This window comes from Acomys russatus, chromosome 1, assembly GCF_903995435.1.
Source record: "Acomys russatus chromosome 1, mAcoRus1.1, whole genome shotgun sequence".
Classification (NCBI taxonomy): domain Eukaryota; kingdom Metazoa; phylum Chordata; class Mammalia; order Rodentia; family Muridae; genus Acomys; species Acomys russatus.
The window spans coordinates 110,313,543-110,385,060 of NC_067137.1; the positions used below are offsets into that span (position 1 = coordinate 110,313,543).

General features: G+C 42.7%; 2 protein-coding genes across 3 annotated transcripts; one reads left to right on the top strand and one right to left on the bottom strand.

Annotated features, from left to right (window-relative positions):
* Positions 1 to 11,644: 11,644 nt before the first annotated feature.
* Positions 11,645 to 20,615, bottom strand: Ndufb1 (NADH:ubiquinone oxidoreductase subunit B1). Its single transcript, XM_051150737.1, has 2 exons — positions 20,449 to 20,615; positions 11,645 to 11,817 (listed from the first exon to the last, which is right to left on the bottom strand). Exon 2 carries the CDS (start codon positions 11,810 to 11,812, stop codon positions 11,645 to 11,647), a length of 168 nt encoding a protein of 55 aa, XP_051006694.1. The 5' UTR covers positions 11,813 to 11,817; positions 20,449 to 20,615.
* A 173-nt stretch (positions 20,616 to 20,788) lies between these two features.
* On the top strand, positions 20,789 to 47,764 carry Cpsf2 (cleavage and polyadenylation specific factor 2). 2 transcript variants are annotated; one of them, XM_051150646.1, is made up of 15 exons: positions 20,789 to 20,937; positions 24,814 to 24,994; positions 26,130 to 26,289; positions 26,371 to 26,476; positions 28,133 to 28,262; positions 29,899 to 30,014; positions 32,805 to 32,992; positions 33,381 to 33,671; positions 40,315 to 40,415; positions 40,944 to 41,144; positions 42,979 to 43,131; positions 43,835 to 44,060; positions 45,157 to 45,456; positions 47,008 to 47,142; positions 47,508 to 47,764. In XM_051150646.1, the coding sequence occupies exons 2-15, from the start codon at positions 24,846 to 24,848 to the stop codon at positions 47,598 to 47,600; spliced, it is 2,349 nt and encodes a 782-aa protein (XP_051006603.1). In that variant the 5' UTR covers positions 20,789 to 20,937; positions 24,814 to 24,845; the 3' UTR covers positions 47,601 to 47,764. The 2 variants fall into 2 exon arrangements, with proteins under 2 accessions (XP_051006603.1, XP_051006611.1); XM_051150654.1 differs by having other exon boundaries at positions 20,794 to 20,937; positions 24,824 to 24,994.
* The last annotated feature ends 23,754 nt before the right edge of the window (positions 47,765 to 71,518 follow it).

Here is a 71,518-nt window from a genome sequence, read left to right on the forward strand (position 1 = left end):
CAGGTATCAAGTACATAACCAAGTCCTTTTATACTTGTTAACCCGAGAGAAAGTATTCCACTATCCTACCAAAGAGAGTCTTTTTCTTTCATGAGAAATTGCAATTATCAATCTATAAATGTGTTTTTAATTTTTAAACTAAAGCTTCTAGTAGCACTGTGGCTATCTAGTCTTCAATCCCATCAGAGACCCAATAAGGAAAATCTATCTAATAAAGGACATGCTGGCGGGAAACTTCAAAGTTGCATAGGACAGAGAGAGCGGACTGCCTGGATAGTCACCGGATTCTCTCCTTTATTGGGGCAATCAGTCTTCAGCCTTATCGGCCCAAAACATCCAACAAACTGCTTTTTGAAGCAGGAAATCCAACGGTCTGGTCCATCTAGTCTCTTCAAAGCTGGACAGTCAACTTTCCAGCATCACTGTTGATCATTGCAGACAGTCAGCCTGTCATCAGCAGTAGAGATAAGAGCAGTTTTTCCATCCAGTGACCATTCTGTCACCCGTGTCTCTTGAAGCCCCCATCTTTAATGATGCAAATGGAGAAGCGGCCAGGAGCGGATGTCTCTCTCTGTCAGGAAAGCCCTCATCCTTAAATACCATATTCTGTGGATCTCTGAAGAGTTTGAAGACCAACTCTATCTATTCTTACAGTTATCAATCTATTCTATGTATTTCTACGTAACTAAATACAACTTTTATCCCCGATCTTTCTGAACAGTTTTTCCTAAGACATTAGTGGTACATGAATAATATATTAAATAAACATTGAATAAAATGAACTTAAGTTTCTAACATACAATATATAATATTGTGTCAACATATAACATACAATACATAAGGCAAAAATGAATGACAATATACAATTTAAATTCTAATCAATGAAGCAAAAGTTGAAGTCTTAAATTTCTATCAATCAAAAGTCTTAAATTTTCATCAATCTACAATACCAATGTAGGATTTTTGAAGTTAGTAGATTCAATAATCTACCTTTTATTTTACAGTAATTGATTTTTACAGATCTGTACCTTTGGAAGTCGAATTTTTTGCTTAGTTATTTTATAGCCTAAATAGGTAATTGAATCTTTTTTGTTGTTGTTGTTTTGTTTTGTTTTGTTTTTTTTAGAGCAATTTGTAATCCCCAAAATGGTAGAATTTTTTGTGTTTTCTGAAACATTTTTTTTTACAACACTAGGATCAGAATCAACTAGTAGAATATCATCTATGTAATGGTATATGATAGATTGAGGAAACTGTTTACAAATTATTTTTAAAGGTTGTTGTACAAAATACTGGCATAAAGTTGGGTTATTAAACATTTTTTGTGGAAGTACCTTTTAATGATATCTCTTTATTGGAGAATTACTGTTTAGAGCAAACCTTTTTTTGTCTTTTTTATGTAGAGGTATGGTGAAAAAACAATCTTTTAAATCAATTGTAATTATATGTCAAGACCTAGGTAGCAAGGAAGGCAAAGGAATTTTAGGTTGAAGTGAATCTACGGGTTGAATCACCTTGTTTATGGCCCTCAAATCTGTTATTATTTTTCATCTACCTGATTTTTTTTTTTTTTTTTTTTTTTTTTTACCACAAACACAGGGGAATTTCAGGGACTGGAAGATTCTTTGATGTGTTGAGCCTCCAGCTGTTCTTTTACTAAACCGTGAAGCGCCTGTAACTTTTTTTTTGTTAAGGGCCACTGCTCCTGTCATGCAGGTCTGTTTGAAATCCATTTTAGGGGCAAGGCGGTTGGTATTTCAGCAATGCCCCTCTTATACATTTTGACACTCTAAACTTGAAGAGTTCTGAGGTTGGACAATGGGCATAGGTTGTGGTCGCTCTTGATTACTTATATTAATCTTTTTTCCAGAAGCGCGTGTCAATTTACCCATAGTTTTAACCTTGTTTATCTTGGTATTTGTAGGAATAGTAATCTGACTACCCCATTGTTGTAAGAGGTCTCTTTCCCATAGATTTATGGGAATGTCAGTGACATAGGGTTTAGCCTCCCTATCTGCCCGCCTGGTCCCACACACTCAAGCCACTGTACACTTTGTTTTATTTGAGATAGCTTACCAATTTTTACAATTTCGGTATAAACCTTTTTAAGTGGCCAATTTTGGTTTTAAGAATTTTGGCAAATGAGGGAGACATCGGCTCCGCTGTCTACCAAGCCTTTTATTTTAACACCATTTAATTGTATAGTTAACTTAGGTCTCTGATCATTAATTACTGTTTGTCAGAACACACGGGTCTCTGCGCTTCCGAATGCACCAGTCCTTTTTACTGGAGCGGCTTTGTCCTTAATGTAAGGAAACAGTAGGAGTTGAGCAACTTTATCTCCGGCATTGATTTTCATCTCTTTTTTTATATATGCCATTATTTTTATTTTCTTTTTAGAATCTTCGTCTATAATACCGGGATGTACAATAAAACCATGAGAAGTTAGCCCACTTTTTCCCAGAACCATTTTTATTGTGTCTGAAGGCAAAGGTCCAAAAACACCAGTATTTAATTTGTAACATTTAACCTGGGGAGATAAGGTAAGAGACATATTTGAAGCCAGATCTAAGGCTGTACTGTCTTTAGTAGTATGCATTAGATCACTAACACTCGGTTTTCGCTTTTCTGTGGGTTTGTCACTTCTTGACTGGCCAAAGGAATTTGGCTGGCATTGTTTATGGGGGCCCGAGCCAATGGCCTCCTCATGTCGTTTTTTGTTGGCAAGATATTGCCTTGTACATCTCTCTTAGACTGACAATCTCGAGACCAATGTTTTCCTTGTCCACAGTGACTACAGTACCCTGGGAGTCTTGCTACCTCATTACTGTCATAACCAGAACCTTCTTGTTCTCTCCTACGAGCTACGTTTTCTCCTGGGTTATTGTGCCTTTTATCTCTACAGTTTTTTTTGTACATGACCAATTTTACCACAATTGAAGCACCGAGTAATATGATATCTGGGCTCTCTGGCTAAAGCTTGTCTCACAATATTATTTTGATACTCCTGAGAGTTGATATTAACTGTCTCCTTTACCCAGTCATCTAGTGGAGCGCCTCTTTTCTTTAATGGTCTAAGCACCCTCTTACATTCAGCATTTGTATTTTCATAAGCCATGATAAGTTTTAATGCCTGTTTGTTGTCAGAATCTGGCATCACCTTATTCATAGCAGATCCTAATCTCTGTAAAAATTTTGTAAAGGGCTCCAGAGGTCCTTGGAACACTTTAGTAAATGGAATAGTTGTTCTCCCAGGTTTTTCTACCAGTTTTCAAGCTCTCAAGGCTGTCTTATGACATTGTTAAATCACTCTACTTTAGCTTGAATTTGTTCTCTAATGTTAGTATATTGTCTTTTACCAAGCAATTGATCTCTATTAATATTTATTTCCTGTGTCGTATTTTTTTGTTCTATTTTTATAGCCTCTGTTCGCCACCATGATAACCACTGTAACTGTTGTGTTGCTTTTAATACTGCTGAAACTAAATTTTTCCAATCTTGGGGAACAAGTTCTATTCTGAGTGGCCTAGCTGTTTAACATTTGTTTAACGAAGATAGAGTGTATACCATATTTGACGACGGATTCTTTAAAATGTTTTAAATCCATCATGTCTACAGGACGCCAGGCCATTTTGCCATTTTGTCATAACCCTCAGCACCATTTTGTTCAGGCACATGTCTTACAGTGACTGGGAAAGCTGAAGGTGTTTGGGCGACTGTGGAGGTGTCCTCCACTGGGACATTTACTTTTAAAGACCTTTTGGTTGGTCTGGCTTCCTTTGCCTCTGGTTTCTGACCTGCTCCACCCTTTTTAACCAAAGGTGCTTTCTGCTTTTCCAGCCCTTCCAGGTTTTTTTTTTTTTTTTTTTTTTTTTTTTTTTTTTTTTTTTTTTGCCCATTTGTTCAGTCAAGTCAGTAATTTTTTCTAAAAGGATAGAGCTTATTGACTCTTCTGGGTTTTTTTTTTTTTTTTTTGTTTTGTTTTGTTTTTTGGCTTTTCGTTCTCTCTATTTTTTGTTTGTCATCACTACCAATTACCAAAATTTTTTTCTGTTTTTTCATCTCTTCATTTTTTTTTTTTCTCAGCCTTTCCATCTGTCCAGTCAAATCTGCAATCTTTTCCAAAAGAATAGAACTTACTGACCCTTCCGGCTTTTTTATGTCATTAGCCTTTCTTTTAATTCTTTTAAGCATGAAATATTGTAATAAAAGGACAATGAAAAAAACAGAGTATTCCCTCTAAGTATAATGTAGAAAAAAGTTTTGCAACAGCAGTTGCAACTTTGTTGATACCCTGAAACAGCATTTCTATACCTTCTAATACAGAATCTTTTTTCATACCATTAGGGAAAGCAGAACCCATCGGGCCCCATGTTGGGCGCCAGATGTTGGCTCTGTTTCTTAATAATTAAACTTTATTATACAACCCAACTAGCTTACACAAGAAGGGAAAAAGGTTAAAGGGACAAAAGAGTGAACCTTCCGGTGTCCGTTCCATGGGATGGGTCCTTAGGTGTCTCTCTGGCCCATGTGTTGGTCCAGCCGGTCCGCTGCTCCCCCACGTGCTCAAGCCCGGGCTGAACTTGTTGTTCTCTTCTCCCCACCTGCCTGAGTCACATGGGAAGGGCGGTCTCCTTCTCCCGTTGAGGATCAATTAGAAAAACAATAGCCCAGTTGGGGTTCCCAGGTCCTCTTCCTGAATTCGAGGCCCAGGATGACTCCACTCAGTCTGTCACAAGGTATTCATGGGGTGCCCCAAGGGTAAAGCCCGCCAAGACTGCTTCCACCTGTGACAAAGCTTAATCTTTCCCACATATGTTTGTTTTGGTTTTTCAAGACAGAGCCTCTCTGTGTAGCCTTAGCTGTCCTGGACTCACTTTGTAGACCAGATTGGCCTCAAACTCACAGCAATCTACCTGCCTCTGCCTCCTGAGTGCTGGGACTAACGGCATGTGCCACCACACCCGGCTAAAGGAGTATTATTATTTATTAATTTTTTATTAGATGGAGAGGTATTATTGTATGAACATGGGGAGAGAAGGAAAGAGGGGAGGAGGTACCCCCCAGAGAGACAGAGAGATAGGGAGAGGAAGAGAGTAAGGAGGTTTTTTTGTTTTGTTTTGTTTTGTTTTTCGAGACAAGGTTTCTCTGTGTAGCCTTGGCCATCCTGGACTCGCTTTGTAGACCAGGCTGGCCTCGAACTCACAGCGATCCACCGTCCTCTGCCTCCCGAGTGCTGGGTTTTAAAGGCGTGCACCACCATGCCCGGCTGAGTTTTTTTTTTTTTTTTTTAAGATTTATTATTCATTTATTATCATGTTTACATCGCTCTGCCTGCATGTACACCTGCAGGCCAGAAGAGTGCATCAGATCACATTATATAGATGGTTGTGAGCCACCATGTGGTTGCTGGGAATTGAACTCAGGACCTCTGGAAGAGAAGTCAGTGCCCTTAACCTCTGAGCCATCTCTCCTGCCCGTAAAGGAATATTTTTAAGTCTTACTTCTCTAGTGTTCTTTTATAATCCTCCCAGTAGACAATACCATGAGAGTTTTGTTTTTTGTTTTTACAGTTTTATTGAGGGATAACTGTTACGTTGTACTTAATATTTTTATAACTTTTTTTTTTTTTTTGGTTTGGCTGTCCTGGACTTGCTGTGTTGAACTCACAGCAATCTGCCTGCCTCTGCCTCCCGCTGGGATTAAACTATGCCTGGCTATTTTTATAACATTTTTTGTATTTAGATTTGTTTGTTTTTCCAGATAGGGTTTCTCTGTGTCACCCTGGCTGTCCTAGACTCACTTTGTAGACCAGGTGGCCTTGATCTCAGTGATCCACCTGCCTCTGACTCCTAAGTGCTGAGATTAAAGGCATGCACCACCATGTCCAGCTCTGAGTTTTGAATTTTTTAATTTACTGCCATGATATCATTTCACTCATTTTAGGTCATTAGGATCCTTCAGATATGCCATCTGTGTTCTTGTTGTACTTGCCAATATTCTGTCCCATCTCTGACCAGATTTTTCAATTACCCATTATATATATATATATATATATATATATATATATATATATATATATATATATATATATATATATACACATACATGTATATATGTATGTGTTTATGAATAATTAGTAGAAACAACTCAGCACCCAACACCTGGTAAATGGATATGGATAAACAATGTGGTCCATCCATATGTTAGTATTTTCTCAAAAGAAGTGGAACATTTCTTCCTGGGAAAAAAGGGAAGTTTGTAAGCTCCAGTGCTAAGGAAGCTCATGAAACTCCAGAGGCACCAAAGCTTTCAAGACCCACAAGCCTTTCCTCAAGGTTTTGTGCAATAAACAGTTGCCATGGGGAGAGGACTCTTCAGCAGGGCTGCCTGTGGGTTGAACAGGGAGCTGTGAAGATGCGGGTCTTGTGATTGCTGCCTGTGCTGGGGGTGGGGGGCTTTTCAGTGCCGTAGCTGCTTCTGAGTCACCCATGCTCCTGTAAGTAACGCCCCAGTAAGTGTACTCGTTCACCAAGCTAGACTTGAATGGAAATTTTTCTTTGGCCTGTTGTTAGTGCCCATCTGGGGTGAGTAAGTGCCCCATCTACCTGAAGTCACACAACACCAGACAAGGAGGATGTGGTCATTTGGCAAATGTGGTAGTGATCTATAACACAAAACAGCATGCTTTAGGAATCCACACACAAAAGGCCATGTGAGATGAATAACTATGCTGTAACCTGCTTAAACTCTATAGCCCCTCCATTGAGACCTACTTTAGTTCTTGGTATACCTGTAGCTCCTCATGTAAAAGGAGTCATTTTGTTTTTAAGTGTCCATTTTTTTGTTTGTTTTTTGAGACAGGGTTTCTCTGTGTAGCCTTGGCTGTCCTGGACTCACTTTGTAGACCAGGCTGGCCTCGAACTCACAGCAACATGCCTGCCTCTGCCTCCCCAGTGCTGGGGAGTTGCTTTAAGTGCCCATTTTAAGTTCAGGTTCTCAGGCTCTACCTGCCTGGGAGCTTGAACAGCCTTTTACTTACAACTCAGTACTTGCTTAAGTTCTGCTTGAGTTAATGATACATTTTCCACTTAAACAAAACCACAATACCTTGTTATGTTCCCTTCTCCCAGAACAGTGGGAAACTAGAAAGTCCCCAAATGTATATCCTAGACAATCAGCTTAAAATGCTTTGTCTAGCCACATGGTTATAATGCACTTGGGAAAAAAACGGATTCTTCTTGTGTTACCTAATCAAAATGACATAATGCTGCCCTCCCTTCCCCTTGCTTCCCACTTGATTACCTGATTGTTACCTGGCTAAGGTTTTTCTTATAAAAGGCCTGCCTTAGAAACAGGCCCGTGGCATGCATGCCTTTAATCCCAGCACTTCAGAGGCAGAGGCAGTTGGAGCTCTGTGAGTTCAAGGACAGCATGGTTTACAAAGTGAATCCAGGACAGCCAGGGCTCAGTTATACAGAGAAATCCTGTCTTGAAAACAACAACAAAAACAAAACACAAACAAAAAACAGGCCCATGTCACAGTTAGGCTCCCAAGTCCTTTCTGTGGCCCTGATTGCCATCAGCCTTATTTTAAGGCACACATTCACTCAATAAATCATTAATATTTCACTGATACTGGTGCTCCAATGGTTTGTGTGGCAATTCCTGAACTATCCAGAATAGGCTCTACTAGTGTCTGGGCTGTACTTCCACCCCTAAAAAGAACAAAAGTTTTAAATTTTGATTAAATACAATTCACTGATCTTTCAAAAAAATAATAATGCTGAGTGCTATATTTAGAAAATCATTGCCTGCCAGGCATTGTGGCACATGCCTTTAATCCCAGCAGAGGCAGAGGCAGAGGCAGAGGCAGGCAGATCTCTGTGAGTTCAAAGGCAGCCTGGTTTACAAAGTAAGTCCAGCATAGCCAGGACTGTTACACAGAGAACCCTGTTTTGAAAAATAAAAATAAAGGGGTTGGGGATTTAGCTCAGTGGTAGAGCGCTTGCCTAGCAAGCGAAAGGCCCTGGGTTTGGTCCTCAGCTCTGGAAAAATAAAAAAATAAAAATAAAAAAGAAGGAAAGAAAAAGAAAGAAAAGAAAATCATTATCTAATCTAAGGCTCCCTAATTGTTAGTGATGATTTTACCAAACAAAATTCTAGTGTTGTCCTTTAGGGTTCCTTGGAAGCACACATTCTTAAATTTCCATAGATTATAACAAGGTAATCCCAGCACTCAGGGAGGAAGAGGCAGGCAGATTGCTGTGAGTTCAAGGCTAGCCTAGGCCTCAGGACAAGCCAAGGCTACCCAGAGAAACCCTGTCTCAACAAACAACAACAAAATCAAAGGTATTTGAGGTCAGACAATATAGAGGAATTTTAATCCAGAACAAGGCTGCTCTGGCAAGAAAGCACATCCAAAGACCTAGGTCTGTGTGATCTGAATGGAATACAGACACATCTTTAATCCCAGGAGACAGAAGTCAAGCACATCTCTGAGTTCAAGGCCAGCCTGGTATAGAGCAAGGTTCAGGTAAGGAAGCTTAGATCCAGGCATGGTGGTACATGCCTGTAATCCCAGCACTCAGGAGACAGCTCTCTAAGTTCTAGTCACTTCTGCTCAGGCAGTTTGATTGTGTCAGGGAGTTGAAAGGTAGTGCAGTGGAATTGAGTCTGTGGCAGCTCAGTTCTTGAAATTCAGAGACTTTTTACCTGCAAAGTTTTACAGAGAGAGGTTGAAGAGAGAACAAGCTACACACAGGTGAAGACAGAACGAGCCAGAGAACGAGAAGGAGCCAGAAGATCAGAACAGATTGCTAGAGTTAAAGGCCAAGCCAAACAATTCAGTCAGAAGCTAAGAGAGGCCAGTTTTAAATAAGTCAGCTTGGAGAGGTGTTTGAGCCAGAACAACTGAGTTGAACCAGCCAGCCAGAGTTCAGAAAGAAACAGAAACCTTCTGTCTCGAAAAACCAAAAAAAAAAAAAAGCCAGGCATGGTGGCGCACGCCTTTAATCCCAGCACTCAGGAGGCAGAGGCAGGCGGATCACTGTGAGTTCTAGGCCAGCCTGGTCTACAAAGTGAGTCCAGGATGGCCAAGGCTATACAGAGAAACCCTGTCTCGAAAAACCAAAAGGAAAAAAAAAAAAAAAAAAAAAAAAGAGTTCAGAAAGAACTAAAAAGGGGACCTTATTCAGCAGTAAGTCTCAGAGGTTGAAAACATTCTAGGCCTAGGTTAGATTGTACAGAGGCTAGAAGCTTCCAAGATTAGGCCTAGGTAAGCAAGGCAGTAAAGTGAGTAAAAGTTACTGTAAATCAAGCTGATGTTCCATTTGCAGCAATCGCTTTGCTTCTGCCTCTTAAGTGCTACGATTACAGGATTATACCACTACACCTGGCCTCAGTAGTGACCTCCCCCCCCGCAAACACACTTTTTCCCCCCAAACAGAGTTTCTCTGTCTAGCCTTAGCTGTCCTGGACTCCCTTTGTAGACCAGGGTGACCTTGAACTTAGAGAGAGCCCCACCTGCCCCTGCCTCCCTGAGTGCTAGGATTACAGGTGTGCACCACCATGGCTTCAGTAGCCATTTTAAAGTCAACTGTGCCCCATACTTGAAGGTAACCTCAATAAAATATAAAAAGGATATAAATTGTTACCTCAATAAAAATTTTAAAAGAATCACACTTTACATTCTTCTAATTAAATAATAAACATTTTTATTTCTTTGATAACTTTTAAAATGAGAACATTCTGATTTAACCAGTCTTTACTTCCAAGTAACTTCTTCATTGGGCCTCAGTTCCCTGTGTGAAAAAAAAGAAGGAAAACAAAAACAGTAAATAAACCATTAAAAATATTTAAATTTTACTTTACGTGTATGTGCATGCCTTACAGTATTTCATGTAGAGACCAAACCAATGCCATTTTGTATTCATGGCCTGAGCACCTGACACTCTCCCCCACTGGAATTTCCAGGGAGAGCCACAAACATACAGCTAGCAAGTGTTCCTAGGAGCCTGAACCTGGGACCAACCAATCAGAGCTACAGGTCACAGTGACCAAAACAAACAAAAAATTGCCCCCTCTGGTCCGGCCCTGGTCCCCCAGCCAATCAGCTTAATGAACAACATTCCTGTATTCCTCTGACCCATCTTGTACCAGCAAGGCTTGGAAACCAACCCCACCTCCCTACTGTTTTTTCCTTTAAAAACCCTGTTCCCCTAACACTAGAGGCTGCCATCTTCCCTCCTCATGTGGGGGCTGTTGGTCCAGGCTCTGAGCTTGACTAATAAACGTGACTCTGTGTGATTTGCACCCAGCTGATTCCTGGTGGTCTTTGGGGGTTTCACAACTTGGGCAATACATTCACAAACCATGTGTGTGCAGATGCCCTACCAGGCCAGAAGAGGGCACTGGAGTTACAGGCAGTTGTAAACCACCACGTTGGTGCTGGGAACCAAACCTGGGTCCTCTTTACGCATAGCAAATGCAGGCTGGAGAGATGGCTCAGTGGTTAAGAGCACACATCCTGAGTTCAATTCCCAGCAACCACATGGTGGGTCACAACATAAAGCTCTCGGCCATGATGCAGCCTAAGAACTGCAGTACTGTCTATGTCAGCTGTATCAAGACGTATACGATAATGTATGAAGATGCATGACAGGACTGGGTGCCTGGCTTAAGTTTTATTTCTACACTAAGTACACTTTTGTTGTTATTTTCAAGAGCCTTGGCTGTCCTGGACTCACTTTGTAAACCAGGCTGGCCTCAAAATCACAGAGATCTGCCTGCCTGTGCCTCGCCTAGTGCTGGGATTGCAAGTGTGCGCCACCACTGCCCCACTAACATACAGTATTAAGTCTTTCTAGAAGGGAGAACTAGAGGGGAGGCCTCACGGGAAAGAGCAACAATACAGGGTAATAATGGAACTGCATGTTTTCTGTCATTTGCAAAATCTAGACTCAAATACATAGGACATGAAAACAGAAGGGAGTCTACTTGGAGAGGAAGGGACCCAGTGACAGGGATGAGAAGAACAAACATGTGCATGAATGAAGAAGTCATAAGAGGGCGAGGGAACATGGCGTAGAGGCGATGAGTGCCTTCATACAAGGCAGCCACACTGAGCAGCTCACAACTACCTCTAACTCTGGCTCCAGGGGATCTGATCCCCTTCTGGCCTTTAAGAACACCCAGACAAAACATATAATGCACACATAAATAAAAATCAAAATTTAAAAGGTCACTATTTTATATATATTAGCTGAAACATTAAAAGGAAAAATCGAAACTTTCAAAGATCTGAAATGGCTAGGTCATCAACTAAAGACTGTTTACATTCTAGAGGTTAATCATACAGTTTCATACAACAATTAAAGAACAAATCTGAAGTATCACTTGACTATTAACTGTCAGAGTCAAAAACAAAAAAAAAAAAAACAAAAAAAAAAAACACTTCTGGCCAGGTGTGGTGGCCTTTAATCCCAGCACTTGGAGGCAGAGGCAGGTGGATCTCTGTGAGTTTGAGGTCAGCCTGGTCTACAAAGTGAGTCAAGGACAGCCAAGGCCACACAGAGAAACCAACCCTGTCTCAGGAAAAGAAAAAAGAAAAAAAGAAAAAAAACACTTCTTTGGAACAAAAGAGTCACAACTCTGCAGAGCTGCCATGAACTGACCTTTGAAATAGCATGCTCTTATTCCGGAAGGCAGTTAGTTTTTCATCATTCCTCCTGTCTAGGTAATATCCGAAGGCAAAGCCCATAGGGACAAGTACATGAACCCAGTGGTCACGGAGAAGTTGAAGTAAGCTCATCTTGACTGTAAGACAGAAAAGAAATTGCAATGCAGAATGCAGCAGTCCTTGAAATACTGAAATGACAGGCCCTGCGGCAGGGCGGGGCTGGCATGGTCTGCCCTCTCCCTAGGGACAGGGCTTCCCCTCTCCCAGAGACTCACCCTATAAACCAGAAATTTTGGTTCCACGGCCCCTTTTGCCCTTTCCCCACTTCCTTCCCCTCTCTCCTTCCCCTCTTCCCTCACCCCCAATGTGTGCTCCCCCTCCTCCTCTCACTCCTGTGCCACTTCCAATAAACCTGCATTTATAATAGCATAGCTTTGCCACCAGTTCCTTCATACTGATTATTTAATCAATCAGGGATGACTATGTGCTGGGAACAGTACACCATAGAGGGGCTGAGGGTGGATGTAATCAATGTATGTTATTTGAACGAGGATGCCATTAATATGTACAATTAACATGTTAACAAATAATTACCCTTTGATTTGGTTTGGAGAACTTTTTTAAACAGGCTCAATCTTGCTATAGTTATATTCTGGAACCTACTGTGTAGATGATGACCTTGAACCTCCAAAAGATGCTCCAGACTGCCTCCTAGTGCTGAGATCACAGGTGTAAACTACCACACCTGGCTTAAAATAAGTCATCTTTTAAATTGCATCAGATATAGGAAGATAGCTATGGACATGAGACATGTTAAAAGCATAAGCCTCTTTAGGTATGTTGGTATCAGAATGTATTTAAATTTTAATTGAAAGCGTGGTGGGGGGCAGGGCACACCTTCAATCCCAGCACAAGAGGCAGAGGCAGGAGGATCTCTGTGAGTTTGAGGCTGGTCTGATCAACAGAAACAATGTCTCAAACAAAGCAAAACTACCCCCCCCAAAAAACCCTACAAAACCAAACAACTTAATTCAAGATCAGATGATAAAGGTTAGTGTAAGGATTCCCTGTACTTGGGCCAGTGTGATGGCTCGTTGGATGAAAGCACTTACTGCCAAGCCTGAGTTTGATTCCCAGAACCCACAGGTTATACTCTCTGACCTCTCTGTATACATGCACACACATACACAAATAAAGATAATAAAGTCAGACTGCATTACACTATTTATGAAAACTTATTTCTTACTTAACCGGTAATTTGATATGCTGTAGAGCCAAGAAATGGAGAATTTAACATTTTTTACCTACAAAAACTGAGCATTTGTACTCTTTGTGTTGCTTCAGAACTTTCACATGTGTAAAATATTTGTAGAGGCCCTCATAATGGAATTTTAATATTTTACTAGTAGTGGAATTTGTGTGTGGGGCGGGGGGAGGGTTGAGACAGGGTTTCTCTGTGTAGCCCTGGCTGTCCTGGACTTGCTTTGTAGACCAGGGTAGCCTCAAACTCACAGTGATCTGCCTGCCTCTTGCCTCCCTGAGTGCTGGGGTTAAAGGCATGCACAACCAAACTCAGCTTAGTAGTGGAATTTCTGAGTAAAGAAATTTATTGAAAATTATCTTTTGAAGGATTAAACAAAATTGAACATAATGTGACAAGATCAGAAAACTAAATGACTATAAAAGAAAACAATTTTATAGAATGGATACTACATACTAGGCTATCATATTTCTATCTAGACTTTGGAGTAACTTTTTTTTTTTCTTTTTTTCTTTTTTTGGTTTTTCAAGACAGGGTTTCTCTGTGTAGCCTTGGCCATCCTGGACTCACTTTGTAGACCAGGCTGGCCTCCAACTCACAGTAATCTGCCTGCCTCTGCCTCCCGAGTGCTGGGAGTAAAGGCGTGCGCCACCACGCCCGGCTTGGAGTAACTCTTATTATCCACATTTTATATGGATACGGAAACAGCTTAACTTGGGGCGGGAGAGATGGCTCAGTGGTACTTGTTCTTGCAGAGAATGTAGGTTCTGTTCCCAGCACACACACCAGCTTACAACTATGCATAATTTCAGTTCCAGAGGATCCCATGACTTCTCACTACCAAGGATACCAGGTTCAAATGTGGTGTATATACATACATATATTCAGACAAAACAGCCATACATATAACATAATTAAACAAAACAAAAGCCTAACACAAAAAAGTATAAATTGCAAGCTGCTCTTCAAATTCATGTCCACTCCAAGCAATGCCTACTATATCCTGGCACTCTTCCTCCCCTTGAGTTAATATCTCTGATTACCTAAGTACTTTCTAGCTTTCAACACTTTCCAAAAGGCAGATGAGGAAGAACAGAACTGGCAATCAATTAAAAAAAAAATTGCAAATGTGTGCTGAATTCAATAGAAACACCACTGAATTGCCAATTTTCAGTTAAGATTTGGATACACAGATGAAACAAAAACACATCCACATGTGAATGAATACATCACATGGAACAGTTGCCAATCCTAGGAGACGCAACACAGTGCTGCCAGCAAGAGTGCTTAGCATAATCTGTGCTCAGCTTGTATCGATTCCATTCTTGCTTTACCTGATACGGGTCTGTATATTAACACAATTCTAATTATTTCTCAGATTTTAAGAACCTAGTACCTAAAAGTCCCAGTGTTAGACTATTGCCAAGAGCCACCTTGTTCAGGGAGCTCACTAGGCATGTGGGCTGTCTAGAAGGTGATCTGGTGTTTGCAAGGTCTTATACCACGATGTACCCCAAAACTGCTTCCAGTCTCCGACATGCTGTCAGGAGCCATTGATTTGGGAAAGTCCAGGAGGCATGAGAGATCTCTGGAGGTGATCCAATATTTGCAAAGTCTGTATCGTGATGTGCCCCAGAATTGCTCCCAACCTCTGACTACCCTGTCAATTGTGTACTGCTGTATCTCTCTGAAATCTGGCATTAGAGCCGGGCATGGTGGCGCATGCCTTTAATCCCAGCACCCAGGGAGGCAGAGGCAGGTGAATCACTGTGAGTCTAAGGCCAGCTTGGTCTACAAAGTGAGTCCAGGACAGCCAGGACTACATTCATGGCCAGCCCGGTCTACAAAGCGAGTCCAGGATAGCCAAGATTACACAGAGAAACCCTGTCTCGAAAAACCAAAAATAAATACATCTGGCATTGATGTGAATTGTTATTTTTTGGGTACTGACCAGCTCTGATTGAGCAAACTTCCTAGAGATTCTTATTGAAGATGTACTTTTTGTTATCCAGATGAATTGATCCCTGATTATGGAATTCCTGATTTGGCTCAAATAGTTTTAAAAGTTAAAGTTAGTTTATAGCTGCAATAAATACCTTTGTGGACGTCCAGATGCCTCACTTAGGATAGCCTACCAGCAGATTTGTGGCTTCAGATAAGCCTTCACCGCAGATGGCACCACGAATCCTGGTATTTGACCATAAATATAGCCAAATGTGTTTAAACTCCATGTGAACCTATATGGAATGATGTTACCTAGAGATGTCTGAATTTACTCTGTTTCTTAGAATGAAAGACAGACAAAATTATTGTCCTGAGCTCATAATAAACTAAGAGATAGCTGGATAATATATAGTCAGGTCCGTCCTAACTGATAAGTTGTATACTCTTGTAAGTTTCAGACCCTATTAACCTTAGACCCTGCCAACCTTCCTCATTTTAAACTCACCATGAACTTACATAATGGATACATAGATAAGAAGTGTTTAGATTTAAACCATTTAATCTGTTGTATTTTAGAATTCATCTGCTTTTGTGATTAATTGTACTCTTCTGACTATGAGGTAATTCCCTATTCTCAGAAGTATATATATGGGCTACAATAAATGTGAGCAGAGGAAAAGGAGAAAAGGAAGAAGAACGAGAGAGAAGTGAAGGGGAACAAAGGAGAAAATGAAGGAGAACAGAGGAGAAAATGAAGGAGAATAGAGGAGAAAATGAGGGAGAACAGAGGAGAAAAGATTGAGCAGCTTAACTTCAGTTGAAGTTAAACCGGCTGACTTCATCCACCTTTTCTCCTGGTCCTCTTCTCTTGAACGTATGTGTGGGAGTGGTTTATTTTCTATCTCTCTCTCTTACTTCTTATTTCTCTATAGATTAGCAAATTAAGTTAGCAGACTCAGGGGCATCAGCCTTCTATGGCTGATAAGTCTAAGTTTACATCAACTTAATGGAGATCTCCGCAAAGAGGCCTATCTACAGCTCAAAGAGCCTCCTTTTACGACCCCGTGCAGTTTCTAGCCAGAAGCTGCTTTTACAGCCTCAGCCATAGGAAAAAAGGTGGTCAGTTTAAGTTCTCCTCAGCCGCAGTACAGCCAGTCCCTAGAGAAGAAACCTTGGGCTCTTTTTCCCTTTCTTTCCTTTTTCTTCTTTCAATCCTGATCAGTGGCCTGAGGCATAAGCTCTGGTCACCCAAGAGATAAAGTAAACTAGAAGGGCATTTGCAATCCAACACCAGAGAAACTACCCTGGATCCTCTCCAGAGCACTAGCCGGGCATTAACAACTGGCACCCGCACTAGCCGGGCATTAACAACTGGCACCCGCACTAGCCGGGCATTAACAACTATAATCATGAAGTTTAATGCTGCAGTTACTAGAGTTCATAGTATATGATATTCCACATAGCAAATTCCAGTTTGAACATCACTGACCTAGAAAACCACGATGCAGCACATGATGAGTACATTCTTACAACTTACCATGTGGTAGTTTCATGTTGTAGTCTGTTGCCTAGCTACTGCTGGAGTTCTCTACCTTAATCACACATCACAACCACCTGGGGAGTCTTTTTTTTTTTTTTAAACTAGGGAATCTGGCCTTACGTCCAGGATGAGGCTGAAATAATAGAGCCCTTACTAGCTTTCTAAGAGATTGGTTTGGTCTGGTTCTATTCAGAAGAGAAGAGATAATTAGACTACGGGGCTCTTGCCACATATGGCTTCTTACAAACTCCGGAACAACTCACCCATTGATTTGGCTACAAATGCTTCTTGAAGGTATAGAGTAAGTGCAAGCAATCTTACTTTATTTCCTCTAAGACAGTGGCTCTCTTAGCCTTTAGTAAGTGGCATCGCTTATATTGAAATGTTAATCAAGGGCTCACCAAGTGAACTGATGACCTTTGTAAACCTGACCCAGTCAAGTATAGAGATGATAAAGACCTTTGGTAATAAGTTACTTTAAAAGCACTCAACTGCAAAATACAGATCAATGTCTGTTCATGAGAATGTGTGTGTACTACAAACTGAAGACCCAGAAGGATGGCTCAGCAGGTAAAGGCACCAGCCATCAAGTCTAAGGACACAAGCTTGATTCCTGGGACCCACATGACCGAAGCAGAGTTGACAACTTGACAATTGTCCTCTAACCTCTGCACCAGCAAGTGTGCTGGGGCATGAAGATGCACACAAGTAAATGAAAAGGAGAAAAAATAGTTGTTAGCTTCATTTGCACAACTGTTAGAGATCATTTTGTATTAATGAATACTTGCTGATGCCCAGCTCAGAGCAACTTAAAATAAGCTCACAGCCCCCAGTAGGCTACAAGCCATTACTATGTTATTATGAGAGATGGGTTTGGTCTGCCTCTATTTAGAAGAAAAGAGATGAAGGCCTCTTGTCACATATGAGTTCTTACAGATTCCAGACATAATAACATTGGCACTAAGAAAAGGATCTTTTATAGAATCCATAGTTGGACTCAGTCATCATGAAAGTCCTAGAAAGGCATCTCATATTACCAGTGGCACAGAATATATTCAAGAGGCCTAGGGAGCCGTGCAGTGAACATTATGACCGTGGATGTCTTCTTACAAGTAGGTGATCAGGAAGGGAAAAGCTGAACTTCTATGAGTCACAATGATTTCCCATAAAATGGGTAAGAGAGCCATGGTGGTGCACACCTGTAATCCCAGCACTGGGAGGCAGAGGCAGGTGGATCACTGTGAGTTCAAGGCCAGCCTGGTCTACAAAGCAAGTTGAGGACAGCCAAGGCTAACAGAGAAACCCTGTCTCAAAAAACAAAACAAAACAAAACAAAATAATAATAAAAATAAATAAAATGGGTAAGAGGAAGTAGAGTGAGAGGATCTTGGCCATCTTTGTCTAGTCTAGGCAATGGTGGTGAGAGCCTGGACAAACTTCACTAAGGCGAGCCTAAGAAGTTTTCAGGGAAGCTAAGAATGTTAGTTAGAGGACAGGACCAATTAACTGCTTTAAGAAATATATATTCCTGAGCTTGTTTGGAGGTTCTAGCATGGGAGCGCAGCTACTCATACACCCTTGACCGAAGACCGGTCCTCCTCTATTCAGGGAAGGTCGTCCTCTTCGACCGAGCGCGCAGCTTCGGGAGGGACGCACGTGGAGCGGTGAGGGAGGAAGGGGACACCCGCCTAGCCAGCCAGATCAGGCGAATCAATCCTGGCGATCAATGGGGTGACAGATGTCGCAGCAGAGAAACCCTGTCTCAAAAAAACAAAAAAAAAAAAAAAAAAAGAAAGAAAGAAAGAAAAGAAATATATTCCTGACTGGTGCTTATGAGAGTACATATTAATAGTCTCTTTTTAGCTCTTCGGAAATATTTTATTATTTTCAGCTTTTTAAAGTGTGTGTGTGTGCATATGAGTGCAGGTGCCCAAGATGGCAAAAGGTATCAGAGCTGCAGCTGTGAGCACCCGATATGGGTGCTGGGAACCAAACCTGGGTTCTCTGGAAAAGCAGCAAGCGCTGTGAACCTCTGAGCCAACCCTTCTCTCTGTCAGGGTCCATAAGAACTGTGTTTTGTTGTGTTTGAGTTTTGTTTTGTTTTTCAAGACAGGGTTTCTCTGTGTAGCCCACGCTGTCCTGGACTCACTTTGTAGACCAGGCTGGCCTTGAACTCACAGCGATCCGCCTGCCTCTGCCTCCCCAGTGCTGGGATTAAAGGTGTGCGCCATCATACCTGGCAAAAACTGTGTTTTTATTTCAGAATTTGAAGCAGCTATAGCATTTTATTTTGTTTTTCAAGACAGCATTTCTCTTTGTAGTCCCAACTGTCCTGCAACTTGCTCTGGAGATCAGGCTGGCCTCAAACTCACAGAGATCTGCCCTCCTCTGTCTCCCCTGTGTACCACTGTCTGATGCTATAGTAAGGGGAAGAGGAAGAAGAAGAGGAAGAATGAGGAGAAAGAGGAAGAACTGGGAGGCTGGGTGAGGTGACTTTAATCCCAGAGGCAGAAGCAGAGGCGTCTCTGTGAGTTCCAGACCATCCTGGTCTACAGAGTTCCAGGACAGCCAGAGCTACGCAGAGACACCTTGTCCCAAAGGAAAAAACAAACAAACTAACTAAAAGAGAAAGAAAGAAAAGAAACTTGAGTTTCACGTTAGGGCTTTAAGGAGTCACTTGTCTTTTCCTCTCTTGGGGAGAGGAGAGCGAGAGTTGAGGGAGAGAGAGAAGATGCTAGGGGTTCCACTTAGCTTTGTAAAGCACATGCTGGGCACAGAGATACACACTCTGCCTCAGTCGCTTATCTTTTAATATTAAAGTGATCCAAATTTTATAGCAACCTTCTAACAAGACCCAAATCCTCTTAGGATTCTTCCCTTCTTAGAGACAGTCTTACTATGCTGCTCAGGCTGGCTTCAAACTTACTATCCCCCTGCCTCATCCTCACACGCAGTTGGAATTACAGAAGTGTGCCACTTGGAAAATGTGTTTCTGCATAATCACTAACATACAGTCCTCGCCACAGCAATGCAGGTTTGTTAAGTGACAAGGTCTCAATGCAGTGGGCATTTTTTTTTTCTTCAGATGAAGAAATCCAAGTTCAGTCATAGCAAAGTACCTTGCTTTAAATTACAAGCAAGTTAAAAGAGTCAGGATTAGTGCAGTACAATCTTTATCCTGATATGGCTTAAGCTCTTGCGTTCTACTGTCTCTTGTATGTACACTACAAATAACTCTACGACTACTTTTCTGTGGTGGGGGCAGAGCCTCACTCTGTAGCTTACAACTCAGAATGTACACAAAGCAAGTCTTGAAATCTAGTCTCAAACTCAAGAGAGATGCCAGTGCCTCTGGGCACTGGGATTAAAAGTATTTACTACCAAACTCAGCTTGTGTTTTCTTAAAAACAAAAAAGCAACCAAAAAAAAAAAAAATCCACAATTTTTTCTAACATTTTTCTTTAACACAGTTTTCTTTCTCCTTCCAAAAAGAAAACAGACTGGTGTGAGTCTTATTTTGGTGAGTCACCTTGTGTCTAACTGGACCCCACAGTACGTTATAAGTACTACTCACAAAGTGTCACCTAAACCATGGAAAACAGAACTGAATGCATGGAGCAATGGAACCTGAGATTGTGACATACACGTGCTGGAAACCAAGCATAAAGCCATGTTTTTAAAGGGCAAATGAGTTAAGTGCGGGTTTCCTATTTACCAGAGCGAAGTTGGGTGAGGAGACACGTCTGGGCCTGGGCGAATGTGCGCTGTTTGTGAGTGTGAGCCGCGTTCCGTGCTGTGGGATCCTCCAGTGCCCTCCCCAGTCCCGCAAGGGCGAGCCAGTAGGGTCGTCCCGAAGACTTTGGTTTAAGCCGGGATCAGCGTACCCTTTGTAAAAGGTATGGAGCGGGCAGGGCGCGTAGTGATCACCGGAAGGCGACCCTGGCTTCCCTTCCCCATGAGCCTTCCCCAGAACCCTCCCACCCGCACCACTGCGACAGATGGCGCCCACGTCCCCAGACCCACCTGCAGCCTGGTGCCAAGCCAAGCGCGACCCCACAACCAAGGGCAGCGGCAGGGAGCTGGGCCACTGGCGCCGGCGGAAGCCGTGACCTCAGGAGCTGCCACTCGCAGCGCCAGCCCTCGGGACAGGGGCGGTGACGTCGAATCAACGCCTCTTTCCTCTCTCGCCTGACAAGTGAGTGCTCTGATTGATAAGTTTTTAGTAACCACGTGGATTGTGAACAAAACCTGGATGCACGCTGACAAGATTTGTGAGCTTTCGCGCTGTCGCCTTTCCCGACCTGGCTCCTCGCCACCCCTCCAGATGGTGTCGCCCGGGTCGTCCCCGCCTCTGCCGCTCGCCCGAGGCCCAAGATGGCGGCCACCACACCGAGGCTCCTGCCGGCCGCTCTCCGCTGCTGAGCGCGCGCTAGCTCCGCTCGCTCTCGAGCCTGCGTTCCGCTAGGGGTTGGGAAGGGCGGCGGACGGCGCTGGGGGAGACCGAGCAGGCAGGTGAGGAGCGGAGAAGGAAAGCCTTCGGGTCTGGGAGGAGGGCCTTGGGGGACTGGGTTCCCGCGTCGGCCCGGTGTCTCCTGGACGCGCTCCCGCGGTTTCGGTTGTGACCGTCTCCGTGGTTCCTGGAATAAGTGTTCCGCAAGGGGAAAGAGAAGTGACTTTGCTACCGGCCGAAACCTTGGGTGTTTGTGGAGCCCCTATGGTATCTCCTTTGCTCCCTGCGCTCCCTCCTGTCTATTTGCTCTGATCTTTCATCCTCTTGTAGCTAAGGGCTAATCCGAGCCCAGCCTTGGCTCCTTCCGCGGGTGCCACGGTTACCCCCCAGCCCCAAGCCTTCCCTCGGAGCCTCTCCCCATCTTGGATTCAGCTTAGAGACCCTTGACATGTTTATGCCACGCCTTGTTAGGGTTGTCGTCGCTCTCAGCACTTCCAAAATCACTGTATTTCCCAAGACCCCATTCTTACTTTCCTTGTTTACATTCTTTTCAGGAAATCAGAAGCCAGGCCATTTCTAACCCCAGCAGTCCGGCCCCCTGTGACTTGGAGAACCTAAGCCACTATTCTGTGTCTACCCTCTAACCTTTAATTTTACAACTCCCTTGCCTGTTGGAAAGCCCTTCTTTACCTGAACGACCCAAGAGAGACCGTCCCACTCTCTAAGCCCCAGGATTAGTCCAGACCCCATCTTTGGTCTTGGATTTTGCCTACTTCTCATTGGTTCTTGGATTTTGCGTAATTCTCATTGGTTGTCCTCACCTGCACCTTCATCCTTAAGAAAGCAGGTATCTGATATATATTCAGGATGTCAATTCAAGATACGTATTCAGAGATGGTCAAAATCACCACCTCGGAGGAATTTCTGATATGCTGGGTCCACTGCTTTCAACACGCATTTATTTATATTATTGTCAACAACAAGCTTGGTTTGGGGGACACAAAGATGATCACTTTTAGACATTAAGTATCTGTCATGCTAAGTGATCAAGCAATCAGCTTGACCTGGGGACAGTGAAAAGGCTGCGCCTGAGCTGAATCAAAAAGGAATTTGCTAAACCCTGGACAACAAAGTCACTCTTGGATGCAGAACAGGGATTAGCAACTTTTTCTTTCTTTCTTTCTTTTTTTTTTTTTTTTTGGTTTTCGAGACAGGGTTTCTCTGTGTAGCTTTGGCCATCCTGGACTCACTTTGTAGACCAGGCTGGCCTCGAACTCACAGCGATCCGCCTGCCTCTGCCTCCCGAGTGCTGGGATTAAAGGCGTGTGCCACCATGCCCAGCAATGTTTTAATCTCTTTAGTAAATTATCTCCTCACAAATATGTTTCTCTTTTTTTTTAGATTTATTTTATGTGTATGAATGTTTTAACCTATATGTATATATGGCTGGTGCCTTTGGAGTCTAGGGCTTTGGATTCCCTGGAAATGGAGCTGCAGATGGTTGTGAGTCACCGTGTAGATGCTGGGAACTGAATCCAGGTCCTCTATAAGAACAGCAAGTGCTTTATTTATTTATTTATTTATTTATTTATTTATTTATTTATTTTTGGGTTTTCCAGACAGTTTCTCTGTGTGTAGACTTGGCTGTCCTGGATTCACTTTGTAGACCAGGCTGGCCTTGAACTCACAGAGATCCACCTGCCTCTGCCTCCCAAGTGCTGGGATTAAAGGTGTGTGCCAGCACCGCCTGGCACAGTTAACCTCTGTCGGAGTCCTTTGTCCAGTGCCAGTATGGCCTTTTTAAAGATGGACCATATAGGGCCAGGCATGATTGCACACACTGAAACCCTAGCATTTGAGAGGCTGAGGCAGGAGGATAAAGAACCTGAAGCTGTTTGGACTGTTTGGTCAGTTCCGGATCAACCTGGCTTCATAGTGAGAGCCTGTCTCAGGAAGCGTGTGCTACTTCTGCGGCTCATGGGCCTTAGAGAAGACATAGAGATGGAAACGCCAGAACTATAAACAAGCAAATTACAATATATTCACGAGACTTTTTTTCTTTTGTTTTTTTTTTTTTCTTTTGTTTTTTGAGACAGGATTTCTCTGTGTAGCCTTGGCTGTCCTAGACTCACTTTGCAGACCAGGCTGGCCTTGAACTCACAGTGATCCACCTGCCTCTGCCTCCCAAGTGCTGGGATTAAAGGTGTGCGCCACCATGTCTGGCTCAGGAGACTTTTTAAAAAAAAAAGATTTATAAAGAACTCTTATGGCCGGGCATGGTGGCGCACACCTTTAATCCCAGCACTCGGGAGGCAGAGGCAGGTGAATCACTGTGAGTTCAAGGCCAGCCTGGTCTACAGAGTCCAGGACAGCCAAGGCTACACAGAGAAACCCTGTCTCAAAAAAACCAACAAAATAAAACAAAAAACAAGAATTCTTCTGAACGTGTTTTATCATCTTCAGATGAGATTCTCAGTAAATAATAAATGTCTGATAAAGATACAGATTTACCATGAGGACTTAAAAGATACTTTTGCTCTGTTAAAGTCTGGGTCCTTCTGTAAAAGTTTTAATGTGAATTCATTCAGTTATATTTGCAAGCACTTTGTATTCTGATTTCATAATTAAAGTGAGAGCTGTAGTAGATTTAAAGAGTTGGGCATTTAGCTCAGTGCTAGAGCACTTGTTTACCATACATTGAACTCAAAGTTTAAGTTCAATCACTGCCCTCCTCAAAACAGAAGGAGCTTTGGGGACATATTGCCTAGATTCTCTTCAAAATTATATTTATAAGCATTTTTATAGAGTAGAAAATTAAGCTGGGCATCTAAAAAAAAATGAACAACTAAAGGGAGTTGGAGCGGTTAAATTTAGCTCTACATTACCTGCTGAGGCATCTCACGTTTACCAAGAGCTCCCTCTCACAAGTTCACTACAAAGCAGTGTTCGTGTGTAGTAGGTGTCCCCGTGTACATGGCGTCTGGCATAGGCTGAGTGCCTACTTTGTGTCAGGTTTTGTTTGGGGATGGCAAACGTTAAAGATAGTCCTCAGTCACTTATAGTGTAGCGCAAGTGTGGCTAACAGGAAGCTTCCTGAAAAGCACGTGTGTTTCTATGAGTGCATACATTTTTGCATGTGCATGTGTTGAGGATTGTGGGAGAAAGGAGGGTCTACATTTTCTAACCAGATTCTCAGGAGAGTGTATATTTAAGATCGCTGGTATAGAGAAAAAGACAGGCAAACTTGTCAAGCCTAGATAAAGAAAAACCAGATTGCCTTTGAAGAGTAAGTTCTTAATTTACTACCATTTAATACTGAGCAATATGGATGTAGTAATCTCTGCTGTAGATAATTTCTGCATTTGGAATCTCTACCCTTTTATGTATATATTAATAATTATAAGTATTAATTGTAAAATAATTAGCAATTGTGTTAATGTTGAATGGATGGGAGTCCCTAGGTGAGGAAAAGTTAGTTAACTTGCCCTGAATTGTGTAGGAGTGGGTTGAAATCTGGATCAGTGATTCTAAAATCCACTGCTCTACCCACACACGCCCTGAGGAGGTGCTGAAGGATTCTATAAACGAGATATTATTTTTTCGTTGGTTTGTTTGTTTGTTTGTTTGTTTGTTTGTTTTTCCAGACAGGGTTTCTCTGTGTTCCTGGAACTCACTCTGTAGACCAGGCTGGCCTCCAATTCAGAGATCCACCTGCCTCTCTGCCTTCCAGAGTGCTGGGACTACAGGCGTGGTGGACTACAGGCGTGGTGGCCCACACCTGGCTGACTTGTACTTTTAAATATGGCTGTGATGGAATAGATTTTACCATGCCAGCTTTTCATCAGACTCTGGAATTTCTGTGCACTTAAAAATGTGAAATAATTTATCTGTTTTGTGGACTGTGCTTTTATGTTAAATTTTAGTTTTTCATTTGCAAGCACCTTTTAGATACCATTACTGGACCAGAAGGATGACATCGATCATCAAACTGACCACCCTGTCCGGGGTCCAGGAGGAGTCTGCCCTTTGCTATCTCCTCCAGGTGGACGAGTTCAGGTTTCTGTTGGACTGCGGCTGGGATGAGCACTTCTCCATGGACATCATTGACTCCCTGAGGAAGTGAGTTCCAGTCCGTACTGCTAAGGCTCCATTAGGTCGGCTTTCAACAAGCAGATCCTCAACTTCCTCTGCTCCACACGTGGATAGCATCATATAATGTTATATACTCTTGTGATCATTTCTTTAACTTAGGTTATAGTAAGCATTACTCATGACAAAAGGCTAACGTGTGGCCATTGTAATTTGCATAATTTTGATTGGCTGACAATTGTGTTTTTGAAATTTGAAACAAACTTGTTGTTCCTTTGCTAGTGGACCACATAAAGTGTGCTCTTTAATTTTTGTCAAAACCTGAGGAAAAGCGACACTTCACCGTGAAAGCTCTGTCCTTGCATCACATTACACTTCACTTTCTGCATCTCCATATTGAGCATTGTGACTTGATTCTTTGATGTTATCCACTTGATACAAATATGTCAGAGGGAAAAAAATCAGTTACATTTGCAGCATTATTACTATTAATGAACAGAAAAGGAGAAGTTGAAGCCAAAATTTAAAAAAATCTCTAATCATCTCCTTTATTCCTGTTGTCCTTGAGGACATATGCTTCCCTGGCTAATGATATTTGTGACAATAGGCTTTTTTTTTTTTTTTTAAGATTTATTTATTTATTATGTATACAGTGTTCAGCCTGCATGTGTACCTGCATGCTGAACGAGGGCGCCAAATCTCACTATAGATGGTTATGAGCCACCATGTGTTTGCTGAGAATTGAACTCAGGACCTTTGGAAGAATAGCCAGTGTTCTTAACCTCTGAGTCATCGCTCCAGCCTAGACAATTGGCATTTATTTTGTTGCCAAGCTAGAATACAGAACCAAAGTCAGTAACAACTATCTGAGCATTTAAATCTTGGCCCTTTAACAATTTCCTCAATTCTAAGCTGATTTTTTAACACTTAATAGCATACATGATACCCATTTAAGATCAACTTACATGTGGTGTCCACACTTTTCTCTCTAAGTGCACCTGGTTTTGCAGTAGTAGCAGCTACTGTCTGAGGTGTCACTGACTGAGCCCTCACGTTCGCTCTTCTCCTTAGCGTAGCCTTGAGTATAGACTGGGAGCATCATGATGGCGGTTCTGCCTTTATGCTCGAGGAGCTGATGGAGCTGCCCTCTTGATTGTGTTCGCAGGCACGTTCACCAGATCGATGCGGTGCTGCTCTCTCACCCGGACCCGCTCCACCTTGGTGCCCTCCCGTTCGCTGTGGGGAAGCTGGGGCTGAACTGCGCCATCTATGCAACAATCCCTGTTTATAAAATGGGGCAGATGTTCATGTACGATCTTTATCAGGTAACTGAAACAGTTACTCGAGAGGCATTTACATTCCGCTTGTGATCACCTTTAATCCTGGGCCTGTGTTTTTTCTTTCAGTCTCGACACAATACAGAAGATTTTACCCTCTTTACATTAGATGATGTGGATGCAGCCTTTGATAAAATACAGCAGCTGAAATTCTCTCAGATTGTGAACTTGAAAGGTAAATGTAGTGATCGACGGCTAATGTCGTTTTCTTTTTTACAGTACAAGAGATCCGACCCAGAGCCTCCCTCACTCTGCTGGGCAAGGAACCCTTCCCTTAGCTGCATCATGCCCAGCTTGGACTAATGGAGTTGATTTAACCTGAAAAGTACTCAAAGGAATTTTTTTCTTTTCTTTGTTTTTAAGATTTGTGTATACAGTGCTCTGCCTGCACGTACACCTGTCCATCAGAAGAGGGCACCAGATCTCATCATAGATGGTTGTGAGCCACCATGTGGTTTCTGGGAATTGAACTCAGAACCTCTGGAAGAGCAATCGGTGTTCTTAACCTCTGAGCCGTCTCTCCAGCCCCCCTGAGAGGAATTCTTAATAAAAATTATAGGCACTGTGGTATGGGAATAAAAAATAGCATTTTCTATCTGGAACTTCCATTTGAATTTAAAACTATTCAGACTAAATACTAACAAAATTTATCAGCTTGGGTGTCCTCATATCTGGTGGGAAACGGTGCTTAAACTGTGTATGATGAACAAAGCTCGCGTGTCAGGCTCCTCCTTGGAACTTAGAGTTACGTTCAGGACACAGATTGACTCAGAGTCCTAAATGTGTTAATCGAAGCAAATTAAATACCTGGACAACAGAGCAGAAAATGTATTCCTTAATAAGGATATCAAATACCAAGTCTGCTAGAGGGAAGCCTGTTAGAAATTCTCGTAAACATGAACTCTGGCATTAAAACATGGCGCGGTAGCTGGTGTGGTAACTCACACCTGTAACCCCAGGGCTTGGAAGGCTAAGAGAAGGGTCATGAGTTCAATCCAAGTCCCATCCAGAATAATATAGCACGTTCAGGCAGCCTGGGCTGTACATAGTAAAGCCATATCTAAAAAAGCCAACCAAGGAACAGTGACACAATAGCGGTTGATGCTAATGATTAGAGCACAAAATCACCATTAGTGGTATAGTCCTAGTAGTTTTGCTTGTGTTTAGCTTTTCTGTGGGTACATTATTTACCATAATGGGGTTTGATTTGTTATTCCATCGGTTTAGGTTACCAGATATGCAAGCAACTTGGCGATTATTTGTGCAATATAAATATCAAAACTAGCCAGGCAGTGGTGGCGCACGCCTTTAATCCTAGCACTTGGGAGGCAGAGGCAGGCAGATCACTGTGAGTTCGAGGTCAGCCTGGCCTACAAAGCAAGTCTAGGATAGCCAAGAATACACAGAAAAACCCTGTCTCGAAAAAAAAAAACAAAACAAGAAAATGTCAAAACTTAGTCTTGGGGACATAGCGTGGTGGCATTTGGTGTACGTGAGGAGGGGACTCAGTCTACAGCACTACAGACACAATGTACAGTTCATGCTAAGTAATAGTGTGCTGGCTTTTAAGTCCCATCTCTAGCCTTGTATTTATAAGCACAGATAGCTACCTCTTGGGGAACACATAATGGAACAAGAGAAACAGCCATCTCCATTAAGGGGGTAGAGTAGCGAGAGACAGGAGAGAAGGCTATTTTTTCACTGTAAGCATTTTAATATCTGAATTTTGTGCCACTATTGAATATGTTGCTGTTAACATAGTTTAGAACTGTCCTTTGGGTTGTTTTAAGAAAAAAAAAATCTCAGTGTTGTCATTATCTTGTTGATGTAGGCAAAGGACATGGTTTATCTATCACACCCCTGCCAGCTGGTCACATGATAGGAGGAACAATATGGAAAATCGTCAAAGATGGAGAAGAAGAAATTGTTTACGCCGTTGACTTCAACCACAAGAGGGAGATGTAAGTATCTCTATACAAGGGCTGAAAGAAATGCAGTTATTGTTTCTTTCATTGAAGGGAAAATTAAATTTTTAAAATTTTGCTTATTCAGAACTCTACAGCAATTTAAAACCAAGTACTGAGTATTTTCGTTGTAGGGCAATAGGTTCATTATAGGACATAAGAGCTTTAACTTTTACATATCATTATCCATTCTATAAAACATATTTCCATGGAGGTTTTCAAAGGCAATGAATTTTGTACATTATATTTTATATGATCTTGACGTGTTTCTTCATAGAACTTTGTGATTTCTTGCCTTTTTAGGGGCTGGGGCAGTAAAAGTAGTAATTATTATCTAATTTAATGCTACTTGATGACAGATTCCTTTAAAAGTGTACATAATAATTTTATATTATTCATTTGATATTAAGAAATATCTTATAAACTGTGTGTGTGTTCATATGTTCAGTGTCTACAGGCACCTTTGTTACGTCTTTAGATTAAGGTCATGGCTATTTTGTGTTGGATTGCAATCATCTCAAGGTCTTTATATTAAGAAACATTCAGGACTAAACCATTTAGACTTGTAACTGTGCATGAATAAGAAGAATGGAAAAACTAAAAGCACAACAATAAAGCTTAGATGGGTTTAGAATGAACTAGAAACAGAAGTTGGGTTGTTGTGTCTGGTCTCTGACTTGGAAGAAACTGTTTGCACAAAGAAGATACTCAAGTTACTTACGAAAGGAGTGATAAATTTGATTATATACAAACTTAAATGAAAACTGTAAATTATACTATAAAACTATTAAATAAGGTGAAATGCTATAGCAATAGCCAATGATTTATATATGTATAAGGCTAGTAATTACTCAGAAAAGCACACTAATTACAAAATGGGCAAGCATAGTCAGAAAAGATGGTATTGAAATAATATGTACTTATTAGGTATGTTTAAATTACTTTAAAATACGTTAGCCTTCTGGGAAGTGAACTTATCAGTCTTCCTGGTTAAGCCTTTCTGGAAAAGGTTAAGCTTGTTCAAAAAGGCATCTGACAATAGTTGTCTATTCTAGTGAATCCATTTCAGGGAATATGTCCTAAAGAAATAATAAATACAGCTAGATGTGGTGACACATCTCTGTTCCCAGTACTGGAGAGGTGAGGCAGAAAGGTTGGGACTTAAAAACATCTCTCTCAAAGATAAAGTGGTGAAAAGCAGATGAAGAACAAATGGTCAGATAAACACAGAACAGTACAGATGCATAGGAAGCTCTTACAGTGGTGAGCTGGACACCTTGCTGCATGCCTGTGATCCTGGCATCTGTGAGCCTGAGATAGGATTGTGATGCCATCTAGGCTGCCTATAGCCCTTTTCTCCAAAAAACCAATCCCAGGCAGAAAGTTTTTTATAAATTTTAAAAGTTAGGTTTAGAAAAAATATTAATGCCACAGACAAGTCCAGAATATAAAAATGAGTACATCCACAGAAAAATCCATACGTTTAGGAGGGAATGATCATATCACCTATCTTTAAGTGGTGGTCTTTTTTGAGGGAGGCCTTAAAAAAGCAGCTCCTTATTTTTGTAATAGGTGAAGCTACTACTGTTCATCTGAATTGACAGCTATTCTTCATCTTTAATCTTTGTTATAGCCACTTGAATGGATGTTCCCTGGAAATGCTAAGCAGACCCTCTCTACTCATCACAGATTCATTTAATGCTACGTATGTGCAGCCTAGGAGGAAGCAGAGAGACGAGCAGCTCCTGAGTACGTGCGTCTGCCGCTCTGGGGGGTAGCTGTGTGGGGGTAGTGGGGCGGAGCCCGGGCGTAGCAGTTATCGCGTATTCTGTTTACTGTCATAAGAGATGACTAACTAATATGTTCTCATGGCATCTTATGCATCTTCTGTGTATGCTTACATGTGGCCTCATGCTTGTCACGGGTGCATGTAGAGGTCAGGGGACAACATGTGGAAGTCAGTTTTCTCCTCCCACCATCTGGGTCTCGGGATCAAACCCAGGTCATCAGGCTTAGCCAGAAGGCCTTAACCCATTAAGCTACTTTGCAGGCCCCTTGTGTTTTGTTTTGTTTTGTTTAAGAAATGTTAATGTGGGGCTGGAGAAATGGCTCAGTGGTTAAGAGCACTTGCCCCTCTTCCAGAGGTCCTGAGTTCAATTCCCAGCAACCACATGGTGGCTCACAGCCATCTGTAATACGATCTGGTGCCCTCTTGTGGTGTGCATGAAGACAGTGTACTCATATAAATAAAATAAAATTAAAAAAAAAAAAAAAAAGAAAGAAATGTTTAAAAAAAAAAAAAAGAAAGAAAGAAATGTTAATGTGACAGTTCAAGATGTTCTCTAAAGGTTGGCTTCCTCCGCCACTCAGCACGTAGATAGCTCCCCAAGGCATTCTGGTCTCTGTATATATAACAACTACATATATACTCATCTGTAAAAAAGTAACTTTTTAAAAAAGATTTTATTTATTATGTATACAGAGCTCTGCCTGCATGTACATCTGCAGGCAGAGGAGGACATCAGATCACATTATAGATGGTTGTGAGCCACCATGTGGTTGCTGGGAATTGAACTCATGACCTCTGGAAGAGCAGACAGTGCTCTTAACCACTGAGCCATCTCTCCAGCCCCAAAAAGTAACTTTTATTCTCCTGGCTCAGTTGTTGTCTAGGAGGCTTACTGCCTCCTTCTGCTAACCTGGGCTTAGAATGGTTTCAGCCTCTGAGACTTACTGCTTAATAAGCTCACCCTTACTTATTCTTTCTGAGCTCTGCGCTGGCTGGTTCAACTCAGCTGTTCTGACTCAGACTCCTCTCCCAGCTGACTTATTTAATCTGGCTTCTCTCTCTGCCCAGAATGGCTCTGCTTGGCCTCAAACTAACTCAACAATCTGCTCTAATCTTCTGGCTTCTTCTCATTTTCTGGCTCGTTCCATCTGAGTGTTCTCTCTCTCTGGCACCCATCTATCTATTACTGTCCTGTTAAACTGCCTCCACTCTCTGTAAAACTGTCTCTTCTTGTGAGAGTTGGTTGTATCCTATTCTGTCAAATCTTCTCTGGTTCGTCACCTTTTCTGCCACTCAATTAGACATTACTTTCAGACATGGGTGCTTCCTTCTACAAACTAACTTTACTTTCGTTTGGGATTAAAGGCATGTGCTGCTTTTCTTTACCTGATACTTGCTCTATACCAGGCTGGCCTTGAACTCAGCTCTGTTTGCCTCTGTCTCCAGCCACATCACACAGACCTAGAAGATTTTTGGATGTGATCTCTTGCCAGAACAGCCATGTTCTGAATTAACCTTCCTCTACATTGATCAGAGTAAAAGTGAACCAAGAGAGAAGTGAGGGTGCGCAAGGTCTGTTTGACTGGGTGGTGGGTGTTTTATTCTGAGACTTTTACCTTGATTTTACAGAGGTGCCTGTGAGTTGTCACTTCTTGCTTCTGCTTTGACTCATTCTGCTTTGCTTTGCGTTATTTTTTTTATAAGCCATATGTGATTGCAGCAGGAAAGCTGTGTTGGCTTTAGTGGGTTTTTTTTTCTATGTCCACTCTAGCTCCCAAATATGACGTAGAGACCTGTTACATTATAATAACGCTTCAAGCACCATAACTGGGCAGATAAAGATCTATTTGAACTCAACTGTGCTAGCCTGGCCTACTTCTCAGCCATGTCCTCTAGGCTCGCCCTGGCAACCTCTGCTCCATCCTTGTCTCCATGGCAACTCCTTCCCCGGGGCACGGCAACCTTCTTGCTCAGCCACCTACCCCCTCCACCTGAGACCCCCAAACTGAGACCAGAAGTCTTGCCTACTGTCTCCTCTGCCCAGTCATAGACTCTTCAGCTTCTTTATTAACCAATCAGAGAAAATTGGGGAGTAAATTTTACACAATAGGCGATTCCTCAATAGCAACGACAGGACCAGAGTCTGTGAGCACTTAGCTCACTGTGGCTCAGCAATTAACAATCTATACAGAGACACACCTTAACAGAATGTGAAGGAAAGTCACCTCCACAAAGTTGGGGTCCATTTTAAATGTGTGTGCAAGCACTGTCATCTGTCTACTTACTAATTTACTAACTTTAAGAAGCCATTGGTTTTTTTTTTGTTGTTGTTGTTTTGGTTTGGTTTTTGGTTTTTCAAGACAGGGTTCTCTGTGTAGCCTTGGCTGTCCTGGACTGGCTTTGTAGACCAGGCTGGCCTCGAACTCACAAAGATCCGCCTGCCTCTGCCTCCTGAGTGCTGGGATTAAAGGCGTGCACCACTACGCCTGGCTCCCCTCAATTCTTGTCACACTTGTGTAAGAACTTGCTCTGTGTTTTACTCTGCATGCATGCGTACAAAACATGTATCGTGTGTTTTATTCCTAGGAAAATATGTTCAACCAAGTCAAAAGTTACTGTGTTGATATGAACAAGCACTCTTCTGTCTCCTAGTAGTCACTTATGCAGTCTATATAAAGGACACTGGGAAGCTGTGTTGTTTAATTTCGCTGTAAAGCGCAGGCTTTATTGGATCTTCTGTTCTTTTTAAGCAAATGTCCTGGAAACTCTTCGGGGTGATGGAAACGTGCTAATAGCAGTGGACACGGCAGGCAGAGTTCTGGAGCTAGCCCAGCTTCTTGATCAGATTTGGAGAACCAAAGACGCAGGTTTGGGTGTTTACTCACTGGCACTCCTGAATAACGTCAGTTACAACGTGGTGGAGTTTTCTAAGTCACAGGTTTGTTTTTGTGTGACATTGAGTAAAGAGATTGAATGTGATGTCTTAATTGCCCTTCAGATTTTATTTTTCTGCAACTAATAATGATGATGATGATAGCAGCTGAACGTTAACTGCTTAGTGTTCTGTGTCCTTCACATACATTATTTCTTTTAAGGATAAAAATCTATTTTTGTCTCTGATTTGCAGGTTGAGCAAGTTGCTTATTTCTTACTCTTGGTTTTCTGATCTATAAAATGGGGGTAAAAATAAAATACCAGTGCTAGAATTATCCAAATTGCACAAATTTAATCAGCTAGTGGGGGAAGGGACTTAAAGATTGATTATTGTTAAATATCTTACAGTTATGACATTTTCTAATTATTTTCATTTTTCTCCCTTAAACTAGGTAGAATGGATGAGTGATAAATTGATGAGATGTTTTGAAGACAAAAGAAATAACCCATTTCAATTTCGCCATCTTTCTCTGTGCCATGGTCTTTCTGACTTGGCTCGAGTTCCGAGCCCCAAAGTTGTACTTGCCAGCCAGCCTGACCTGGAGTGTGGATTCTCAAGGGACCTCTTTATTCAGTGGTGCCAGGACCCCAAAAACTCAATCATTCTCACTTACAGAACAACTCCTGGCACTTTAGCACGCTTTTTAATTGATAATCCTTCTGAGAAAGTCACAGAAATAGAGGTAAGCACTTACATTCAGACTTTACATTTATTATATTTATTTGGCCCTGGGTCCAGTTAACGCTGCCTGTGTACATGTGTGTGTGAGCAAGGCCACCCACAGAAGCATGGGCAGCACACTTGAGCCACATTCCCAGAGAAAAATGATTTCTCCCTCCCTCGGCAGCCACCAACTGCCAGTCGCTCTGCAGCTAAAGATGGGCCTTGTGAGACCCTGTCCTACCCATGCTGAAGTCTGACTTGCTTGATTGTACTCAGGAAGCCACAGCTGCCATGAGTCCAGGAGGGCAAATACTCTGCCCAGAAGGCAACATTTCACAGCGTTCCTTTCTGTCTTCCAGCTCCTAAATTCTTTCTGCCCCTTCTTCTGCTGGGTTTCCTGAGACTTGGAGGTGTGCGGCTGCTGGCTCCCACCCAGGCCTCAGCACTCACTCTCCTACTTTACCATCCGAGAGTCTGTATTAACTGTTGCCCCTTGCGGAAGGCTCTTCTGACCAAGGTTGAGAGAGCATTAGTCTATGGGTGTAAACATAAATATCTGGAAGGCAGTTTGGCAACACAACCATTTAACCATAGCAACAGTAGGTTCCCCACTGGGGCCAGGGACCTTCCTGGTGAGGGCCTTTTGATCCATGTTTAACATTGCCAGGCACTGAGCTGGCCTTGGTGCTGCATGCCTTTAATCCCAGCATTCAGGAGGCAGAGCCAGGCAGATCTCTACAGAGAGAGTCCAGGACAGCCGGACTACACAGAGAAACCCTGTCTCAAAAAACAACAACAACAAAAACTCACCAGGCATGGATTCCCTGCTGTAGAGCATTCTGGTTATGCCCGTAACAGTCATGCCACAATGGCCACATTCAAGGAGATACTCTTTCCTGGTTTTGTTCCTTGGGTAGGTGTCATAGCTTTTTTTGTATCATAGCTTTTGACCCATTTTTCTTTCCTTTGCAGTTAATGCTGTCAGTCATGATTTCTAACCCCCTTTTGTTTTAGGCACTTCTTAATCTTCCTATGACCTTGATTTCTCATGCTGAGACCAAGGACTTTACTCTTGCTAGGCCGGCATTCTGGCACTGAGCTGCACCCTGGCCCACTGCTGATTTGTGACCTTGATTCTTCAGGTCAGAGGGCAGCTTTTGGGTCATTTCTCTCCTTCCACCACATGGGTCCTAAGATTAAAATTAGGTCATTATGCTTGGCAGCAATCACTTTTATACACTTTAGCTACCTTTATATAGAAAGCGCTCGCACACACACACACACACACACACACACACACACACACACCTTAAGTTTCAGTTTGTGTGTTCACTCATACATAAGCCCTATGCAATCAAAGCCTTGGTCTTCTCTGTTTTATATTTATTTATTTATTTATTTATTTATTTACTTACTTACTTACTTACTTACTTACTTACTTACTTACTTGTTTGTTTATGAGAGCTACTTAGCTCTGGCTGGCTTGGAATGCACAGAAATCCACCTACCTCTACCTCCTGAGTGCTGGGGTTAAAAGTGTGTGCCTTCACGCCCAGTCTCTCTCGGTTTCTTGAAGAACACCTTATTTCCTTATGATGTTTGTCCACTCGGCCTGGGCTGCTTCTGTTTCTGCAGGGCCAGCCGGCAGTTGTCATGGGACTTTGAGTTCGTTACCCTCCCCTTTTACCATGCATTGTCCTCTTGGCACAGAGACTGTGCTCTTTGATTAAAGCGAGTCAGGTGTCAGCGAGCCGGCCTTCTTTAACAGACCACACCTTTGCTCTGGTGTGTCCCAGCAGGCAAGCAGCTTTCTGGCGTTTCAGTTAAGCAGGAACAGTGAACAGGTGTCCCTTCATGCTGAGCCCATAGCATTCAGCACAGGTGCATTTCCTCCCCAGTAAGCCACGTTTGCCTCCTTTCTCCTCCAGCATCCCACAACTAGCGTCTGGCCTCCTCCAGAGCACATAACCGTGTCTGGAATCTAACAGAGGTAGAATGGCCAGCCAGGCATTCCTGTCTTTCCACTAAATGTACTAACCCACTTCTGCACCTGCAGCTACAGTGCAGCTACCAGGATGACCAAAGTGTAAGAAGATTTTGTTTATAACCAAGCCATAAAATCTGTCAGTTTTCTACAACCAGTATTGTTGATTTAGGTTTCTAGCCATCATTTTATGTGGGTTAGCTAGTCCTAGGTTCATAGCCATCATTTTATGAGGGTTAGCTAGTCCTCACACCAGCATGTGAAGGAATAGTTACTTTGTGAAAAGCTGTGTGGTACCCTTGTCTTGTATGTCATTTAAGAAAGCATATCAGCAACTAAAGTCTAATAAATAGTCACTGTAACGACAGCATTGCTGATCAAGGATTTCAAAGCAACAATATCAAAATAAAATACTGTCTTGGGTTATTTAATAGCTTAGAAATACCAAGGTAAAAGAACTCAGAAGTACTTGAAATGATTTCATGAAAGATAAAATACTGAATTTGAAGTTTTTAATTACTAGAAACTCAATTAGGGTTGATACGTCATTGGGGAATTAAAAGGACATTAAAAGTTTGAAAAGAAGGAAAATGGCATTTCTGAGCAACCTCATGACAGAAACCGTGGAAACAGTGAGAGGCTTAGTTTAAAAGGCTCCTCAGCATGCTCAAGTTCTGTCCCCTTTCCCTCCCATCACCCTGATCTGCCCTCTGCTTGATCACATCCAGAGCCAGCTGCCCCACGCTTGCCAGCATCTTCACAGGAAAAGCAGCGCTTCCGTAGCCTTATGAAAGCCCACACTCCAGGAAGCCAGTGTTCCAGAAGTGTGCACACTGTGGTAACTGGAGTGTGAGTTTCCACACACATAGCGTTCCTGTAGAGCCTACCCACGGGTAAAGACATAGGTCATCACCGTCACCACTCCCCTGTCCTGCCTCTGCCTGCTTGCTCTTCTGATACTTCCTATAGCACTTAGACTTTTTTCTTTTTGGTAATAGCCATTCTTACTGGGTGAGGCAATCTCTTCCCATGGCTCTGACTTGCATGCCCCTGATAGTCATGTGGAACACTTTTTTACATACCTGTTAGCCATTTGTCTTTTTATTTTTTTTTTTGAGAAATATCGGTTTAAATCTGTTGCCCATTTCTATACCATATTATGTGGTTTATTTACTGTTTGAGTTTTCCGCATTTCTTATACACTCTGAGTATCAAGCCCTTGTCTGATATTTTCTCTTATTCTGGAGGCTGCCTCTGCGTTCTGATGGCTGTTTTCCTTAAGCTTTTGGAGTATAATCCATACTCATTGCGGTTGCACAGGGCCTGGCCTGCATACATACACCTTTCTTGCTTTTTTTTTTTTTGAGCAGAGTCTCACTTTATATTGTAGCTGGCTTTGTACACCAGGCTGGCCTTGAGCTCAAAGAGATCCGTCTTTCTCTTCTTCCTGAGTGCAGGGATTGAAGGGTGTGTACCACCACACCCAGCAAGCACCCACTTTTCTAACCGAAGCACATTCCACACACTGTGCCCATTGCACCACTTAGCTCTGGCAGTTCTCCTGCCTGCCAGACTCTCTTGGCTTTACCCTGGCTGGCTCCTTGTCATCTGTTTTAAGAGCGTCTACTATAACTATCTAGTTGGTTACAGCCTTGTATTATTTTTGTTAGTATTCATTACCGTGTATTTATTGTTGTCTTTTTTTTTTCCAAGACAGGGTTTCTCTGTGTAGCCTTGGCTGTCCTGAATTCACTTTCTAGACCAAGCTGGCCTTGAACTCACAAAATTCCATCTGCCTTTGCCTCCCCGAGTGCTGGGGATTATAGGCATGCGCCACCACACCTGGCTTATTGTTGTCTTCTTTTTGCCACCAAATTGAATAAAGTTCCAGAAGAACAGGGACCTTTTTCATATCCTCAGTGCCTAGAATAGTGTCTCGTGAGCTGGTGGCCTCAGTGCTGTGCTTGCTGCCACTATGATCACTAGAGCCTGAGTTCCTAACAGGCCAGTTCTCTAATGCGCTATGGGTCTGTTTTACATGTACATGCAGTGCCCTGGAAAACTAAACCTTGTTCATTTAGAAAGAACAAAACCAGTAATCTTAAAAAAAAAAAAAAAAAAAAAAAATTTTTTTTAAGTGAGTGCTGAACAAGCTGTATATTTAGATTAGGAAAAAGCATGATTTGTGGTGATACAGTGAGGATGTAGACAGGATGTATATTAGGGTTAATTGTTCTGAAAACTGTTTATGAATATAGCAGCTAATTTCAGATATCTAAAATGGAATATAAAACTGAGACAAACTTTATTTAATAATTATTTGTTTGAGATGGGGTCTTGTTATGTAGTCCAGTCTCCCCCTGAGGCTCCTGAGCGCTGAGATGATAGGCTTGAACCACCCCTCCAGGCCAAGACCAACATTTTTTTTTTTACACAAGAGATACAAGTTAAATCAAGTATTTGAATACTTATTTATGTGCAAGATATCTATGTAAGTTGCTAACATTTTATAATTTTAAAGTAAATTTAAGTAAGCTACTAGCCAAATAAGAGATGCCATATTGGTGAGTGTTCATCACTTGACTCTGGTTTAACTTTTAATTTTTATTTTGAAATAGTTTCAAATTTAACGAAAAGTTACAAAAAAAAAAAAAAAAAGTGGGATACTCTGGGCTGGAGAGATAGCTCAGTGGTTAAGAGCACTGTCTGCTCTCCCAGAGGTCCTGAGTTCAATTCCCAGCAACCACATGATGGCTCACAACCATCTATACTGTAATCTGATACCCTCTTCTGGCCTGCAGGTGTACATGTAGATAGAGCGCTCATTTATATAAAATAAATAAATAAATCCTTTTTAAAAAAAGTGTGATACTTCAACTCACCCATCATCAAGGTTTTAGCTGGATTTGCTCGCTCACGCCTTGTATCTACACAGGCACAGTATTACACACACATTCTGTTTCTAACCCATTTGAAAGAAGTTGCAGTTATTCCAGCATTACATTGGCTAGTACCGCATTGTGCGTTATGTGGAAACATGAGCCACAGAAAAACAGGAAGTAAACACTGACCCTGCCGACTCTAGCTGGTTGGTCGTTTTGTCTGTGAGCCCACTCAGGAGTACTTGTTGCATTGAGTCACTATGACTTGAGATTTAAAAATTATTAATACTTTTTAGGTTAGCATGCAGAGTGGTGAGTTTCCTTATGACATTTTCATGTACAAATACGCACTTAGCTCTTTGCCCTGCCCCCTCTTGCTCCCTTCCTTCCCCTAAACCTTTCTGCCTTTGTCAAATATATTCCGTTACTATCTCTATTTCTCTCTTCACATTTTTTCCTTTCTCATGGTCTCCTAATTTCATGACCTCCCAACATATATAAACATATAAATACACAATTTAAAATCTAGACTGTTTACATTAATAGTTTTTTCATTATTATATATAATATATAAATATTATATATATTTGTGTGTGTGCTTTGCCTACCTGCATGTGTGCACCATTTGCATGCCTGGTGCCCGTCAGGCCAGAAGAGGGTGTTGAATGCCCTAGAGCTGCAATTACAGACAGGTGTGAGCTGCCATGTGTGATCTGAGAATTGAGCCCTGGTCATCTGGAAAGGCAGTCAGTTAACCTCTGAGCCATCTCTCCAGCCCCTGGGGCTCTTTGATTCTGATTTTAATCTACTATGTATGTGTGAATTGTATATACACATGGTGCATGCATGGAAGTCGGAGGACAGCTTTCTAGAGTTGGTTCTTCTTCCACAGTGGGTTCTGGGGTTGGAGCTTAGGTCATAGGGCCTTTGTAGCAAGTGCCTTTCCCCACAGAGCTATAGGTTTTAAGGTACTCTGATGACAAAAGAGTAAAAACTACTAACTCAGTTTTGATGGATTTTGCCCATTTTTTTTTTTTTAAATTTAAACATTACTATTACGTACTTTAAAAAAAATCTGTTTCAGTAAAATAAATTCCTAGAAATAGACAAGCACAGTTTTATTTTTAGTTGTTAGCAAATTGTCTTCTAACAGCTTGCCAGTAATACCTGCTGAGACAGTTTAAGGTACTCTTTCCCAGGTAGTAATTAGCATTTGAAGGCATGCAGGTTAAACAAACTGGTAACTTTCATATGCTGCCTATGTCAGCAGCCATTGGTAAACTTGGTCATCTGTTCATTGCTCTTAGCCATCCGTGTCTCTTACTTTTTAAATTTCCTCTGTATATTTTGCCCTTTCTGTTGTGCTATGTTTTTCTTGATTTGGTGAGTTAGGAAAACATAGCTTCTGACAATCATAGCACCACCTCTATTTTCATTTTCATTTTTGTGAGATTTAAAATGTGAAAGAGGTTTTATTTTCTCTGTGTTGTATAATTATTCTTTTTTTTTTTTCCTTGTGACTTATGGCTTTGGAGCTTTATGTGGCTTTTCTACTTCAGATTATAAAAATACTTACCTTTGCTTTCTTTCTCCAGTTGACTGGTGTATTTTAAGCAGTTTGACTTAAATCTGCTCTAACAGCTCAGTTATATTAGTAACCTAAATAAGAGCTATAATTTGCATCAGGAAACTTGATTAATTTCAGGTGAGAATTTAGTTGAAGACTTTATGGCGTGTCTCACTCACCCACTGCCCAGCTCGCCTAACGCTGCTGCCTTTTCTTTTCTTTTCATTAGCTGAGGAGACGTGTGAAGCTTGAAGGGAAAGAACTTGAGGAGTATGTGGAGAAAGAGAAACTAAAGAAAGAAGCTGCGAAAAAGCTGGAGCAGTCGAAAGAGTGAGTTACTTATAAGGTGAAGTCTGCATATAATGTCAAAGAACACGTCCGTAGGGTAACATTCAATGGAAATAGCTAAAGTTTTCTTAGGACTTTATGAGTCCCCCCTCCCAAAAGATTTATTTATTGTGTATAAAATGTTTTGCTTGCATGTTCAACTGCATGCCATAAGAGGGCATTAGATCTCATTTTAGATGGTTGTGAGCTACCATCCGGTTCTGGAAATTAAACTCAGGACCTTTGGAAGAGCAGGCAGTGCTCTTAACCTCTGAGCCATTTCTCTGGCCTGACTTTGTGACTTTTATTAAACTTTCCAAATGGAAAAAAGAAAATCTTTTCAGTGTTAATAATACCAATTTATTAAGGAAGTTAATGTTACATTGTTTTCAAAATATTGATCCACTTATACCAACTGTTGTGTTATGATTTGGGTTAACGTTGGAGAGGAATTCATTCATAGTTTTATAAATATTAAGCCAAAATGTCTTAAGGACACGATGACCTTGCTGTGTTCCCTAATCCTCCTAGGGCAGATATCGACTCCAGTGATGAGAGTGACGTGGAGGAAGATATCGACCAGCCTTCAGCTCATAAGACAAAGCATGACCTGATGATGAAAGGGGAAGGCAGCCGCAAAGGAAGCTTCTTCAAACAGGCCAAAAAGTCTTACCCCATGTTCCCTGCTCCAGAGGAAAGAATCAAGTGGGATGAATATGGAGAGATCATCAAGTATGGGAGCAAAACAAACTAGTTTGGCTCAGTGAATTTGATCTCTGGTCCCTGTGTGCTTTGCTCCCGGGTGCCTTGGCTTGAATGACACAGAAGGCTCCTAATTTGAAGCATAAAAATAGAAATGCTGAGGAACATCCTGAGAATTAATAGTAAAGGGAAAATGTGATTTCATTTCCTAGTTGCATGAAAGGCTTTAAGAAAGATGATTTAGACAGCCTTTCCCCTGATTAAGAAGTAAGGGACATGCTGAAGAGAGAGACAGGAGAAAAAGAACTTTGTTGGTGATTGGATTTATTTGGCAAATGGGCTACGATGCTTTTGGCTACAAGGGGATGATGAGATAAAGGGTGGCGCCATGAAAAACAAATCACGTGCTCAAATTACAAATTTGAAAACACTGCTAACTTGAATAAAAGTCTCCCAGGGTTCCCTCTGCCTCCCCAGAATATGTCAGACACCTCAGGCTGGTGCAGTGCCTGACACTCCTAGTCCTTCCTGCTCCTCTCTCGTGTTTTCCTCTTCCCCTCCGTCTCTGGCTAGGACAGATATACTTAAGTGTCTCTGTGTGTTGACACACATTTAATGACGTCATATCTAGCCAGGATATAAGCATAGACTTTATACTTGCCTAGTGGTCATATAATGCTGCCGAGCAGGTGGTAGATTTAGGTCATCTTGGGCTTCCTTGGGGAAATGCCATTGTTTAAAGCAACTGAGAACACAATGTAGCAATGTAGGCAATGCTGGTATTTGTTTAGTTTCATCTGATAAGTGACCAGTGGGGCTGCTTAATTGGGGGGGTGGGGGGAGCGGGGAGAACAACTTGAAAGAGTCAGTTCTTTCATTCCACTGTTGGTTCTAGAGATCAAACTCAGGTTGTCAGTTTGGGAGGCAAGTTCCTTAACCCACTGAACCATCTCACTGCCCTGGACACTATTCATTGACTTGACTTCCCTGAGAAATAGGGGGATACAAATCAAAAGAAATTATAGAAGGGTTTTGTTGATGTTGCTTTGGGTTTTGGGGTGGTTGTTTTGGGGGGAGGAGCATCATTGGAGGGAAGTGAGGAAAGTTCAGGGATGAGACCCAGGGCATTGTACGTGCCCTAGTTATTCTACCACTGAGTTACCGTCCAGCCTGTGAGGTGTTGTTTTTAAGGTGTCCCGCCTGGAATCATAGTAAACATGCTTTAAGTGGTTGTTACTGCTCTTGTTAGTGTGTGGTTTGTAGTGGAGGTGTTGGCTGTGGGAATCAGGAGCTGGAGCAGCTGGGTGTTGGGGAATAGTGCCTGGGCTCTCAGGAGTGAGAAGCAAAAATTAAAAGGATACTCACAGGGTGGTAGAGAGAGAATTGAAAAAGTAGGTACCTCACTCTCCAGTGATGCTCACAGGAGAACTGTGTTTCCTTTGGGCGTGCATACATATACACTCACATTAGTAAGTAATATAAAAAATGCTGGGCCAGATTACCAGAGTGTTCATCACAGCCATTCCAATCTTCTCGTGACCTGTTCAGGGGTTCTCACTGGTCTTCAGCATCCTTAAACAGCTTGCCTGGGCTGGGATGTGACTCAGGAGTGGCATGTTTCCTAGCTTGTGCAAGGCACTGCTAGCTAAATAAGTAAATCGCACTCTTCAGTGGTTATGGAAACTACTACTGCGTGTAGCCACCTGATGACTGATACCATGTATTAATTAGCCTGGAGTTAAATGAATATTTAAGTCTTAAAATACATGAGGAGTCTTACAATTATGCCACCTATTAGTCAATTACATGTGTTACATAATGCTAGCATGCCTTCCACACATCTAATTAGAGACTTACCGTTTAGACCAGAAGATTTCTTAGTGCCAGAACTTCAAGCTACTGAAGAAGAAAAAAGCAAATTAGAATCTGGTTTGACAAACGGAGACGAGCCCATGGATCAGGACCTGTCTGATGTCCCCACCAAGTGTGTTTCTGCAACAGAGTCTATTGAGATAAAGTAAGTGCCTTTGCGGGGTTTGGAGCTTAGGTTATAAGATAGTCAAGCACTTGAGTTATGTAACGTAGATCGTTTCAAAAGTGAAATATCTGTAGAGCATCGAGTAAGTTCATGCTTTTAAAATTCCCTTTCTCTGAAAAGACTTGTGAAGGATGGTGGGGTTTTCATTGATGATACTTGGATACCAAAGTAATTGGGTTAGTGGTATGATCGAGAGGGAGCTGAACATTAAATTGTACGTTTATATGAAGAGACATTATTTCCGGCCTTTTTAGTAAGTCTAGTAGCAGGTGAGAGAACAGTACAGCTGAGAAACTAATTCTTTGAGTTAGTGCCTGTGTCATGAAATGACTTCCTTGACTCAGACGTCTAATCCCTGAGGGTAGAAAATTTAACAGGACTGGAAGTAGTTAAGAAACTTACCTTTTTTGCATAATACAGTTAATACTGCTAAGAAGTCATTATTTTGGAATTTGAATCGTCAGAGAACAAGCACTTTTTTGGTTTTTGGTTTTTTTGTTTGTTTGTTTGTTGTCCAGTGGCACCTACTGTGTCTAGTCTCGGACAGCTTAGCTGGGATATACAATCGTCTCAGAATTGCCCCTTACTTTAAGCTACATGCGTTTCTTTTCTGATGGTAAAAGCCTAGTGTTAGAACTAACGTAGCAGGAAAGCGAGCTTGAATGATGATGTCTAATTACAGAGCCAGGGTTACGTACATAGACTATGAAGGACGCTCCGATGGAGACTCCATTAAAAAGATCATCAATCAGATGAAACCACGGCAGCTGATCATTGTCCACGGCCCCCCAGAGGCCAGTCAGGATCTGGCTGAGTGCTGCCGTGCATTTGGTGGGAAAGATATTAAAGTGTACATGCCAAAGCTACACGAAACAGTTGATGCCACAAGTGAAACGCATATCTACCAGGTAAACATGTTGGTGGTAGAGCTCTGGGGAAATAGATGTTGCTGTTGCCCGTCGGCCCGTGTGCATTAGGAACATAGGAGGAGATGGGTGCAGCTCCCTGCCCTAACAAATCCCACAGTTCAGGTGTTTAAAGCAAACAAATAGCGCCCGCCTCGCACATACTCCTTTGGCAGTGTGCAAGGTGCCAGGAGCTATAAAAAAGTGGGCGTCTACTCAAGTTTAGGGATTTGAGAAGGGCATTCTGAAAGAAGTGACAACTGAGATAGCTCTTATTGGCCATTTAGCTAGGTTGTCAGGACAAACAGGAGCAAAGAGTTGGGGAAAGAGTGTTCTAGGTAGATAGACAGCTTTGGTAAAAGTACAAATGTGAAGGAATGATAAGTGTTCATGACATCAGAAAGATATGCTCGTTCACAAATGACAGCGTCTGGCTGGGTAGCCCAGGCTAGACTCAAACTCTGTTATCCTGCCTCAGCTTCCAGGGTGCTGGAATTATAGGCATGTACTACCGCACCAGCCTACAAAAAAAAAAAAAAAAAAGTTTTTAAACTCACAGATGCCACAGTTTTTCTGATTGAGATAAGTAGACAAGTACAGCAAACAAAGCCAGTTAGAGAGAGATAGTGACTTACCTGGTTGTGGAAGATAGTGACAGTTGGAGGTAGGTGTCATGTCTACATCTGGAAGAAGTTAGAACTTGCCAGTCAGAAAAGTTGTTCTGGGTAAGAAAAAGGAAGAGACATGGAGGTGTGAAGTTATATGGCACATTCCAGAAAGCACAAGGGGTCAGCACTCTATGGTACACCAGCCATAGCTGCACATCTGGGCTCCAGTCTTAATTTAAATAACTGCACTAGAGGTAACACCCCAGTGTTAGTATTGGGTGAAGGTTGGGGATTCCGTGTAATTGTGTTGTGCGGTCACATTGAGACCCTTGTCTTGGAAAGTGGCCAAGGAGCCTTAAGCCCTTACAGATAAGTAGGTCGTCATGAAGATCGGAGATCTGCAGGGAGATTTTCAGGTGTTGATGCAATCGACAGAGTTGGGTAATGGCAGTTGAGTTTGTTAACTTACCTCCCTCCCCTTTCACATCCAGGTAAGATTAAAAGACTCACTTGTCAGCTCCCTTCAGTTCTGTAAAGCTAAAGATGCCGAGTTAGCGTGGATCGATGGCATCTTGGACATGAGAGTCTCCAAGGTGGACACAGGAGTCATTTTAGAAGAAGGAGAACTCAAGGACGACGGGGAAGAGTCTGACATGCAGGTGGATGCCCCGTCAGACTCTAGTGCCATAGCCCAGCAGAAGGCCATGAAGAGTCTGTTTGGAGATGACGAGAGAGAGTTGGGGGAGGAGAGTGAGATCATCCCCACACTGGAGCCGTTGCCCCCTCACGAGGTGAGAGGCCTCTGCTTCCTCCGTCTCTCTGGCCTTGGTAGGGCCTCACGTGTGCTAGCTGCGTGCTCTGCCACTGAGTTACAGCCCTGGGCTATCTATCTATCTCTCCATTTGCCATCCTTCTAGTTTCCCTGAGTGGTTTTAGTCATTTAAAATACATTTAATGGGTCCGATTTAGAAGTTTTTATACAAGATTACCTAGGGCCTGTGTCTGTGTTTCTTAATCTCTGCAGCTAGAGATGATAATTTAAAAGAAACCCTTACCAAATCTGTTTAATTATCAAAAATTTTTAAATAGAACACACAATATTATGTTTTATTAATTGTTTTTAAGCAGATTTTTTCCCCCTAATTCTTCTCCCTCATCCCCTGGTTCTTCTTTCTGCTTTCATGTCATGTGTACCATATTACCCTCCCCTAGCTAATATCGCAGTTTTTCACAATTTGTTTTTTGTTTTGTTTTGTTTTTATTTGATTTTTATTTTCCAGACAGGGTTTCTCTATGTAGCCTTGGCTGTCCTGGACTCCCTTTGTAGACCAGGCTGGCCTCGAACTCACAGCGATCCATCCACCTGCCTCTGCCTCCCGAGTGCTGGGATTAAAGGCGTGCGCCACCACTGCCAGGCACAATTTGTTTTTTCAGTGTGGACTTTGAAATACCGAGTCTGGTTGTGAGGGTCGCCCGCTTCCCATCTCCAGTCTGGAAACGGGAGTTTTCTAAGAATGTCGCGTGTCTATGCTGTCAGTTCCACCCAAATCACTTCTGTTCTGACTCAGCTGAACATCTTTCCCTGAGTACAGCTTTCATGCTAGCTCAGGAGTTCCACGTTCTCAAGAGGGACCTGGTTAATTAGAGGAGCTCCTGAGTAATGAAGCTCAGGGCAGTGTTAACACCGTGAGAGTCTCCAGGCTTGGCCCATGAAGCTGTTAGCCTCCGTGGAGCTGAGATGCAGAGATGCCCCTTGGCTGGCTTCTGGCCTAGTGCTACGCTTGAAATTCGGGGAGAGCAATGAGCTTTTCCCTTTGTGCTAACGCTGTAGTGCTCTTCAGAAACACTTTGGTAGCAGCAGCATTAGGCAAAAGCACTTGCTTTTCTAATTCTCAGCCTGTAGCCTCTGTTGCAGTCACTCTGAGGGAGGAGGGATGCGGAAGAGGGGGCCTGGGGAGGACTCGGCCTCTGAGCCATGCAGGGGCCTGGGACCTGGAGAGTGAGGCTTCAGATCAGCTCTGCCTCTTGACACTCCAGCTGACCCCTCCAGCAAGTGGCTGAGTGAAGCGCATCACGGTGCCCCGAGTCTCTGTTATTAGGAGGCATGACTAATAAAATTGTGAAACATCAGAGAATGTGCAGGGCTTTGTGATGGTAAGTGACAAGGTAGAGCCCAGAATAACAAACTGAGAATGTAATTTACAGTCTTGAAATGATCTGTCAGAGGACTCGAGGGAATAATAAAGATATCTTAGAGATCATGAAGTGGTCTACTTTACCCACTACAGCTTTGCCTCTGCTGTTTTATTGGCGTTCCTCTTTCCCCTTTGACTTTATTCTAGGTTCCTGGGCATCAGTCAGTTTTTATGAATGAACCGAGACTGTCTGACTTCAAGCAAGTTCTTTTACGGGAGGGGATTCAAGCAGAATTTGTAGGGGGTGTGCTTGTCTGCAACAATCAAGTAGCAGTCCGCAGAGTAAGTTTATTTTGAATAAGGACTGAATTGAACGCGTGCTTCTGAGCTGTTATCATGATGCTGTAGTCTTGTAATTTTATAAAGCTGAAAACCAACTGTTTACATCCACAGTGGTGGCCTAAAGGCTTATAGCAGTGGTCCAAATGCATGGTACCTAATTTCACAGTAAATTTTTATTATTTGAACCTCTGGCATTTATATGTCTACTAAAACCCATTGCTACAACATTTTACCCATTTTCCAGAGTCAGGGCTGCCCATCTCCTGACCGTCTCAAAGTGGTCCATGTTGTAAATGTTGCTTATTGTTTCTGCATGTTGATGACTGGGAGGTGTACTAAAGAACTTTTAAAACTGTTTTTTCTAGACAGAAACTGGACGCATCGGGTTAGAAGGCTGCCTTTGTCAAGACTTTTATAGGATACGAGACCTTTTATATGAACAGTACGCCATTGTGTAAAGGACATGATGTCAAGAAATGTCTGCTTGACCTTTCTCAGGAAGACAGGATTCTCATCTGAGGCTAAGCTTTCACTGTCTTGTTTTGTAACATATAAAAAGAATCTGCCAGAAAACGTGAGCATGTATTAGATTTTGAAAAATAAGAATCAAGGGCCTGGGGTGTAGCTCAGTGGTAGAGCTCTTACCTCGCATGTGCAAGGCCCTGGGTTTGAGTCTCAGTACTGAATAAAGAAAGACAGAAAATGTAAATAGAACCCGTTTTGTAAATGCTCTTGCCTCTCTCTCTGAACAACAGAGGCCCAAGAAGACAGGGCCAGAGCTAAAGGGTACTAGTTCTTTCTGCAGGTCTCTTGCTCCAAGGGCTCGCTACTTGAAGAAGAGGAAAAAAATAAATGCAACTTAGCAAACCAGTTCATGGCCTTACAGAAACTGGCGTACATACATTCCTGCAAACAGTTTGTGTTTTTCTGGAGTAAAAAGGGGAGAATTGTATAGAAAGGATATGCAATAAAAGATAATGGGGGAAAAAAACTGGTGACATTTTTGGAATGGGTATTATGCTGTTTCTCCTTGTTGAGTCCTGATCTGCAGCTGCCTCTAGATGGAGCCTCCGCCCTTCCCTCTCCGCCCTCAACCTTCAGTGCAAGGCGGCGCACATTTAGTTTAGAAATTTTATTTCTCCCATATCTTGTTTATTAAAAATTTGTTGTTACTCAATTTGAATTTATAACCTCATCGTTTGAATAAATGTCATCTAAAAGTAAGCCTTGAGGCCGAGTGTGGTACATCTGCCTGTAATTCCCCACACTCAGGAGCCTGGCTAGGATGGTGAGTCAGAGGGCAGCCTGCGCTGCCTACTGAGACCCTGTCGTACAGACCAGCAAAAAGAGAGCCTGGTGTGCTACCAGTTCTGCATGTATTTTATTTAGACTTAACTATTGGCTGAGTAACTATTTGAAACCATCCAATGCTCTGCTTTTAAAAAAGCAAACGTTGAACCTCACATTTTTATAAGGTAACAGTGTAATTTAATTAAAGAGTGTAAATGTTTTCCTTTCTTAGCTTGTTTTCCAACTTTATGTAAGCAGTGGTTGGATTTTATGTTCATTACTACAAAAATAGTGCTGAGCCCAGGTAATTGCCACCCTTGATGTAGCACAAATGAGTCTTGCTCAAGAGTGAAAACTGAAAATATGTAGTTCTGTTGACTTGGACAATGAGCTGTGTTGTCCTGTTGTAATTTGTTGGTTTAACTTTTAGAAGGTAGCTTAAACAAGGCTGTCCATAAGCCCCCCTCTCTGCACTTAGCATCTAGAGAAGCCTCACTCTCGTTTTTTGTTGTTGTTGGTTTTTTTTTTTATCCTTGTTACATCTCAATGGTTATCCCATCCCTTGTATCCTCCCATTTTCCCCTTATTCCCCTCCCCTATGACTTCCTGAGAGGGACCTCCTCCCCCTGAATATGCTCATAGGGTATCAAGTCTCTTCTTGGTAACCTGCTGTCCTTCCTCTGAGTGCCACCAGGTCCACCCCTCCAGGGGACATGGTCAACTGGCCTCACTCTCGTTTAACTGTGTATTTCAACCCAGGGATCTGATGTCAGGCCCGAGGTCATCTCTTACATGGTTTCAATGCTGAAGCAAAGTTTGTAACCTTCTGATACTGAAAACCAGATGTACAAAATAGTGTTGCAGAGATGAGTGTGTAAAAAGTGTGTTTTGTTTTTAGCAGCCACGAAACATTCCTCTTTTCACTCCTGTTGCTATATAGAGGAAGCCCATAATTCTGTTTCTCTTCCAGGAGAAGAACCCCTGCAGTTGTTACATGGTAGAAAGCCCTGGCTATGCCTGTTCCATGCTGGTACCTATAGCTTAAATTGTTTCTTGCCTAACCTTTCTGCTGTCTGTGAACAGGAATTAAAATTTAAAGTACTGCCTGAAGATAGCTGCTCTAAGTAATGCCGTTGGAGAGCAGTACTTCTGCCTGTGACTACGTGACATCCTGTAATTCCCGAAATGGAGACATTGATTGCAGCCTCAGCTACTTACGAAAAACACAGCTTTTAAAGACAATAGAGAAATCATGAGTGCAGAGAGGCTCTCAAACGTGAGAGTCAAGGTAGCATGTGAGCTAGCAGCCGAGAACTTAAGAATTTTTGTCTGGGCATGGTGACACATGCCTGTTAATTTCATCACTTAATTCAAACGTGGCTTAAGGCCAGCCTGGAGCACGTAAGACCCTGCTCAAAAGAAGGAAAGAAGCTGAGGTTATAGCTCAGTGGTAGAGTACTTACCCTGCATGTGTGAGGCCCTGGGTTTGACCCCCAGGTCTGGAGGTTGGGGGAAGGGGGTGTTAACGGTATTTCTTGAGGTGCGGTTACACATACCAGTCATTGTTGCAATTATAGCTAGTTTACATACCATAAAATAATTACTCTTTAAAAATAATACAATTGGCTGGTTTTGGTGAATCTGCAACTACTGCTATGTAATTCCAGAATATTTTTTATCATTCCAAAAAGAAACCCAGTAACCATTTTCACTCCATTTTCTCTTCTCCCTAGTTAATCACCATTCCTTCTGTCTCTTCTGGACATTTCATAAAAAAGAATCATGCAACACATGGCCTTTTGTGTCTTCTTTCATTTCATTAATGGTTGTTTTCAAGATTCATCAATGTAATAATGTGTTTACCTCATTTTTGTTTGCTTTGGGGTGTGGTCTTACATTGTATAGTCCAAATTGGTTCAAACTCATAATCCTCCTGCCTCTGGTGTGCTGGGATTATAGGCGTATACTTTCAGTATACTTTTTTTTTCCTTCGAGACAGGGTTTCTCTGTGTAGCCTTGGCTGTCCTAGACTCACTTGGTAGACCAGGCTGGCCTCGAACTCACAGCAATCCGCCTGCCTCTGCCTGCTGGGATTAAAGGGGTGCGCCACCACGCCTGGCCCCAGTATACATTTTATGACTCTTGTTCGGGTGTCATGTTTGTTCATCAGTTGATGTACATTGAGTGATTCCCGGGTATTTGGGGGCTGGCTGTTTGTCTGCTATAAAGAATGTTGCTTTGAACATTTTTGTACAAGATTTTTTTTAATATGATATGAGCATTTGTATTTTAAATTTTCTTGGGTGTGTGTTTAAGAATAGGATCACTGAGTCATGTAACTGCTTAACCATCTAAGCAGCTACATACAGTCTGGTGAAGCAGCTTACCATTTCTTGTTCTCGTTGGCATATGTGTAAGGTTCTGTTCCCCACCCCGCATGCATTCTTGACTGTCTTCTATTCTCACCATCCCTAGCATGTGAGGAGGCATAGCCTGGAGGCGTTTTGGCTTATATATTTCACTAATAAATAATGATGCTGAGCATGCCATGTTGTGCTTACTGGATGTTTATATGTCTTTGGAGTAATGTCTTTTCAACTCCTTTGTCCATTTATAAACTGTTTATCTTTTCCATTGTTAGGAAGCTCCGTATGTTTTCTAGATATTTCTATATATGAGTGGTAAATATTTCTGTGGCTTGTCTTTATTGGTCATGTGATATGAAACAGAATTTATAATTTTGAGGTCCATTTCTTCTCTCTTGTCAGTTATTTGCATTATTAGTGACATTCTTAGAAAGCGTTTTCCTTTTTGAATAATTTATTTGGTGATGATGACAGGTGCACAGTTGCCATCGCATACCTGTGGAGGTCAGAGGACAACTTGCAGAAATCAGCTCTCTCCCACAATGTGGGGCCCAGAGACCAAACTAAGGCTGTCAGGCCTGGTGGCAAGCACCCTACCTACTAAGCTGTTTTGCCCTTAAAAATCACTCTTAGAAAGCCTCGTTCCAAAGTTGCAAAGATAGACTTTTTTCCTGATAGTCACAGTTTTAGCTTTTAGAGGCAGGCTTTTGGTTTGTCGGTCTGTTTGTTAACCCATGTTGAATTCTTGTTTATGAGGTAAGCATCTAATTTTATTTTCCTGCATGTAGATGTCCAGTTGTCCTGGCATCCTTTCTTGAATTTTCTTACAAATTATTTTGCCATTTTCAAAGTCAGTTGACCAAGTCCAACTTTGTGTCTGCTCCCCCAGTTCTCTTTTGTTGCTCTCTGGATCTCCATGCCAGTGTCACACCACCCGAAGAACTTTGTGGAGAGCGGGATGTTTGGATCCCCTAACTTGTTTCCTTTCAAGACTTTCTTCATCTGTATGGAATCCTTTGCGTTCCCATGTGACCTTTGCAATTAGTTCATCAAATTCTGCACAAAGCCCACTCTTAATAGGAAAGGAGGGAGTGCTGAAGTAGATTACTTCAAACGTTACAATGCAGTGCCTAAAATGGACAATTTATCTAGTCCAGCACATTTTAGTATCTAATGAACAAAGCTGTGGAATAAGAAAGATTTGATTGAGAGAGACACATAAAGCTGGTTAAAGGCAGGGTTGGCAGTGGAGCCCAGCTGAGGAGAGTCTAGTCCCGAGTCAGACATGTCGGACCACCCTTAGTTTCCTAGCATGGGGGAGGCAGAAGCAGAAGAATCACCAACCAAAGCCAGTCTGGGTTCCACAGCAAGACGCTGTTTCTAACAGAATCGAGAGTGCCACTTCAGCCCCTTGGTCTGTCTTCGCTTTGGTTGGGGATAGTACGGCTTTGGTACTGCTCTACGAGTGGCACCTGACAGCGCTGTGGCATGAGAAAATTCCTGGAGTTAGCAAGTGGTTGCTAGCTGCCTGGTGTAGGTGCTGGGAACAGGACCTAGGTCTTCTGTAATGTCAGCAGGGGCTCTTGACCACTGAGCTCTCCCCTGTTTCCACCTCCCAAGGCCTGGGATTACAGGCACGTGCTACCACATTGGCCTTTCGGTGTGTATTTTTGAAAAACCAACCAAAAAAAAAAAAAAAAACCCAGGAAGTTCCTTACTACACATCATTTCTATCAGAAAATGAACACTAATAAAATCCTTACCATTTCGTTCACAAGCCCCATTCAGATGTTGCTATTTATTTATTTTCAGCCTCCCACCCCACCCCCCAAGCACAAATAAAGCATGAGCCATCTATTCACTTCCTTAGCTGCACAGCCTGGCATCGGGATTGGTGACCCAGCTGTGCTGCTGTTTCCGTGACGGTTTTCAGTTTGAGTGATCTCAGCACAGTAAGGTTTGCCTACATCAGGAGCTCTTCCAGCTCCTTGATGCGGTCGACTAGCCACTTCCTGGAAGCCAGTGGACAGCATGTGACCAGTTTTCCTATCCCATAGCCAATTTTGGGCATCAGGGTCTGGTCCTTGAGTCTTCTCACACGCTGTGGCCAGTACCTCTGGGTTTCCACCAGTTGGACCTAATTTTGATATATGGGGCCTGACATGTGCCAGATGCTTCGGGGTGCTCTTTTCGACAGTCTTGGACCTCACCAGAGGCTAGAATGCAACTGTGGTGGTAATAACCCGCCCCCCCCCCCCCCCCCCCCCCCCCCCCGCACAGGCAGCCCCAAGGAAGGAGCGGCCATTTGCTTTTCAATTGCTCCTTTACTAACTCCTCCTACCAAGGTTAGGTATACTCTTAATTCTGTTTCCCGTCAGTCTCCCTCAACAGGAGCAATTCCTTAGTTTCTCTCTCAAGGGCCGGGCAGCTCTGAAGAGGGCAGGCCTAGCATGAGCCTCACTGTAGGGTTTGTGGGATGGTTTGCAGCGATGAGATTCAGAAAAGCCATTCTGTGTTCTCTGCATTGTATCAAGAGGTACCTGGATCAGCATTCCCCATTACTGGCTATTGCTAATTTTTAACAACTGGGTGTGCTGTCTCCAAAGCTTCGGGTTGGCTGGTTGGTTGGTTTTTAGAGACAGGGTTTCCCTGTGTAGCCCTGGCTGTCCTGGAACTCTATAGACCAAGCTGACCTCGGTCAGAGGTCCTCCTGCCGCTGCCTCTCCCTCTGCCTCAGGAGTGCTAGGATTAAAGGTGCGCACCACCACCACCTAGCTGCTGTCTTCCGAGATGTTAAGCTAAGAAGTTAATGACTGCCTCTCCTGCCACATGGTGTTTTGATATTCATGGTGAACTGAACACCACAGGTGCTGATTAAGGAGGAATAGGTATTGGGGCAGGGGGCGACTTTGAGACTTTCTCATTCTTTATACGCTAGTTGTAACATCCATTAATAATTCTTACTTGAGTCACTTACTGCCACGTGGTAATTTCCTGATTCTACCATTGCGTTTAGATTTGATTGACAGTCCAGCCGTCTGGTAGTTTCGTCATCGCATTTATTCCCGTCGGTAAGCAACAGTCACTGCTGCGTTGTATCCGCAGGACCCCTGAGCACTTTCAAGCAAGCTCTGGCGTCCCGACACGTCATATTCCCCCTTGCTCCTTGGAAGAATTCCTTACATTTCTGGTACCACGACGTGTCATCCGGAGTGTTCCCTAGCCCAGTCCTGGGATCAACCATTTATCCCCAAAGAGTCCTGACCACCTTAGGGAAGAATGGTTTTAGAGTCGAGACAGGTGCCACTCTGGGCTCATCCCCACCAGTGCTGTCACTGCTGCTATGCCCTTTCAGTGGACAAACTTAAGAATCCCTGGGCGCATGCATACCTGTTTCTTCATCAGTACCTATTAAAACCCACAAGCCCTGGCCTCTGATTTCTTTCACAGAGCTTGGGTTTTTTTTTTGTTTTGTTTTTGTTTTTGTTTTTTGTTTTTTGTTTTTTGAGACAGAGTTTCTCTGTGTAGCCTTGGCTGTCCTGGACTCACTTTGTAGACCAGGTTGGCCTCGAACTCACAGAGATCCGCCTGCCTCTGCCTCCCAAGTGCTGGGATTAAAGGCGTGCGCCACCACGCCCGGCTTTCACAGAGCTTGTTCTAGTCTTCCTAACTCCCTAACATTTAACCTCTAGCCCTTTGCAGCGCTCCGTGTGGCCTGGTTCTTGGCTGTAAACCCTGTGCATTACTGCTCAAGGACCAGGTTTCCTCACTTCCCAGCACCCAGTGGCACCTGCCAGTGAGCCCCACAGGGGACATCCTCAAGCTGGCACCTTTAGTTCAGATGGTGCTGTCAAAACTCAGGCCAGCTCACCCAGTGGCTTGACTGGTAAGAAACGCACTGGCTCTGAAGGCCTCTTCTCTGGCAGTGTAGTCTTTGGACTTCTGTTTTTGTTTTCAAAGATCTTTATGTTTTTATCTTTTATGTTGAGTGGTGTGTGTGTGTGTGTGTGTGTATACATACATACATGGTATATTACATACATACCATGTGGATGCCCGGTGCCTGCAAAGATCAGAAGAGGACATCAGATTCCCCTGGATTTACAGATTTACAAATGGTTCTGGGCCACCATTTGGGTGCTAAGAATCAAACCTGGATCTTCTGGAGGCGTAGCCAGTACTCTTAACCACTGAGCCATGTCTTCACCCCCTCCCTGCTTTGGCTGTTAGATATGCTCCCACAACTTCACTCTATCTGTAAGTAAGCCTTGTTCTGACTGTTCAGGCAAGCAAAGGTGAAATAATGCTTGCTATCCAGGGAGCCTTCTTAGAAGAGGGATGGGTGAAAATGAAGGAGCTGGAGTGAGCTCAGTCTACTTTCTAAGCTAGAAAACGTCAGTGGTTACAGATCCTAAGTAACCTGCTAGCGTGGTTTTTTTTTTTAAATTCTTTTTATTTATTTATTTATTTATTTATTATGTATACAGTGCACATTAGATCTCATTATAGATGGTTGTGAGCCACCATGTGGTTGCTGGGAATTGAACTCAGGACCTCTGGAAGAGCAGTCAGTGTTCTTAACCGCTGAGCCATCTCTCCAGCCCCGCTAGCGTGGTTTTATAACTGTCCTTGCCAAAGAACTTTGACTGTCATTTGGATCATCCACCCCCTTAAGTTTTAGGAGTGTCAGGACCAAGTTCACTGAATGTTGAGATGTTCTTTTCTTAAACAGTCATTTTTCAGTCTTAGCAGTTTGGAGTGGGAGGAATAATACACCCCTGGACAAATGCTTCCTTCGGAGGCTCAGGATGGAGTCCAGTTACGTAACCGATGTTGGCAACCTGGGTAATCATTATTAGAACTTGTTCTTACCTGAGGGGAAAGTGGGTTCTAGGACCATAATTATTTCCATTTTACAGACTTGGCTCACTTAATGGGAATGTTTTGTTTTGTTTGTTTGTTTTTGCAAAAGACAAACAACAATAACAACAAAAAAACCCAAGCCCCTAACCTATAGTGCCTCGCCCTGAGTATTTTGTTTGTACCACATGCTGTGCTAAGTACTTTACATGCGTTGCCTCAAACTTCACAGTTGTGGGCAGTATGGGCAAGTTATTATCCCCACCTACAAATGAGGAAACTGAGGCTTACAGTCTGTCATCGCTTGCCCTCTAGTTTACGCGTGATAGACCTTACACCATATGATCATCTTTAAAAATAATAAAAAAAATAATAATTTTTAAATTGCATTTATTTGTGTGCGTCATAGTGCATGTCTGACAATCAGAGGACCATCTGTGGGAGTTGCTTTTCTCCTACCATGTGGGTCCCAGGAACTGAACTCAAGCCTCTGAGATACCTTAATGCTCCCAAAAGTGTGTAATGTTTTGTTTGCTTGATATTGCATCTCACTCTATAGCCCTGGTTGGCCTCAAACTCACAGAAAAATATTGGGACAGAGGTGTGTGCTACCATGTTCAGCCCAGTGGATTGTTTTGAGATGCTACCAGAATTCTTTGGGTTTGAGCCCAAGAAACTATCCCTGGCATATTAGGAACCAAAGGATCTTACTGAGATCCTCATTTTCGCTGAGGACCAAGGCAGCAGGCCAGACAGTCTCTCACGGTACTAGTAAAAGAATGGATTGGCTACAGTGTGGACCATTCCCTATATGACGTCTTTTACTATGTATCAAAGCCATGGCTAATGTGCTGTTCTTACCAAAAGTTAGGCACAGATAGGGTGAGTTCTCCATGAGAATTTGAGTAACTACTATCAAAAGGTAGAAGAACATGCTGTCTTCTGGAATCTCCATATTTACCCCATAGGCATAGGGTTTGAGAGTGAAGACTCAGGAGTCAAGTTCTTCAGACATGATGGTGATCATGTTGTGGACTGGACCTAATGCTGCAAGTCAGTGAGGGTGGTGGGTGCACCGCTCCCAGGATGGGTGGTGTGAACCATCCAAAGCCGTCTATGTGTGCAGGGAGCATCTCAGCACATGTTCATGATTAAATGCCTTGCTCACAGGCATTGCCTCCTGCTCCTACATTGTGACTCGAAGGCTAGGTGTCACCTCCGTTACCAAATTTAAAAAAGAACTTGCTCTGAGGGGTCTAAATGGCTTTTCAAAGTCACACAGCTGATAACTGGTAAGCTGGAGCTTTTAACATGCCACTTTGCCTACCAAAAAAAAAAAAAGCACTCTTACATTTATCCTTTCAGCTTCTAGATGAGAGCCCTCTAAAATGGCTTCCAATTGTCTCACTCACGGTGTCTTCTAAACAATGGGAATTTCTACCATGTGGCCTAATGTAGGTCTAACGCGTTGGAACAGCAAGCTTTCTAGTCTGATCAACGAGATAATACTTTCATCTTAAAGTTACTGAGTATCTCTCTATGGCTGGTTTTATGTTGTTTTCCACAGAATAAGAGAAAACAGCCTTCCATTGTTCAAAAATAGGAAAACCCATGGACTGCATGAGACTCTTAAGACGTGTTTATCCAGGAATGCTTCCATGGGGTCTTTAAATAGCCCCTGGCCGTTTCTCATAAAATCTTTACTAGTGAGTCGGAGAGATGTGCTGGTTTGGAGTCAGTCAGTGGGGCTGCTGATCCACTCAACACTATTTCCACAGACTGCTCCTTGGTGGCTCTGTGCTAATCTGAATTTGCAGGCTCTGTCTTCATCTTACTTCTCTTGACGTTTTTATAAATCTGGTTGTAGAGATTGACGACAAGTTAGGAAACGTGGCAAATGACCTACCACTGGAAGAAATGGCCCTTGCATGAGATGCCTGTGTAGGCTCCGACTCCTTAACGATTCTACCTTAATAGGAATTTATTAAAGGCATGTACCTCCTTTCAACCCATCTACCCTATAGAGGAGGGAGAGGACACTAAGGAGAACAAGAATGAGATCTGGGTATCAGTTCTGTGGGGCAAATCCCCTGGAATAAGTCTCAGGAGTCTTGCAGATCATCCATCTGACAGAAGCAGCCACACCATCCGTGGACTGAATTTGGAGGTATCCCCACCCCCCATCCCCACTCCTATACCCCCTTCCTACCCCCCACCCCCAGACGCCATGCCGCCATGCCGCCATGCTGCAGCTGTCATCAATCCTCCAATTCCCTCAGGCAACAATCTCCCATCTCTCCTTTGGTTGCCTCCTCCCATCAATGGTCGTTTTGTAATACAATAGCCAATAGCCGGGCACTAGGAAGGCAGAGGCAGGTGGATGGCTGTGAGTTCAAGGCCAGCCTGGTCTACAAAGTGAGTCCAGGACAGAGAACCCTGTCTCAGAAAAATAAATAAAATAAAAATAAATAAATAAATAAATAAATAAAGGAAAAAGAAAAGAAAAGAAAGAAAGAAAAAAGGTTGGCCTGGAGTTGCTGGCCCATCTTTTGTCTTGGGCTGAGACGTCTTCCTCTGAATTATCGCAGATGTTAATCAGTTTGTAGAGACAAAGTCTCACTGGGGTGTCATCCCAAGACTGTTTTCACCTTGGGCACCCAGACTAAGGCAAGATTATGTTTTCTTCACATGCCTGAATGGTGATAAGTTTGGGCAATGGGCTAAATATAACAAAATGAAATGACATCCATCTTTCTGAACCAGTGGCACAAGTATTTCATGTAGAGTTAAAGCTTAGAATTCTAGATTTTATAAAAGAAGCATTTCTTGAGACTAAAACTTGATTATAAAGATGGCTGCCAAAAAAAAACCAAAACCAAATGGGTTGTAGGGCTATATTGCTAACAGACCAGTGAACTCTAATTATTAATAGGTTTCACAATAAAGGTGAGTTGCTCCAGCTTCATTTTACTGGAGAGACCCCAGCGAGAGCTCTCTTTTCAGTAAACTTCATCCCACCCAACCTTTTACTTGCACCTTAAATAGCTTGGAAAGATTCATTATAGAAAAATTTAGGTACAAGAAAACATGAGTAGAAATGTCCTATACTAGATAGAATATTTTTTATCATTTTAGCCAATGCCTAACATTTTTTATAAAAGAAATATTGCTACACATATTTGTATATATTTTTGCCCTTACAGAGGTTAAAGTTCCAGGGGTGTCCTTGATAGTCACAGCAGTGTCCCTCCACTAGGTGATTAGTAGTCGGGAGGTCTTGAAAGCACAAAGATAAGTCCTCAGCACATGGGCCTCTGTTGGGGTCGCTCCCTATGCTTTTAATAGTCAAGAATGAAAACAGTCTATCACATGAATGGAAACTGGAAACAAGCTGCTGTGGCTGTTCTGATAGCTGAGCGAGAAGATGTCATGGGGCTGGAGGGGTGTGGCTCAAAGGTTCAGAGCATTGGCTGCTCTTCTAGGGGACCTGGGTTCAAATCCCAAGATTTACCAAGTGGGATTATATGGCATTTAAAAGCGTCTCCCTGCCAACAGAAATGATCACCAGAGAGAAGGGGCAGAGTAGAAAATCGGGGTGAGGGGGTGAGGGGATGAGGGGGAGGGGAGGTGGGGAGGAGGGGGGAAGGGAGGGGTGGGAATCTTTGCTAACTACACCTCAGACAGGGAGTGGAGGTATATAAAGAACTTCAGAAGTGCCAAAGCCATCACTAAATGCATTAATGGACTCCACATAACAGGCCCCAAAAGACATTTAAAAAAAAAAAAAAGGCCATGAAAAAATTTCCAATACTCTTAGTGTGTTAGTTGTCTTGTTTCTGTGACAAGAACATCAAGGGGTTATTCTGGCACACAGTTTGAGGGCACAGGCCACCACAGCAGGCAAGTCATGGTGGCAAACACTTCCCTTAGCCGGTGACATTACATCTGCAGTCAGAAAGGTCGAGTTGCTCAAGGTCAGACCACTTTTATATTCTCTCTGGGACCCCAGAACATGGGATAGGTGGGTCTCTCACCTCAGCGAGCGTAATTTAGGTAGCTCCTACAGCTGTAGCCAAAGACCCATTTTCCATGGTGTCCTAATAACACTAAGTACACAAAAGCAATCGCTGCACGTAGTCATTAGGGAAATGCTAATTCACACAGCATTGAGATTCCACACCACCTAGTCAGAATGGTTATTTTCAAGAAAACAAATATCAACAAAAACTGGGGAAAGTCGGGCATGGTGGCACACACCTTTCATCCCAGTGCTTGGGGAGACAGAGACAGGAGGATCGCTGTGGGTTTGAGGCCAGCCTGGTCTACAAAGTGAGTCCAGGACAGCCAAGGCTACAACAGAGAAGCCCTATCTCAAAAAAAGTAAAAATAAAAAGCAAAAGATAGGGCAGCAAGGTGACTCAGAGGATAAAGGCACTTGCTGCCAAGGCTGAAAACCCGAGTTCAAATTCTGGGGCCCAAATGGCGGAAGGAGAGAGCTGACTCCTGAAGCTTGTTCTCTGATCTCCACGTGCGCACTATTGCATGTGTCGGTGCACAATCACACACAAAATAAAATGCAACGTAATAATGATAAAAAAAAACATTAAAAACCAGAAGAGGGAGCTCTCTGGGGATAGAAACGGATAAGTCATGGGTGCAGAGGGCATTGGGGAAGGAAACAAATGGGGCAAAATATAATGGCATGCGTGTGAGATGCCACGGTGGAACCCATTACTTTGTATGCTAATCCAAAAATACATTAAAGGGTTGGAGTGCCACCTCAATGGCTCTGTGGCTAAAGGTGCCTCCCACACAAGCCTGATGACCTGGGTTCAGTCCCTGAGACCCACACAAAGGAGGAAGGAGAAGAGTCATGCACATGTCTACACACAGACCATACCATGCACAATAATAATAAACACATTTTTTTTTGAGACAGGGTTTCTCTGTGTAGTCTTCACTATCCTGGACTCGCTTTGTTGACCAGGCTAGCCTTGAACTCACAGCGATCCACCTGCCTCTGCCTCCCAAGTACTGGGATGAAAGGTGTGCACCACCACCGCCTGGCAATTGTTTTTAACTTTAAATAAAAAAAAATAAAAATTGTAGTAGGGAAAAGGAGAGCCATTACAGAGGACTTTTGTTTCCTGAGACGTGAAGGCAATACTAACCTAGTTAGCCCCGTGCTCTGTTTTGTTTTGTTTGATTCAGGGTTTCTCTGTGAAAAGTTTTGGCTGTCCTGGAACTCCACTCTGTAGACCAAGCTGGCCTTGAACTCACAGAGCTTGGCCTGCTTCTGCCTCCCAAGTGCTGGAATTAAAGGCTTGCGCCTAGGTTTCTTTTTTTTTGGCTCTTTGGTTTTGTTGAGCCAATGCTCTGACAGGATGGACTTCCGTAAGAAATCCTACAATAATCAGTAATAGACAACAAATAAGCCAAGCCACGCTGCCAGTGCACTGTGCTCTCACTCGTGGACTGGGCCCAGTGTTTGCATCTAGTCACTGGCCTAAGGGCTTGGATTAAAACCTTTACCGTTTGCCACACATTACCTTGATTTAATACTCTACTTCCTACGCTACATCTAACACATTATTCCACCTAACAGACCAGGAAGTGAAGACCCAGGCTCACATTTCTCAAGGTGCCAATCACTAGGAAATAAAAACCACAACCAGGATATGAATCAGCTTTTGAGCACCCCCAAGTGCACACTTGCACTGAAATAGATGAAATATTTAAAAGGGAGTGAGGGAGGGGAAGGGGGAGAGAGTGGGTTAAACAGAACCACTGATGCATGAGGCAGGCCTGTAGAAACCCACTGCTTTGTTAGCTAATTTTAAAATATGATTTTTTTGGGGGGGGGTTTCTGAGACAGGATTTCTCTCTGTAACCTTGGCTGTCCTGGACCCGCTTTGTAGACCAGGCTGGCCTCGAACTCACAGCGATCCACCTGCCTCTGCCTCCCGAGTGCTGGGATTATAGGCATGTGCTACCACGCCCAGCTTAAAAATATGATTTTTAAAAAGGGAGTTTGAACAGAGATATCCCGCATGGGTACACAATGCTTCTCCCAGGAGAGAAGAGTCAGTAAGTGAACATCCCAGTGAGGTAGGGACACCTCCTTACAAGTCAATGTTAAGGAAACACCAGAAGATTCTACCACAGGCTAGTGCCACTGTTCTTGGTTTCACCACAGCTAGATAGTTAGAACCTATTGATGGCAACGCTAAACATTTCATTTGCAAGACAGAAGAAATTTACCCTGAACTGACCAGGGAACTCCTCCCTGCTAGCTGGCTTTCATAGTGACAGGTGATGTTCAGCTTGCTGGGAAGAAAAGACAGCCAGAGTCTTAGTGCTGGATCCAATACTGACCTGCCAGGCAAGATGTGTCCACTGGTGCAATTGCGGCATGACTGTTAAGGAATAACATAGGGCTTTCTAATTTGGTTTGAGGTCTATTCCACAGGAGGGAATTCATACCTGGTACTGTCAACCTGCTTAAAACTCCATGGCTGGGAAGGTCTTGGTACTAGGGGGAGACTTGCTATTGTTGTTTTACTAAATGTTCATGTTGTCAAATGCCCCCTTTAAACATGTTTGCACTAAGAAATCAGTGCTCCCTTCAACCTTGGTCAGAAAAGCTTCTTTTTTGCAGTGTTCAGCAGTTAGTACAGAGGCTCATAGCTTGTCAAAATGCTGATAAGTGAACTCTAAATACTCAGCCCTAAATGGAACATTTATACCAACCATCCTCAACCCCCAGGACTCAGGGAGATCACTTGACGTGGGTGTGGAAAGAATATAAAAGGCAGAGGCTGGAGAGAAGTGCTGGGAAATGCTGCCTTCTGGGCATGACATGGCTGTTATACTCAGGGCAATGGTGGTTGCTCACACAAAGACCACGCATAAGGGGCTCCTGAGGCCCCACCCCAATCTGAGGGGCAAGCGGCAGCTGATGGCTGGTAGGAGAAAGAGAGTTATTTTTCTTGGAGGTTTTGGCCACTGGTAAGATGCCTGTACTCCAGGGAATTGCCCGATGCTCATGTGCATATGGTCCATCCTAAAGTGGCAGTAAGATCCGGCCATGGTGGGACACACTGTGATACCAGCAATGAAGAGGCTGAGGCAGGAGAATTAAGAGATCAAGGCTAGCCTGGGCTACATAGCAAAACCTTTATCTCAAGAGAGGGGGGAGGGGCAGGCACTGGGATGTCTCTCAACAGTAGAGTAAGGCCCATTAGTTTTATTCCCACCACTGCAAAAAGGAAGGGAGAGACTCAGGGAGGGAGGGAAGGCAGGCGGGAGGGAGGGAGAAAAAACAAAGGAAGAAAGAAGGAAAGAAAACAGACTGGCTCCAAAATAGGAAAAGAAGAAGGCAGCATTATATAGCTGGGAGACAGGTTTCAAAAAGTTCAAAAATTCTATGTCCTGCCTTCAGAGAATGGAACTCCCAGTTTCTCTGTGTTGGAGCGAACCCCCGGGCTCTGTTTATTTTCGGGCTTTTCTTGTTCCTGGCCTTCTTTATTCACACTAGAAATAGTGGTCATTTTAGTAAAGGCTGGGATTCAATTCACACTCAGCCTTCTGCAGAGCCTGGCTACCCTCAGCCTGCACTATTGCTCTGCATCACCGACCCTGACATAAGTGGCCCCCTCTTTTCGAGAACGTGCCCACTCCATTTCTGACTCGAGATCCCTTGCCCTTTAAGAAGGCCAGATGAGCATAGATAACTAGACATGGTTTCAGGAAGATGCCTGAAGAAGATACCCACTCATTTGGCAGAAGTAGCTGTGGTCTTGCCATCACAGTGGTGATGAGGGACAACAGATGAGTGTCTATGCGGAGTGAACTGACTGCGCATCCTGAAGGCTTGGTTGTCTCTTGTCCCCTTTGGTCCTCAGTGTATTTGTGTGTCAGGTAGAGACAGGGCTGGGGTCAGACCGGATGACCTGATTCTGTCATCCATATCACACACACTGTGTTGTTAAGGACCTACCGTGTTTTAAATGCAGCACACTAGGGAGTAGGTACTGAATGTAAGACCTGGCAGATGAATACCTTCCTGGGTCCCCACTGCTGCATCCTCCTGCAGCCCTTTCTCTCCTTATTGCAAGAGTGGTATAAACACACGCTGTGTTAGTTCAGTTCTCTCTCCAGCTAAGGGGAAACTGTGCGCAGAATTTCAACACTTGCAACCAGCATTCCTTTGTGGGATCAATTTACTATCTACCTCCCACAGACCTGAACTAGGGACATTCTTTGTTGTACAAATGGCCATCCCCTGGGGGGTAATTTCATATTAAAACCACATTTCCTTTATAATTAATCGGTTTTATTAGAACTTTTCAATGGTAGTAAAACTGATGATTTCAACTTAACATCTAATCAGTAGAAAGGGTAATTAGTTGGAGTCATTAAAAACTCAGCAGCCACAGATTTAAAAAAAAAAAAAAACCCATACAGGGCTTTGGAAAAACATTAGTTTCAGAGAAAGAGAGCGAGGGGGGGGGGAGAGGGAGGGCATGTGCGTGTGTGTGCACATTTGTACATGGAGATTAAATGACAACTTTTGGAAATCATTTTTCTCCTTTCCTCATATAAGTCCCAGGGGTCGAACTCAAGTTGTCAGGAGCCTTTACCCTCTGAGCCATCTTACCTGCTGTGATTTCCCTTTAAACTCTCTCATGCAGAATAACCTAAGCAAATGAGATACTTCATGGGATAAGAGAAGCTCTATACAGATAAACCTTCAATGCTCTGAGTTATCTGTCTCCCTTTTCTCAGCCTGAAGTTGGGGCTAGAATCCAAGGAAGACATAAGATGTGAGAATGAAATCCAGGGAGGATGTGGAAATGCAGGATAAGAAGTATTTTTTACAGTGAGAAGCTAGGCTAGGAAAGGACACTGTTTTACAAAGCTTATTTTGCACTGGAGAGATGATGGCTGTGTTGGAAGCACGGGCCACTCTTACAAGGAAGGACATGGGCTTGGTTCCTAGCAACCACATGGCAACTCACAACCCCCTCTAACTCAGTTTCAGGGCATTTGAAGCCTCCTTCTGGACTCGCCAGCCACCAGGCAAGCAAGTAGTACACAGATATACACGGAGGGCAAACATCCACTGTTGTTATTTTTAAAAAGTAAAATCTCCTCTTCAATTTTTATCAATGAAGACTCAGGAGCCAGATGCTGGGGTGAAAACCTGCTAACTCAGAGAGGCAGAGAAAGCACCTATCTGACCTTCTCTCTTAGCCCATATCCCAGGAGGAAAAAGCTCCACACTCAGTTGCTGTCCCAGAAGAAAAGAGGTCTGCTAACCCAGCAGGAAAAAGCCAAGAGCTAAAAGCCAAAGAGCTCTTTCTTCTTCTTCTTCTTCTTCTTCTTCTTCTTCTTCTTCTTCTTCTTCTTCTTCTTCTTCTTCTTCTTCTTCTTCTTCTTCACAGTCTTCAGTACTGTTCTCTCAAAGTCCCCCCCCCCTTTTTTTTTATTAATCCCTGTCAGCTGCTTTCTTGCTCTGCCTCTTGACCTAGGATTAACTTTATTAAAACCTGTGTACAGAAAGTTCTAGGTTAAAGGTGTGTGCTACGGCTGAGCCAAACCATAATCACCTGTTTACAAAAAACAAAAAGTTATTGGATTAAAGGTGTGTGTTAAGGCTGAACCATACAAAACAAAAAAGAGGTTTTTACAGTTCACATCTCGGGGTTCACAATAGGATAAAATATCTGGCAACATTTCCCCCTTTTGTCTAAATAAAAGATTTTCTCTCTAATATCAATAAACTGCTATCTGGTAAAAAAAACAAAAAACTACATTCATAATGTCCAATCCATTAGTATTTGGCAACCTTGGATAGGAGAATGTATTCTGCTATCTACTCTATCTTGGTGAGTCCAAAATTCTATACCTAAATCACTTTGCAGCATAGCTTGCATTACCAATCAAAAAACATTTTTTAGACTTAAAACACCTTCTTAAATCCTAAACAACTTAAGTTTAATTGTCAGACTATACCTATTTAGTCCTCAACCCCATCAGAGACCTAAGAAGGATGAATATTATCTGAATAAACAAGAAGTGCAGAGCAAGCAGATTCCAAAACTATAGAAATCACAGAGATTGTTGGCTGCCTGGACAGTCACCCAAGAATTCTCTATAACATTGGAGCATCATCTTCAGCCTTCTGGCTGGGAATATCAGACTTTTCTGTGAAGTAGGGATTAAGAAAGACTTACATATCTTTTCTTTCCAAAGCTTGGTAGTTGACTTTCCTGCATCCAGTTTGTCCAGTATTCTGTCTGCAGTAGAAACAAGAACATTTTCTTGCCCAGTGGCTTTCTTGCCCAGTGGCTATCTTGCCACATATGATGCCATCTCCTAAAGAAGAAAATTTTGATGTTCATCATCTTCTTTGAAGTCCAAAAGGGGTGCTGCCGGGGGCTGATATGTCTGAGTGTCAAGAAATTCTCAAATTAATAAAACATCTTTAAATGTCATATTCTGTAGATCTCTGAGGTTTTTGAAGACCACCTATCTATCTCTAGCATATTTCAATTACTAGTTTCTAGCTATACACTGACTAACTTAGAAAACACCTGTGGTTAACTAAATTAGTACCTAACAAAACCACAAGTTTGATTGACTATTAGTCTACATTTCTTAATTATCATAAACAGGTTGTGATAGTAGCTTTCAAAAGGACTAGAACTTCACACTGCATTTTTAAGAATTACATAGGTATAATGCCTTAAGAATAGTTGATACATAGTATGCTATAACCAAAATATAATTTTAATTTTGCATCAATATACAAAAGATCTACACCAATGTAAACAATTATAACCTTAATTTGGTATCAATATACAAAGGTCTATGCAAATGTAACCAATTATAACCTTAATTTTATATCAATATACAAATATCTATAAGAGTAGATTCAATTATCTACCTTTTTTCTATTCCTATATTATTTCTATATCTCCTCCTTTTTGTCTACATAAAAATGAAAGATTTTAACTCTAATATAGTAAAACTATTTGTAAAAATGAAGCAGTTTTTTTGCTAAGCTTTCCACAATGTCTAGCTTGGTTGTATTTGGCAGTTTTAGGATTAAGTATTTTTGAGTTCAAAGTTCTGTAAAATGCTCGCGCTAGTCTCATATGAGCTCAGAAATGTGAATGTCCTAAGCAATCTGTAATCGGAAGCTGATCTTTGGGTGGTGGCTGTCAGCTCAGTAGAATACAACACTCAACTCAAAGGAGTCCACTGTTTGCACAGAACCAGGCAGCAGGAGAATCTGGGAGCAGTTTTTCCCAGTGGTTGGTGTTACACAGTCCAGGCGGATTTGTCATTGGGGGCTCCATCATCTTCTTGGAAGCCTAAAAGGTTACTGTTAGGAGTAAAAAGACCTAAACATTTTAAATGCCATAATCTGAAGATCTCAGAAAAGTTTGACTAGTTACTTGCTTCAGACTCAAACCTGGAAGCATGTACAGAAAGCTGGATGAAACATTTCTAAATCAGTTAATACTAGTATCATGACAGAAATCTTATATACACATAATAATCTTAGAGACTTTGAGATAATATTTATACCTTAAGAAAAGTTAGAGAGTCAAATGAAAACCAAAAGGTTATGAGATCAGTGACAATAGAATAGCTCTTTTTTGTTTTTGTTTTTGTTTTGTTTTGTTTTCCTCTGTCCCATACCAGGTTGCTCTTCTGATATGAGACAGAGACTGTGGAGTTTCCTTTTTGCAAGCATGTATGGGTTTAGAGAAGGAGAGAGCCACTTTCCAACCCCAAAGCCAGCTTTAATTTAATTGGGACCACATAAAGACCATTTTCCACTGATGTGTGCAGAGGGCAGCAGAGACAAGACGGAGGCAGACAATACCACTTCTCTGAGTTACTCCTTTTCTTGTGACATTTTCTCTTCATAAGTAGTCTTTTTCTTCAGATGGTTTATTTGTCCAGTGGTCTCTGGATTCCTTTGTCAGATGTTTTTATTCTCCTTAAAAGATGAAAACAAAGCCAGCCCCACCCCTAACTCTGGGGGTTTCCTTTTTTGGTGGGTTGTATCTTTCCTAGCTCAAAATGGCTTTTTGGCAATAGAAAAGGTATTATCTTTCAATTACAAATTTTAAACAATTCTTTTGAAATTTGAAAGCTAAATATAGCTTTAAGTGTATTTAATTTTAGGTCACAAAGGACAGTCACTTTGAATTTCAGCGCCTTTTGCAATCAGCTTTTAAGTTTAATCATTCTAATTCTTTTTTTGTTTGTTTGTTTTTTTTTTTTTTTTTCGAGACAGGGTTTCTCTGTGTAGCCTTGGCCATCCTGGACTCACTTTGTAGACCAGGCTGGCCTCGAACTCACAGCGATCCACCTGCCTCTGCCTCCCGAGTGCTGGGATTAGAGGCGTGCACCACCACGCCCGGTTAATTCTAATGTTCCTGCCTCTACCTATCAAGTCTTGGGATCAAAGGTGTGCATCTCCCAAGTGCTGGGACTAAAGGTGTGAACCACCACACCTGTACCTAAGTTTTTCTCTACTTAGAACTTGCTCTGTATCAGGCTGGCCTCGAACTCAGAGATCTGCACACTTCTGTCTCCTGAGTGCTGAGATTAAAGCTATCAGCACCCCACCCTGTTCACTGTAACTCTAGAATTTAGAAAACAATTAATTTATAGAGATTGCCTGTCTCTGCTGGGATTAAAGGTATGAGCTACCACTGCCCTGCTCCAAATTACTTAGCTCCAAATTACTCCAATTCTTAGAGATTTAAAAAAACAAATATGTGGTGGTGCATACCTTTAATCCCAGCACTCAGGAGGTAGAGGCAGATGGATCGCTATGAATTCAAGGCCAGCCTGGTCTAAAAAGAGAGTCCAGGACTGCCAAGGCTAACACAGGGAAAGCCTGTCTCAAAAAACAAAATAAAACAAACCCCAATATAAATGAATAACAAAATTGAACTTAGTAACCTTTTGAAGTTACTTAAAACATTAACTATGTTTTCAATGCCAAACAACAAAACAATTCTTTTTATTTGAGAAGAAAACTCATAGGCTGATGTCCAAGATGGTGTGGGCCATGTGGCAATCTCCATTCTAACATTCTAATATGAATTAAGACATGTGGTTTAAAAAAAAAAACCATTTTAGCTGGACGGTGGTGGCTCACTCCTTTAATCCCAGCACTTGGGAGGCAGAGGCAGGTGGATCTCTGTGAGTTCGAGGCCAGCCTGGACTACAGAGCAAGTTCCAGGACAGTTGGAGCTGTTCCACAGAGGAACCCTGTCTTGAAAAACCAAAAGAAAAAACAAAAAACAAACAAACAAACAAAAGACCTCATTTTTCATTTCATGCTGGTAAGGCAAGTGTGCCTTGGTCTCTGATCATTCATAGCGGTTTGCCAAAATATTTGTTTGTGATCTCTCAATTTTTTTGTTTTATTTATTGAAGCTGTTCCATCCTTGATTTACAGCCAGAGCAGTGTTGTTTTTAACAACAGGCATTACATCTTTTAATTCCTCTGTGGATGAGTTTCTCCTATGCAGACAGGGAATGATCGAATCAAATTTGATGCCAGGACCTGTAGGCGGCCCCTTGGGCATTCCTGATGGCAAAGGGTTACCCTGCCTGTCCCTTGTTGATCTGCACTCATTGGTCCAGTGCCTGCCTTTGCCACACCTGCTGCACACTCCAGAAGGCAGGGGCCTTCTTTTTCCATTATCTCTAGAAAAAACATTGTTTCTAGGAATGCCTTGCCTACAATCCCTTTTCAAATGGCCTTGTTTACCACAATTAAAACAAGGGCCATCTTGAATTTTTCTAAGACTTTCAGAAATGATGTCTATCCAGATTAGCATCATGATCATGAGATCCAACACCAGCCCTATCTCTAATCCATCCCTCTATTGATGCTGATCTCACCTTTAAAGGCCCAATCTCTCTTTTCCTATCTGAATTAGCATTTTCAAAAGCCAAGGATTCAATTAGTATTTTTCTGACTTCTGACTTCGATACTATTCTATTTACAGCTGAAAACATACTAGCCCTAAGTTAGATTGTATGGAGGCTAGAAGCTTCCAGAACTAGCCTAGGTTAGCAGACAGAGGCAATAAGCCTCCCAGGCAACAATTGAAGCAGGCAAATAAAAATTTCTTTTTACAATTCATGCACATAAAATAAATAAGTCTCTTAAAAAAGCATATTCTGATGAGCCAGTGGGGCAATGGGTAACAGATCTGACCACAGATCAGGAAAAAAAAAATTCTACAACTCAGCCAGATAACACACTGATTAACAAAATAACCCAGACCTGATCTATATCCTAAGCAATGCTTATGGATTTGCTCTCATCTATATCCCATAATCCATAGCTTCTGGAACAATCTATAATTAGAAAAGTTAAAAATAGAAATGAGCTGTACCTGTCATCTGACATGCTTCCCAGCCTGTGGAATGTTAACCCTCCAATAACCTCCAAAGTGGGACTGGTGCCAGACAGAACCAATTTTGGAAGCTGACTCTAGGGAGCATTCTGGGCACCCAAGGGGAGGAAGACATAAGATGTGGGGTCCTGGCTTTGGATAATTACATGTTAAGACCATGGACACCAGGCTTGGGATATATAGCACAGTGGTAGAGCCCTTGCCTTGCTTGTCTAGCATGGGTAAAGCCCTGGGTTCGATCCTGTGCACAGAAGAAGAAGAGGAGGAGGAGGAGGAAGAAAAACAAACAAAAACAGAGAAAAGGACAACATGGACCACACAGTGTCATCAACAGATCAGAAGCTGTCACAGAGAAGGCTGAGCTGCAGGGCGGGAAAGAGCTTGCCTCTTCCTGGAGGAGAGCTGGGGTGGGGTAAGGGCAGCATGGGATGATGGGATGGAGGTGCAGAGATGAAGGGACAGAGGTTGGGCCATAGGATTTCTCTTTGCCTCCTGGAAAATCTAAAGGAAGAACAGGAGAGGGTTTGCACAGCTGCTCACTTGTACTTGAGGACACTACCTAAATAAACAGGTGTTCTTTAAAGGAAGCCAGGAGCTCCAGAGACAAGCTGGGATTTCTCACAGCAAGTTCAGAGCTGGGGAGCAGAGGCACTGAGCACCGAGTTAAGACTTTGTTCCACCAGTGCAGAAGTAGGCCCTGAGAGGTAGAGTCACATGTGGAAACCTCTCTGCCTTGCTTGCCTAGGGAGATCGTTTCTGTAAATGAACTCACACAGCTTTTGCCTACCCAACATCCATTTCCCCTGTGCTAGCAAGAACGAGAGGTTTTGCTCTGAGAAACTCATCTCTTTTCTGCTCTGAAGAGGAAGACCCACACCCTGGGCTCCAGGGCTGACCATGTGACTAGAAGCAGACTGACGGCACTTGCAGCGATTGATGTGATTTACTCAGCCAGGGTCACAGGGCCCAAGACCAGAGTTTTGTATGTGTGTACTGGAGACTAACCCGGGGGACCGTGTGCATGGCTTTCAAGGTGAACACTCGCCTACTACCTTACATCTCCAGGCCAGACCAGGTGGGAAAGAACACTCCACTTCCCACAAGACCACTGATTTGGTGGGATTAGCCCTAGGGAGGGAGTTTTCTTTGCTTCTTCCTGGGGAACAGTCTGCCCCAGAAAGAAGCCAACACCAAAGGTCCTGAGTTAAAATTCCTAGCAACCACATGGTGGCTCACAACCATCTAGAATGAGATCTGGTGCCCTCTTTTGACCTGCAGTTGTACATGCAGGCAGAACATTGTATATATAACAAAGAAGAAGAAGAAGAAGAAGAAGAAGAAGAGGAGGAGGAGGAGGAGGAGGAGGAGGAGGAGGAGGAGGAGGCCGCCAACACAGAA

Bases quoted from the DNA above. Each gene is read 5' to 3' on its own strand.
- Cpsf2 (XM_051150646.1), top strand. From the start codon at position 24,846: ATGACATCGATCATCAAACTGACCACCCTGTCCGGGGTCCAGGAGGAG. The intron at 41,145-42,978 runs GTATGGGAGCAA...CTTACCGTTTAG, and splicing joins GAATATGGAGAGATCATCAA to ACCAGAAGATTTCTTAGTGC. The intron at 45,457-47,007 runs GTGAGAGGCCTC...ACTTTATTCTAG, and splicing joins AGCCGTTGCCCCCTCACGAG to GTTCCTGGGCATCAGTCAGT.
- Ndufb1 (XM_051150737.1), bottom strand. From the start codon at position 11,812: ATGAGCTTACTTCAACTTCTCCGTGACCACTGGGTTCATGTACTTGTC.